Here is a 72,089-nt window from a genome sequence, read left to right on the forward strand (position 1 = left end):
TATTTTAGCTTTGCCCTCCCAGATCAACAGAGGCATCAAATCAAACCAGTGTAACAGAGGTAATCATCACACTTAGCACTCAGGTGGATTTCAAGCAATATCCACATCCTTTCACAAAATATACTGCAGAAGCCTAAATGGTGGCTTGCTCCTCTGTGGGGGAAGTTACTATGTATTCCAATGGCAACCCAGAGCCACAGTGAAACAGGAGCATCAAAACGTCCCCAAACCACACGTGCAGTACAATCCACAGTATGCTCAGTATAGTATCACAGCTTTAAATCTGGTGACTGACCTCAGTAACATGTTGTCCCACCCCCCACCAACTTATTTTTCATCCCATGCAAAGGAATATAGTTAGGACTTACTTACCTTGGGATACAGTTTCCCGAGCTTGCCAAACTTCACTGTGAGGGCCGTCTGTCCCTTTGAAAATAAAAGTTTGTCAGTGTTGTTGTTTTTTTTGTTTTATTTAAAACAAATATGGTAATAATATTCTATGCAACCCCACAATTTAATACAAACACATTATGTCAACATTTGTACATTTCTAAAAAGAATAACTGTAATTCTAACATTTGAAAATTTTATATGATATACTACATGCAAGCAGCAATCTCTGGAGCTGAAAAATGAAGCCAACATGGGAGTGCCAAAAACTGCAGTTTCTTCAATGGCTACTTGAGGCTGGCTCCAAAAGTGAGTCAGTCCCCTTAGGCTCTCTTCATGTTAAAATGCCCAGCTTTACAGCAGAAATAAACATGTTTACAGCCTGGTACAAAAAACTGTTTTAGTTTGTATAGATAATGGCCCCTTTAAAAGCAACTGTATGGGGGGGTCAATTTTTATTTAACTCACTGGTTTAAATTTTATTAATGTTATACATAATTGAGGGCGTGGCCACTTTGACTGATAGATGGGTGCCTGCACTCACCATACCTGGCTTGTTAGTTTAGCTCGTTAACTAGCTAATTAGCCAGCAAATGAATTCGCCTTGGGTTAGCCTTTAAGCAAAATGCCCAGACGCCCAGCTGTCCTAACGATGCTAATAGTTATTAAACTGGCATGTGCCAAAGTTTCAGTGGAGTTAGGCTGAGTCAGGAACTGCCAAGATGGCAACAGTGGAGCAGCCCACTCTGAGCTTCAAAACCACTCTTTAGAAACCTTTGGGTGACGTCATGGAGGCTATGTTACACAATTTTATACCATATTAGTAACCATGATTCCAAGCTACAAAAAACTCTTATGCTATATCTTCCTGTTGTGCATCTCATGCTGATCTGACAGAAGAGATGCGCTTCTATTTCAAGCAATCCAGCTGTCTACACAGGTCGCAACGTTACACCTCTTGTGTAGACACAATGTTCCTAACACTGACAGAATCTAGCAAGGTGACAGTTTTTACCACTATATAGCAAGGGCCACTATATGATTTTTCAGCCTATATTTCACGAATATACATTAAATACTAAAAAGAGTGATTAGTGGGGAAATACAATTCTTCACAACAAAACAAAGTTTTGTGTGCAATTTCTTTTGCCTGTTTTTCCTCCAATATTGTCAGTTAAAACTGTCTATAAGACTCTCTGAGACATAACTAGCTAACAATTCTATCCTTTACTGCATATACAAAAGCCCACAGGTTGAAATTATATGGATTGTGTTTGGACATAGAGTAGGGTTTTGAGTGGCTAACACAAAGGTATTCAGCAAGAAGTGGCCAGAGTTGATACAAGGAGTGGTTTAAAACATAATCAGACTGTGGTGAGGCCTACATCTCATAAGCAATGGAACTCCACCTCGACACTGATTGGTCTGCTGACATTTTATGTGGGTATGTCAATCCTAAATACTCTGAATAGGGAACCAAACATCATCTTGCAAAACACAACTTGAGAATTTTATTTTACTTGCAGATGTAAGAAATAGCATATCTAGATACTTTTATTGCCTTAATTTGATGTATTTTTCCATTAAAGAAGGACAATCACGATACGCTGTAACTATCACAAACGAAACTAATCTAACTTTAGAATTGGGTGTATGTTTTAAGAATTGGCATGCTCAAGAGTCACTAATTTCAGCCACTATACATCCAACATTTTAACAGATTATTATACTGCAATTGCCACAAGAAAAAAAGCCATTACTTGTGTTTTTCCATTTTGTTTTGGTCTCTGTGATCAAATTAATCCTAAAAACAAAGATAATCTCAAGAAAAAGAGTAGCAACAGTAAATGAAAAATCTGCCAGTCAAGCTGAAATTATGTTATTACGCTGCACGCTGTGAGTGGCTGAATAACCTTTGGTTACAAACTGTGTCTGTGAGTGAGATGATTTATTTTCGAGCAAACGTACAAAAAAATGAAATAAAAAATAAGAATAGAATAGATTGAGATTTAATTACAGCTCATAACATTAAAGTTAAATACTGAGGAAAATGACATTTATGTTTGGCGTTTAAATCACAGATGGTAGACTGTAATATTTTTATGTGCTGTTTTATTGAGAGTGTTTATGCTCTGTATAGGCTGTGTTGTGAATGTTGTAGGGAGGGCCTCTGGTCATTGCATGCCAACCTTTTCAATGTAATGCAAGACCTTCCTGAAATTCTTGAAAGCTGACAGTATTTGACGTGAGCTGTGTTAATTACAGTAATGGCACGCATTCTCATTAAGTCATTGTTTACGTATCCCCGGGCCTTATGGAGCCTGAGTGGTGCTCTGGTCTGCTCGAGCACCGCCGCCTCTCTGGTCTGTGTGGCTATGGCCTCGTTAACACAGACAGCTGTTCCTCCCAGCCACAGCCATGGCCAACATGACGAGTGGCACCGGACATGCTGCTGAACACACCCACTGCGGGAGCAACTGTCAGACACAGAAGTATCCCACAAGGCAGGAAAACGTCAATGAGTAATCAGCGAGAAAGTGGTCCTCGGGTTATGTTTTTCAGGCCCAGCCCCCAACCCTTCATGAACCAGCCATTCCCCTTCACAAGACCGTTCATGAGGCTGTCTCATGACCTCATCCTATCCCTTTAAATTGGTGCAGTCAAAGGTGCAGTCAGTGTATAATTCAACCAGTGACCTGTGGTGAGGTACGCCATGTGCATGAGATAAACAATGATACAGGAATCTTATAAGTTTTCTCCGTCAGGGCAAGCAGCCAAAGAGCAAGGGTAGTAGTGGGGCTGCAGGAGGTAAAAGAAGAAATGATGCAATTAACTAGCATTAACTTTTATTTATCCATCGTCTAAAAACGGAAGATAAAAGTAAAAAAAACCTTCTTTTTCATTTCATGCCTTCTTGCAAACTTAAGAATAAAAGCTAGTCGTCACATTTCTTTTGACATAAAGATACTACATTTAAGGGAGCTCCAGAAGTCTCTTAAGTTGGTTAAATTAAGAGTAGTTCCTAGAAGACTGCAGCATGGACACACAAGTGAACACACACCTTTGAGGCATGTTATGTAGTAACTTTATTAGATATCACTGACATCATGTCTAATATGTTAACTGCAGCAATACACTTAACACCATATAGTGTAGTTTTAGCCTACTAGACCAAAACTAAGTTGACATTGGTTTTGTTTACTGGAACTTTAACTTTTCCGCACTGGTCAAAATGGAACTGAATTCACCAGTTTGGTTTCAGCCAATTTCCTACCACACTGGTTCCCAACCTGTGGGCCACGAAGGTATTGCAAAGAACAAAATTATCAAAATTATCTTTAAAAACTTTTCAAATGTTTTGCCTCCACATTGTTATGGGGTTGGATGTAGGCCGCAAACATTTCAACTGGGCCATTAGTTGGAAAAGGTTGGGAACCACTGTCCTACAATTCCATCCCCATTTGTACATTTATATATCAAATATATTTGACATGTTAATTACTGCTGGATATGTAGGATGAAGGATTTGGCACAAATAAAATTATTTTGTAATATTAAACTCCATTGCAAGTGTTGCAGCTTTCTTATGTATTTGTTACGTCAATACAATTTCAGAAAACTCCTTCATCTTGACCGAATCATCTGGGGTTGGCATTCTTGCAATTAAAGTATTAAAATTGGTTGAATCTGTCATTATGTTTGTCCCCCACATTTTTAAAATCAGTGTGCACCAAGCCTAAGGAGCAGCCTCAAGTATATGGCAAATGATAAAACTTAAACAGATCAATCAACATGATCAAATCTCATCCACATGTGATAAATTTCCCATAACCTAAAATAATCAGGCATTATCAAATAAGAGTTTGTAGAAACTGATTAATGCCTTCTAAAATGTATTGCAATATTTAAATTTTGAACTTATCATGTCAGAGTAAAGATGGCAGCGATGGCTTCAAGAAACAGGGATTGAAATGTCTAATAAGGGAACACTGCCTTTCCTCTGAATGTGTGAACTATAAAAGCTTTAATTTTCCTATCATCTCTGGGATCTAATACCAATCTGTACTCTTTATTCAGACTGTCTGTGTTGCTGCCAGACAAAGCCTTTGAAAAGCCAATTCCTGGGAATTAAAGAAAAGAGATTAAAATGTCATTAGGTGCTACATAATTGAATGTCAGTTTTGAATAAACTTGAATTCAATTCCTGGTCATTAAACTGGATGTGGTCTGCCTTTTTCCAATCATAGTTTTGAGCCCACAGATGAGAGCGAGGTACTAACTTCAAAATCATTAAATTGAGAGGAGTTTGTTTGGCCTTGGCATGCCAGACTGCTTTGATTCTGGCTCAGAGCGAAGGGATGAGCAGCTGGAGGAGAGATCAAATTGAAACAAAGCTTTGGAAAATTGAAGGAAACATGAGCATAATAATATTTAATAATTAAATTCTCACAAACAATGGCAACCGAATGAAGTAATCTGCAAAAGTGTGCAACATCATTTGCATAATTGACACAGTCCCCCCTTCTCCCTCCTGTAAATGAATGATGAAGACAATAAAAGATGTTGCTAAAATTGGGAACAATAACAGCAAAATTTCATCAAGGCCCCCATGCTCTGATTAATCTGCGCCTGCAAATCAGTGCAGGGGAAAGAGAGGGAGAAAGAGAAAGGGGGGGGGGGGATTGGGGGGGAAGGCAGGTGATTAACAACAGCAGGGATTGCCACTGTGGACAACGTGCCCCGCTTTGCTCTGCTCGAGGGGCACCATACGAACACCCCTTCCATGCAGCTGCTGCAGGAGCTAGCTGGATCATCCCCTGAAAGCCTGAATGAGTGCAATCAATTGTACTGTCATTAACCCCTAGTGCACCATCTCCATGCCTCAGCACTTATAACCCCATCATTTCTTCTCTTAAACCTCCCAAAAAAAGCTCAGACGTTGAGATAAAGACTTTAAAAAGTTACATGAAAAAGCAGCTGAGATACTGAATATATCATTTTATGTGACATTCCTAAATGTTTCTAATCTTTCTCAGCTAATTATTTGCTATCTGAGTGCACTACCATTTTTAATTATTCAGTATGAAGGAACTGTATTAAATGAAAACATAATACAATGGCAGACCTATTTTATATTCAGGATTTCTAATTAACAGTTTCTCTTTATACACATTTTCTATCTCTCTGATCATTTAGATAACAACTTTCATCATCATCTTTTGATGTTTACAAAATACAAAACCAGGCATCATCGAGATTTATGCCGCATATTCGTCTCCTAATAACATTTGCATTTACTAGTCAATTAACTTGATTAAATTCATATTCCATGTCTGATTCAACTTTGCTTGCGAGAGACAGTTACTGCTTAGTGAATTAAATAGTAGCATGGGCAAAATGACGCAACAGCAAAAAAAAAAAAAAAAAAGGGGTGGGGGGGGTGGTGGTTGCTATGTCAGGTTCCATTATGCTGTAAACAACACAGGACATAGAAATTACTTATTACAAGCAACACAGGCCATGTAAGGCAGGTCTGTGAGAAGAAAGGGGTCTTTCCACTCTTCTTCTGTCTTTCTTTCCTAATTTTTTCCAAATGATGAGTCACATGTTTGTCTGTGATCATCGGTAATTGTCTGCTGTCCTCTGTGGCACAGGCCCTACTGAGCACATTAGTAAAAGCATATGATGTTTTCACCACATTCCTCCCCAGCAACCTCCCCAATATCTCCCCTGACTCTATATTCCCACAAGCAAGCACTGTCTTGTAAATTCCATGCAATTAGTAGCTTTAACATACCCACAGACATTCATTTGATTTTAACCTCCTCTGTCCAATTAACAAAATGTAGGTTGGAAAATAAATGGCAGACGCCTTAGCAAATTAATTATGTGTCCACCAAGCTGTTAGCCCGTGTGCACAGAGCAGGGGCTGGCAATAGGAGCTAGGCACACACTGCCATATGGCCTGTGTGAGAGCGGACATCGTTAGGGGGTGCAGTGGTACACCCCTTAAATTCTCACAGATACTTATGTCTTGGTCACAATAGATACATAGCATATGTTGGGAAATGCTGCAGAATTAGTCTGATATAAATGTTTTTATGTTTTTAGGATTAGTGCTTTATTTCGATCCATCTGTGATCCCTCGAGCCATTTTTTTACTTTCTATTGTAAATTTAATTCTACTGTGACAGGGTTTACAGCAGAGAGTTGTTTCTGAATACTCTGTTGACTTTTGTATTTTGGACTAGTTTATCATCATAAGAGGTACTATTTTCCTGTACAGTGTGTTCTGTAAATGACCCTGGTGATGTCATAGTGATATCATCAGGGTCATCTTGGCTTGGGCCTGAGATTTGAATCTGCAGGGCAATTAGGAGGCACAGAGGATCTGATGAGAGACCAGTCTGTATATAAAATGATGCTATTGAGTTGCATTATGGAAATGCATGATCCAGCTTTTTTGGAACTTGACCCATACATGAAACTAAAAGTCAGGATATCCTGGCTTTGCTGTAAGAGCATCTACACTATCATCACAACCTAAATCAATCCTGTCCAATAAAAGCCATCTCAAGTGTTTGGTACACAGTCTGAGCAGAAGGCCTCTCCATATGATGAAGTAAAATTATAAAATGACAGAATAAGGTGTAAAATGCCTGAGTGGTGGTGTAACAATACCAGCACCGCCCTCTGCACACACTTTGAGCTGTCTGGCAAAGTTTGTTTGGAAGCAAGAAGAAGGACAATCTGCTCTGCTCTGCTGTGTTCAACTCCAGAATATGATAAACATGGCCACCTAGAGGCAACATGAAATAACACAAACATCTGGTCTCATTTTAAGGGCAACAATAACCTAATTCCTCCTTCATAACAGGATCGTGACATTAGATTATTGCCACAATAATCATAATTAACATAAATTATGATGGTATTATGCTAACAAACATCTAATCCACAGGGATCTGGTAACTGCACACGAAATATGTCTGATTACAGCTGCCCCCACATAATAATCCTATGCAGATTTTTAAATGCAGTTGCTGTGTTCCCAGCATTAGTTCTCACACTACATTACAACTATGTAGCATTATATATTTATGATGCTGGATATTTGTACACATGAAAATTGCAGTTGACATGGCACATAGTGTATGAGTTAATGCTAGACACTGTTACGTAAAACAGAAATTGAGCAAGAGTTGGAAAAAAAAAACAGCTTCTCTAAGGCAGTAGACGGATACTATAATAAGAAATGTAACACAAGCAGAATAAGCACATACTGTACATGCAATAGGTAAGGAAGCAGAGGTCATGTATTCATTACTCTGCCTCTCTCCAAATGCATTTATTGAAAATACTGATTGATTTGTGCCATCTGCTGCAAAGATTTAAACTGGTTTAACCGGCTCAATGTTTTAATTCACTACCCTCAAATCACAGTGAACCACTTCAACAAGTTCTGCACAGCTAAACCACCACAGACTGAGGGATCAAATTACTAGACAAGCTAGCTGCTGACATTCTATAACCATGAGGCTGTGGACACAGTCGAGGGAAAGAGTAGGGACTCAATTGCAGAAATGTATATGTAAAGGAAATGGATCTTTTGTCCAAGCAGACAGGTGTAGTTTTTTGTGTGGTTATGTATAAACCTGGATAATCATGGCTTCTTGTTTCCATGACATCACCAGCACTGCATATATTCAAAGGTTCTCACAGTCATGGTATGTAGATGTTAATCTATGGGTTGGAGGGGCTGAACATCAATGCCCCCTCCTTACCTTTCCCCTATATTTTTTTCAGCAGCACAAAGCACCTTCATGCCTTGCATGGCACAATTTCATGCCAAGTAGCTTGGAACGTTAACTATTAACTCTGAGGCTACAATTAAAAGCATTTCATCAGATAGTGCTTCCTACCAGATTAAGTGCAGGCATACCACTGTTGACTATGACAGCTTGAAACAGCTTTAAATTGGGAGTTTATTGCTCCAAATTTGCAGAGCACACAGAGACCTGCTTCAGGTATGGAATCCCATCGTGTGCCCAAATGCAACCATTCTCCATGAGGCTGAGCTCTGAATTTGACAGGATATGTGGCCAGTTTTTAAAGAAAAGAAGCCTTGTCTTGAGGTCAACATTTGTTGCTCATCTTTAAATGTCACTTCCTGAGCATCCGCACAAAACTATTCTCATCAGTCTTTTCCATTATTATTATATAATGGATGTGAAAGTGCTTCCCCTTTATCTGTTTCATGCTACTTTCCACATGTTATTACAGATCTTTAAGACCACTTGGAGATGTAAGTGTTGTGGATGGCCTTTTATAACCCATGTATCATGAACTATTATTAGTAAGAAACATGACAATGAATATGCAGTGTTTGATTAATATACTTTATAGCCATGTGTTAACTCACCAGCCCTTTCTGAAGATACACTATGTACAGGCAACGTGTACATGTATGGTAGGAGCTGCAGGCTCACAGATTCCTGCACTTTAACATTACAGCTTGTGTACTATTTTAGGTTCAGTTGTATCTTTTACAAAGCAGCTCACAGATGTATAGCATGTGTAAATCAACAAGTAATCAAATCCATGAGAAAGTTTTTGCGTCATATTAATTTTTTACATATTCTGTGGCTAAGCATGTTCTGTTAAGTGCATTGTCAACTTTTGTTCCAGTCCGATGTACTTTGTCTCCCTCAAGTGGTCTAAAATATCAATGAACACATCATTACTCAATGCTGTGCAGTGTGCTTCAGATGGCAATGAATCTACAAATGTTAAACTAATAAACTAAAAGACCCCTTTCAAACTAGACATATTGAAAAGTCACAGCAGGAGAACATGGATGTAACTGAACACTTTAATGAGGGCTGCAGTCCCTTCAGGTGAGTCAGATCCAGGCCTGTGGTACTGTGCATGCTGGCCCACTACTGGGTCCCTTATCTACTATGGAGTCATCATTTATGTTATTAACTACACCTGTGCATTTCTGGGACTGATAGGTCAAATGTTCTGCTGTGAAAAAGGTTGACTAGTGCCTGCCTGATACTTTGCTCCCCAAATGGCCTTGACACATCTGTACTGAGGGCTACTGTTTACAGGGAACATTTGTGTCTTGGAGCGATTTAAAAAAGAGGCAAAGATGCAAAATTATTTCTTTTATTGCACTTTCTTGTCCTCTCTGCTATTCTGTGAACTACACAGCAGGGATTACAATCACATTACGTGGAAATTAGCCAACAACCTCTCTGTTATGATCTTTACTTCCCCAGTTCAGTCAGATAAATGAGCCTGCTGAATGAGATCAACTTTTCTTTTCTAGGCCTTTTTCACATCAGACATTCTGACTTGTCAAAGCAGAAGTAGCACAGGTGTTACAAGTAGCATTAACAATGGCTCTGCTCTGGTCAGGTTGCCGTAAGCCATGACGCTAGCCTTCCACTTCAGGGGCCACATCTTTCAGAGGCTGCATTTGAAGACCAAACTGTGTCACAGCGGCACAACTAGGCTGTCCCATTTCCAAGGCCCATTCAAATGCGGCAAAGAAATGCATCCTTCTTTATCTAGGCAACAAAGGATCCAATGGGTGGCTCCTTCATAGCCAAACGTATTCCAAGATTCATTGCACACCAGTAATGAAAGCAAACTACACCGACAGAGAGCCTGAGGATTACACTTTTAAATCAAAGTATTGCGTTTCAGCTCAGTTCAACAGCTAACGGTAAAACTGTTAAAACAAAGGGCCTTAAACGTCACATTTTTGTGAAAAAAGTTACATGTTGTCAAGGATGCTAGGCAACAGAAGTCGCTTGTCTCATTTTGGTTCAGCCTTTGCGGTCTACGACAGCACCTCTGTTGACTGCATCCTCCGAAGGATATGGCCCCTGAATTGGGGCACAGCTACTGTGACCAGCATGCACAATACCAACCCGAAGCAGCTAAACGGAATTGAAATGAAATTTCTCACACACATTATTCTCCCTACTGACAACTTAGACAGAATAAAGACGTGCATTGCAGAGCACGTGACATACATGAGGATGTAACATGATTACAGCAAGGTGAAGACTGACCCGCACTGAGGAGCATTATGTTTTTCTCATGCAGACAGTAACATTGTTAGACTGCCATGTCACCACCACCTGGATTTCACTTCTACATGAAAATGTAGCCACTGCTTAAGGAAACCAGTGGGTGAAACCAGAACTTCTATAAATAAAATGTAGGTAATTTTTGGTTACAATTTGCATGGAATCATTACATTGCACAACTGAAATCTGTGAAACAATGAAAAAATATGGTGACCACATATTGATTCTGCTGAAATGCCAGAAATAGTTAAAAAAAAAAAAAATCAGCCTGTCTGTATCTGAACTGAAGGAGAAAAGTTTCCTTGCTGCTCCTCAAAGCACAAACTCAAAAACTGTTCAAGAAGCATTCATGAATCAGAAACCACAACTGGCCACTACTTGGCCAAGGGCTCACACCTGTTGGCACTGTGAACAAAACATAGCTACTCCCTTTTCCAACATTTTAATTTCCAATTCTATTTGTTAAAAGAGTACAGTTTTAACCCTTTTCAAAGCCGTGTGGATATGCACAGATTATGCTCGACTGCCATCTCCCACACTCTGCTGTTTTAGTGCACCTGTTAGGGTGATACCACTTAGTCCACCTCCGCTGGGACCTTTACCGTTTTTAAATCTCATTCCATGAATCAGGTTGATGGCCCTGATTCTTTAATTGCTGCTTCAATCACACACCTTTACAAAACAAAGCCATCGTTAATGTCATTAATTTCACCTGTGCAAAGAGTCCAAACTCTTCTACAAACAGTATTAATTGTATACAGTGTATAGCATATAAATATGTGAAGTATACTGTTTTGGAAGTTGGTATAAAAAAATAAAATAAAAATAAAAACTTTTGTATGGTGAAACCACAGTGGGAGTAACGCTTTATGCACCGTTACAGGCAGGTTTACCTGTCGTCTCTGCTACACCTGGCTGTACTCTCTGCATGGGAAGAAGATTAAGGCAAAAGTGTTGAGTTGACATTAGTCATGACACAAGTAACCACAACAAGTACACAACTCTCCGTTCGTGTGTCCAGTGATCCCTCGCACTGGTTGTCTTTTTCATATCCACTCCATGGTGTCAGGTAACTGTTAGCCCTGATTCAAAGCCACCTGTTGGATAGCTAAAAGATGCTAGCTTACCTGAGTCAGCGGGCTAGTGGACATCAGAACCACCGCGAGCACTTTCAGACAGTTTTATGTTGGTTAAATTTCATGTACTCGCCTGAAGTTTTGTGAACATTGTCACACTGTCACATTGTTAATGATATAGTGGCTTGCTGTGAGGGTAGAGAACTTAGCTAATAGTTTAGCGACCAAGCCACCACGAATTGCCATTTGTTGTCCCGCCCACACTGACGTCACATGCATGAAAACCAATGTAAGATAATTGCATTTTTTTTAAATGGACTTTATTTTTATTCTTTCGTTTTTTTATATACATTCAATAAATGCTCGATAATGCTTAATTACGGTTTTTAATGTTTATCAATTCAAATCCTTCTGATTTGGAAAATCCTTTCTTAGAGCTAGTTATCAAGGCTTAAAAGATCCAAATATTCAGAAATATTGTCCAGCTAGGCACCATTTTACTATACTTAGCTAACTATAGTATAAGATAAGGCACTAGATTTACTTTGACATTGATTTTACTGGCATGCAATTGCACAACATGTAAGCTTAAGTGCCATATGTAAATCATATGTAGCTTAATGCATTTCACTATTGTGGCATTGGCAGGAACATAACACACAGATATTACATTGCACTTGTGAAAAACTGAAAGGCTGGAGTGTAAGAAATACAACAGAATGGTTTGGAGAAGGACAAGCTGAGTCAGATCATTTATTAATGGCATGGATGACAACAAGATATTTTCTTTGCACAATAAACATCTGCATCATTTGTGGTTACCTTTAAAGGTTTTCCAAAGACAAGTAGAAAGCAAATACAGTGTATTCATCAAGTGTTCAGACCACTCCACTTTTTTTCATTTTGTTGTCACAGCATTACGCTAAAACTCATTTTTCACTTATCAATCTACACTCAGTATCCCATAATGACAGAGTGAAAACAGATCTTTAGAATTTTTTGCAAATTCATTAAAAAAGGAAAACCAGTAAAAATAAGAAGAACTGTCTACAGCTAATGTTAAACCCCTATGCAAATATCACCTTAAAAGAACTACAACCTATACAGGAAGGAATGAATAAGGGGTCGTTTACTGTGGGACACCAGATAAAAATGACACACCTCACACCGGAGAGGATTTCATACAATTCATTTCAGTCATGTTGATCATCTCTCTTAAAAAAGGGCGTACTCCAAAGTGTTATAATGGAAATTTGCTTTTTGCTTATGATGCCTCCATAATCTATGTAATCTTTCAAGACCCCACAACCTAATTTTGTGTTTGACTAGTCATGGACTTTGTAACAGATGACCATGCAGTAAATGGGAAGAACACACTGTGTTTTCTTCTGTAACTCACTACTTGTGAAACCCTTAATCAATTTTCCCAAGAATGTTTAAAGAGAACTCTGTATCATGAGTGGTTACACATCACAAGTAACAGCCAATCAACGCTGAAGGCTACTGCGTACACCAGCCTTTGTCACAGAGTGGTCAGACAACGCCCTATTGTCCATATGTCGGATGTAAATTCAAACACTGTTGGCTGTTTTGCAGTGTTGTTTGACTTCAGTGTGACTGACCGCTTTACAGTATATGTTTTAAGATTTATATCAACAGTCATCAGCGTGACATTTGACAGGAGATGTGGATGGAGCTTACAGTTATACTGGCATCGTACAAAATTTCACCAGTTATCAGCAGCACATAAACTATCAAACATGGACAATGGTCAAGATTATTGACCTGTGAATTAAGACCGGGTCAGTTATAAGAAAATCAAATAAGTAAGAAGTTTTACTAGTAATGTCATCACTGCGACTGAGACTCATAGAGTCTGGGTACACCCACCCAGCGTTCACATGCATGTGATCATTTTTATATAGGCAGCGCCACTTTTTGCAGTGCAGTGTGTGAGATGCAGGGATTGTTGATAGTTAAACATTATTCCATGTAACCTCGCCACAATGCTACTGAAGTAGTAGGCCCTATTGGTTTTGGGGGTGTCTGGGGAGTGAGGTGGCCCGTGAGTTTTATTTTAATGGCCAAGTGGTCCTTGATCTGAAAAAGTTTGAGAAACACTGTTGTACGCAGACGGGCACAGACTAGAGCAGCTCTGGTTAGTGAGCGGAGCTGTGTGTCAAAGGAAAGGCAGCTTACAGCCTACATCATGAAGTCGTAATAAACATCACAGTCCTCTACACTGAAGTTACAAAAACACCACACTCCTATAAACAAGTGTATTGATCCAAGGCACTCCAAGCAAGAGAGAGCAGGAGAGTGAGGGAGAGAGAGAAGCCATCACTAACTGCTAAGTTAAAGTAACTAGCAGATCTGAATAGTGTGTTTACAGCTGCTGAATTAGTGAAAGTCACTAAACAGAGCAGAGAGCTGCTTCAGCAGAACTAATGTAAGTTTAAACGCACAGCAAGTAGTTAGTCCCTGTGATTAAGAAAACAGCAACGTTAACTGGGTTAAGATGAAGCAGCAATGAACGGTAACAAACTCCAGCAAGTGGAAATGAGACCCTACACTTATTGCAGTATGTGAACGGCTGGTGACTGATGTGACTGAAAATATATTTTAATTAAGCAGAAGTAAAATTATCTCTATAAAAACGTACCAAAAGTCCAGTGCAAGTCAGGTAAAATGTAGTCTGAGTAAACTTCTCACTGCGTTTTAATTTCAAAGGGGGAAGTGGAGGGTAAAACATGGTGATAATAATTATAAATGATAAATCAATTAAATTAAAGAGCATCTTTAGGATATCAGGCATTATCAGTTCTCAGATGAGGACAGCACAGAAAGCATGCTGTACTGCATTATACAGAGAGCTGGTTCTGTTATTGTGCCTACCTTGATTGATATAAATGGGGTGGGCAAAATATTAAAGACACCTCGACACCATGGCAATGGTCCTTATGTAGCAGCAGTTTTGTGTTGGCATATTGGTTCCAAATATCAGTTATCAGTCTCCTTGATACTAATAATCAGTATAGGAATCAGCCCTGAAAAAAAACATATCAGTTCACCTCCTAAAATTTTCAATAATTTCCAGTTTGTGCACAATGTTGCAGTCAGCAGGGTTGGTCCCCCTCCCTGAAATCATGCTGAAGTCTTCAGACACCGCACTCTATTAAATCTTACTCCAGTTTTTCAAGATGTTCCCTGCAGCATCCAGAGTACTATCTTGCTGTTGATAGAAAGACAACAGACAAAGATTAGAAAAACCTTTTTACCTCAGAAATAAGGAAACTGCAGGTTTTTGTATTTACCTTAATGAAGCAAAGGCGAATATATTTCTCAAACTGCTTCTTGGACTCATCTCCAACAAAGGCTGTGACAGGAATGGCTGCCAGTTTCTACAGAAAATGTATTTCTTTATTAAAAACAGCTATAAAAACATAGTGGCTGCAATGTGAGTGCTGTATGTTGTAAGGAGCAAAATAGAATGAACTCAATTCAGTTACCTTTTCTTTAATCATCCACTTCACAAACTTGTAGTCATAGGCTTCATCATCAACCATATGTGACAGGTCCTGGTCTGCAATCAATCACAGAGCAGAGATGAATACTCCAACCACGAATTGGTACAATACCAGGATTTATGAGGCTTCAAGTTTCAAATTTTAAGAAGATACTGTTCTTCTCCCTTTTTATTAGCTTAAAGGAAAGTTATAGAGTAGAATAGTAAGGGTGTATCTAAGAACAAAGGCATGTCCAGTAGTAATTGATTTTAGTTGAATATAAATCTCTGAGTTTTGCCTTTTTAAATATTAAGTTAAACACTGAAAGATGTCACAAGCTTGTTTCATTTTTTGTGTAGTCCAGTAGTAATTCCTCTGGCAAAACTTAAATGTAATGAATGTCAATCATTCAATTACATTCTTAAACAACTGAAAACTATTTTCACTTACAATTTTTGCCACCTATTTTGTTACTGTTCTTTCACTCTGAAATGGATGCATGTAGATGTTCACATATAAAGAAACCTTTGGATTCAACAGAAAAATCTTCCTCCATAACTGCAGAGTGTCCGCCATAAACTGATCTACGACCTTTGACATATCCAGTAACTCTCCCATCACAATGACAACTTTGAGATATTATTTCAAGAGTTCAAGCTTCCCGTGCACGTACAGTGGTAATCAACTGTTCAATTCACTTCTGTGAGAAACATAACGTCAACATGAAAAGTGGATTTTGTTAACAAAACTGTATTACAGTCAGAATGAGCTATCGAGCTGTAGAGCTGTATTTGCAAGCAGCACCAGTGTAAATGTGCAGTAACTCACTGAGAGATGTGACATCCACCAGCATGAAGTAGCCTCCCTCAGGGATGACAGGAGTCATGCCAGCCTCCTGCAGGATGGCAGCCATGCGGTCCCTCTTGCCCTCAAGTTCCTCTGCCAGTGAGGAGAAGTAGCACTCAGGCTGACCCATCAGCTCATAGTTACGAAGCAAACCTTGTGCCACAGCTTCCTGTAGATTAACAGAAGCGCTTCAGAATCGAAGTGGATTTTATTATTCTTTGCTTTTCCTCACAGATTTGAAGGAGCTTTGCAGACTTGCCTGTAAAGGTGTCGGGCAGGTGTACAGAGTATTCTGCATGACAGTCTGAAGATGCTTTATCAAGTGCTCTGGTCCTATGGACCAGCCCAGCTAGAAGACACAAAGTTAAACTCCATGTCATGCAAGTACTGACTGTTGGCTGTTAAACACTGTTTCATATCCACAGATTTAAATCTCACCTTCCATCCAGTAACACTAAACGTTTTCCCTGCACTGCCAATAGTTATTGTTCTGTCCCACATTCCAGGCAGAGTGGCTGTGGAGAAACAAGACAACATATAACACTCCAGGTATTTCAAGATTCAGTCTTTTCTGTAGAGCTGTGCTGTTTACAAAGTAAATGCTTTAAATTCTCCTGAAGCACAGAGCACATGCATTGAGTCCATAAATGGAAGAAGTATTGAGTTGTAGGTCACCTCCATTTTGGAAGAACTCCAAAACACTGTCTGTGATGACACACCATAACTAGCTCTGCAAGTAGCTGCTTTGTCACCAACGTTGCAGTACCACCTTTTTGTCAAGGACACAAGAATCCATTTGTGGGACTCTGGTGACACTGGTATCTGAAGCATTTGTTGCAGCATGTTTCAGAGGATGTCATCCCTGTAGCTGTGTGTAAACAATGGGGGAGTTTCTATTGTGTCAGAGAGGGATGAAGCCAATTGGCTCATATGTACTTCTTTGTCAAAGAAGAAAAAAGTACCGATTTTGATATGTTGGTGGCCTCTGTAGATGAGCCACTCATAAACCTCATCACTGAAGCACAGAGTGTCGTGTTTAATACAGAGGTCAGCGATCATCTGCAGCTCATCTCTGGTGAAAATCTGCAGGGAGAGAACACAGACCACTGAGAGCTCAACATTTTTCTGTGATGTCAAGTCATCGAGTGTTTACATTCCTCATACATAGTAAGTGATGACTGTGATGTACACTTGCCTTCCCAATAGGATTGTTAGGAGTGTTGATGATGATGGCCTTCGTCTTGGAGTTGAATTTACTAGAAAGCTCCTCTGGGTCAAGAAACCAGTCAGCACTTGTGATGGTCTTCTTTCCAGACTTCTAAAATATTGCAGGAGATATTTTGTACCATGATCATAAACGTTCTCAGGACAGAGCAGTAGATAAAGCAAAAATATGGAACATTTATGTCAAACACCACTGGCTCTAGGTTCAACTCACAAGGCGTAACGGTATCAATACAGGCTTGGCCCCTGCCATCCGTACCATAGGTACATAGCAGTCAAAGAAAGGTTCTATTATGATGACCTGGTGGGAGAAACATTACACAGTAAATACAACGTAGCTACTGGGAGCATGTTTATGAATTCAAACAGCCTTGTATAACCCAGTGTGAGAGAGGAAAGTCCTCACCTCGTCTCCCTCTTCCACCAGTGCTTGCATGGTGCTGAATAACGAACCATAACCCCCGACTGTGACCAGGATCTCTTTGAAAGGGTCGATCTCACGTCCATAGACCTTCCCGTAAACCTGAGAAAGGGCCTTCACCAGAGATGGATGACCCTTTCAAATAAACAGAAGGTGTAAATTAGAAAAAAAAAAAGATATACAGACTCTAGCTTAAGCAAATATTACAAGTTAAGTTACAGTCTAAATTAAAATTTTATATGGCTGCTCCTATTTCAGCACTGACAAACTGCAGATGATGATAAAGAGTTTTAGTTGGTTATTATTCACAAAACTTGTAAGAAATTATTAGATACAAGATGACAGTAACCAATCGTCATATTTTTTGCATTTCAAAATCTCAAAAAATCCAGCTGAATAATCGGCCAACAACCAAATGATTAACTGGTGTTTGGAAATTTGATTGAATTGTGCCCAGCACTGAGTGACAACACATGCCTCATTCTATTTATTCAAAATGACAGATTAAAACTTGACAGCACAGTAACGGTAGTTCAATTGTAGTTGGTTTGTGTGGGTCCAATAGAGTCCTGGCCTCCGTCTGTGCAATATCAATTTTATAACTGCATGTCAAAATTCATTCATTATTCATACCACTTGTCCTTATAGGGTTGCAGAGGGACTGGAGCCAATCCCAGCTGACAGTGGGTAAGGGCGGGGTTCACCCTGAGCAGGTCGCCAGTCTATCACAGGGCTGACATACAGAGACAAACAACCATTCACTCTCTCACTCACACCTACGGGCAATTTAGAGTCACCAATTAACCAAACATGCACACTCCCCTGTTGACCGGCAGGTTCAAACCCAGGTGAGACGACAGTGCTAACCACTTCACCACCGTGCCACCCAGGTACCAAAATGAATTTGCTTTTTGTTGTAGTCTACCATGGTACTAAAGTTAATCAGTCTTACAAATCCTCTGGTGTACTGGTTCATCCTGTCCACTGATGCAGCCTTTGCCAGTGCCTCCTTGACATATGAAGGTGGGGGGATGTCTGGATAGCCCTGGCCAAGGTTAACAATGGATGGGTCTGCTGCCACTGAGGTAAACGCCACCCTGAACGGACAAAGAAGTAAACCGTTACTGGACAGAACAGAGCTCTCAAAATGTTTCTGACACAATATTTTCAAAGCGGATCCACACACATTCTTCCTCATCTGACTGCAGTAATTGATAATAATTATAATAATAAACCAAGAAAATAACAGGAAACTGCCTCAAACACTAGGGCAGTTTCCTGTTATAATAATAAATAAGCTTTTTAATACGGTACAATATAAACTTTCATTGACAGCTATTTCATTTACACACACACAGTCAACATTATGTATGTGTGTTTTCCTTATGTGTTGTTAATACATTAATATATTATAATGAAAGAGATATGCTGTAATCTATAGGAGGAGGATTACATCAAGTCAACAGAAAATACAAACAGACAGACTGAAGAGAATGTTACTGTTTGCTCCTTACAACCGTCTGTGCAAGACGACCGAGCTGAGATTTAACCCTAACTGACAGGTTATCATACCACGCCTGGAAACCGCACCTGTTTATGCTGTCAAGGGTTTAGAAATGGTAAACTGATCCAGGGTACCTGCTCAGGACTGCTTCTCTGCTGTGTCATGCAAACAGATTAAAGTTCCATTCTTTCACTTACCAGACATTTTTGTCTAGTCCCTCAATTCGTTTGGAGTGAGTGTGCCGGGATGTCATTATATGCTGCAACACAAAACCAGAATATATTGTACGTAAATCAACATCTCACTAATTCTATCATGTTGAACTGGTTTTGCAGCGACAACTACAACAACTGCCAAGAGCCCAGTGCAAGGGAGGGGTGCGCTTGTCCAGAAGTAAAATAATCATCAACCACACAAGGTTGGTGCTGTACATTAACATTTCATGACTTTGTTACTGTGGGGGCTCTGTCACTGTTTAAAGTGAATCCATTATCCAGCTGTTCTTCAACAACACTTTGCAACAGTAACACTGCACTGGTGTTAATATAGTTGGTCTAGTTTTTTCAAATGCATCCACCCAAGCACCTGAAATGTTTTCAACAGGGTCTAATCTCTGGAAGATCTTCCCCAGTTTAACCTCCAAGCAAACATTAAGCAGAAGAGCTAAATTCAAAGATTTTGAGGGTGACTCACCTGTGAAGTACAAAACCTTCTCTTGCAGTTTATGTTAACTGAATGACATGCAAACCTGGAGCAGTTCAGGACTTGTCGTGCTAAATTCATGCTGTCCAAAAAGAGAAAGATGAAAAATACAGTGAAAATGATTTCACCTTATCATACTCTCGCATGTTAACGTTATGTCGTTTTTGTGCATACATGTTTGCTTCTGTCACACTGGCACACAATTTGCACGTGTACATACAATATAACTGCAGTTACTGTAAAGTTCAAGTAACTGCCACATCCCTCTGAATTCCTCACAGACTGCTACAAAAATCAGCACAGACCTGAGTGCGCTAACAAGATCTTACTAATATACCATCTCCCTCTTCAACATGCATGACTATTAAAAGAATAATTACTCTGTAGTTGCACTTTTATATTTCTTGTCAGTTATGGTTGAGACAAGTTCCAGAGCTTCAGGCTTGATAACCTGATTTGTTAAATGACAGAAAATGAATCAACAACAAATACACAATCAATTCATTAATATTTGCCAAATATTTGCCAAGTCCAGCATCTCAAATGTACTACTTTTCTCACTATAAAGTTTTTATCTGTGGGTTTGTACTGTTTTTTTCCCCCAAAATCTTTATTGAAAATAATTATAAACTGAAAAAACAGCAATATATATATGTAAGATAAAAATATGTATATTACAGTAAATTTCTGTCAATAATCTTAGTATTGGGTTTTTTCTGTTTCCTTTTTTGCAATTTGACTGAGGAGTGGGAAAATAGGTGAATATTACTACAAAGTAAGTAAACACCGGTGGATTTGTATTACTGCTGAGGAAAAAAATACTGTCCTGCAAAACTACAACAGCAGGTGGCGCCAGTGTACATTGAGACAGTCCAGCACAGGATCCTGGTACAGGTACAACTACAAGATGTTAGGGAGCCCATGAAAATATGACTTTATCTGGTGGCACAGAGATAAGAGTGAAAACACTGTCTGGGAACTTTTTCACCCCCTGAGATTGTTCTTGTTCCACTGGACCACATGGGTGTTTTCCAGAAAGCAGGATTAACAGACTCCTGAGCCTACACCTGAACTCTGAGCTGATGAAACCTGAGATGAGAAACGCTGAGTTTTCAGTTTGAGGACAGCTGCTCTGAGTCCAATCAACTCTTGAGTACCTTCACCCTGATTTAAGCACATGCGTGAGGAATTTAAACAGCCACCATCAATGGAGCAACAGAGCAACTACAGTCACTGAAATGCTCTTAAAAATAAGTTCAGACTATGCGGCCTATGTTCAACAACTTTTTTTTTCACTTTTAAACTAAGTTCAGTTATCAAAAGTCTTTTCATCTGCACAACTGTCATCCTCATTCAGAAATATTACATCATCTACAATATGATATGACAGCTGTGACAGGAATGTTTCATCACTGTGACCAATCATAACATGAGAAATGATTATCCTAGATCTAATCTTGTGTATCTAAGTCATCACACATATTCTGATTTAGTTATTTTACAGTGATCAATGCATAGTAATAGTGTAGAGGAACTGACAATCTGACAGTTATCTTAAAGTCCACAGCGCCTCAGTCTAGCTCAGTGAATACATTTTAATGTGAGCTGGGAATGAAGCCTCCATGTGAAATATCTGAATGTCAGGGATCTCTGTCTTTGACCTTACACTGATAACTGATTGATTATAAAAGAGGTTATGAGACACATCTTGGGTGACAAACTAATGTTCAATCGGAAAGTTTAATCTCCTCCTGACGTAAACCTCTGCAAACATCTGCTCGGATTTTGGTCTTTGACATAGACAGAATTACACAATGAAGCGCTGTGTCAGGCTCAGCTGGAGACAGACAAAAACTCAGGGTTTGTTGAGGAAAACCTGCCAGAGAGCAGGTTAGCTTCACAGGCTCAGTTACCGTGGTAACTGACTCAGAGTTAAAGTGATCTCGGTTTCTGGTACACAACCCCCATGTTTCCCTCATCTAAGGCTTGAGAAACTAAGAGTTTTCAATAAACCCGCTGTCTTGAATACCCCCCAGGAGTGATACATGCATGCTGTTCGTAAACCATGAACCAAAACACACATCGCCTGGCAGGTAGAAGTTGGCTAGCGCTGGCTAGCTCCTTCTAGCTAACATTTAGTTATGGCTGCTAAACGGACTGTCCGCCCCGTTAGCTATTTTCGTTATGAATAACAATAATGGTCCCTGCCTCGTTTAAGAAACACGTACCGTGCAATGACAGAAGTTAAGCCACGACACGGTCAGGTCAGCTACCACAACTTACTTGTCGATACGCTGTGCTGCTCAATCTGAGCTCCAGTGAGGTGCAGCGGTAAAGAGGAGGAGATGACGTCACGGGCTGGAGAAAGTGATGCTGCGTTTACAGCTGTCGGAAATTGGATACGTATGGCTGAATTTTATCGTGACAGCCAGGTAGAAAAAAGAAAAAAACGCGGAAATAGCGGGTTGTCTTACGTGTTTGTCAAATCAGTCCTTGGCCCTCGGCTGCAGTATTACATGAATTTCCTCTCAAAATATGTTGATGGTGACAATCACTTCATCATATATGTGACGCAAATTTTATTCTGCCAACTTTCACTATATTAGAATAGCTCACGACTTTTTTTTTTTTTTTTTTTTTTTTATAATTTTAACACATTATCAGAAATGACCATATTTAATTGCCAGAATGATAACTGAGAAATATGAACGCACTCTCTCCTCTCCTTATTTAAAACTCCTCAACAGGCAAAGATTTTCTTCGTAGTAGCCTGGAAGGCAGCATTGCCCCGGACTGCTACTCTCGCTCACTCTTGACAAAGTTCTGTGGTTTTAGAAATTATATCTTAGATAAGTAACCTCTCTGGACACTCCCTTAGGTTTTTTTTTACTTTGTTTGTTTGTTTCTTGCAAGGCCAGTTTCTCGTCTTATTCTGATCAGTACTAGAAGCCCACTGATCCAGTTATGTTAAACCCAGACAAATACCCCCCACCCCACCCCCACCCCACCTCCAGCCAGGCCGCCCTGAATGCATTGTTGACATGAATGTGCCAAGTCAGGCTGTCGACATGAGACGAAATGAAACACGTGTGCGGAAAATATTTGTTTCGTTCGCCTATGAAGCTGTGTTCTGCAGCTACCGTGCGGGCATTTTGGGAATGAAATGACAGCATGTTCGTGAGTGATCATGTCGAGCTGTTAAGGTTACATTTGGAAGGGACAATAAAGCCACAGTATGAATTCATTCCGTAATGCACAGGCAAATGTTTTCAGCCTAGAATTATTCATTCTGTACTGAGTGTGATCTTTCTCCAGGGGAAATATCAAAACAACCAATCAGATTAGGCCAGAGGCACGATGACACATTTTCTTTGGACTTGTGAGTTAGTACATGTTTAAGCATGAGGTCACCTTTTGCACAAACAGCACAAACAGCAAACTACTGCTGAAGATAGAGCTTTCTTTAACTTTTCTCTCTTGCCTGTGCCTATCCAGTTTACAATAATTTCAAAGTTATTTCATTGCAGTCTATGCAATGAAATCGTATCTGAGAGCCTTCAGGGCCTGGATATATATTAATTTACAGGATCCTGTCAAGTAAGCATTATTATGCAAAAGCACCATCTTTCAACTGGATTCTTGATTGGTTTAAAGTGTTTGGACTGTATTAGACCTGGCAGCCAATTCATTTCCTAACTTGTGTTAAGTGTTTGCCCTGCACTACCCCTGCATCAGGAGTAACAACTTGCTCTGAAATCCAAGTAGTTCTTCCTCTTGTCTTTTATGACAGCCACCAGCTGCTTACTTTGTAATGAACCAGCAAGTTTTATCACAACAGCCAAGCAACCTTTTCAGTGGCAGCACAGTGCTGAAACCTAAGCTCACTAATAACATCCTGTGTTGCAGCTATCACTTAAATCTGCTTAATAACACAATTTTATTTTCTGCAACTTGGGAACATTGTAAACATTGGTCAGCGGGGCAGACTAATGGCTTTGGAAAATGTGAAGTGTTGTTATGCTTATACTTTTCCACAGAATTACAAACAAGTGATAAATATGGAGCAAGAACCATTAAACAGCATCTAAAGCAGACAGACTAAGATGAAAGGACTACAAATAGCCTCAGATACTGCACACACTACACAACCATCCATATCTACCTTCAGGCTTCAGATACAAGTGAAATAAAAATAAAATGCCATCAGTGGAGGCGTTTTTTTATGATGTTGTCCAAGTGTCCAAGTTTGTCTCCAACTTTCTTCTGTGTTAAAAGGGAAACGTGTGCTAAGTGCGTAACAATAGTTGCTATAGGTTCAAATGTGAGAAATATGCAAACAAAAGATACCTCACTGATATAAATTCATCCATTCAGCAGAACCATCTGCAGCTGTAACATGACCTTAAATTAAAACAGCACCTCTGTGAAAGGTAGAATTACTGCAGAGCTGTTAGACTGCATTATTTTTGTGCTAATTATACCTAATAAACTCACAACTGTGAGTATGCTTCCAATTAAAGAATACATGTGAATATTTGAATATTTTGAAGGCGTACGCTGCAGAGTGGTTCTGAGTGTGTGCTCTCTCTCTCCATAGAAGGATCTGGATTGTGTCAGCCAGCATCTGTTGTGGAAGTTCTACTTACTTTTTAAGAGGTGCTGTGATGGAACCGTGGAAGTGGAAAGGAAAGAACAACTTCCATAGCAATCAACATTTTACATTATTAATGCAATACAATAACTCTACGTAGTCTGTCTGTCTGGCAGCAAGTAGAGGAAATCTTCAAATGGCAGTGTTTGTTTTAGCTATTAAGTCATTACGTGATACTGTCAAACAGCTGTAAAAGCAGACTGTGTTCAAAACAGCTTTTAAAGCCCTCCTGCAGAGGGAGCAGATGGGGAAGGTGGAGGAGCCAATTCCCAAAGTTTTAAGAATGTGCTTCAGCTTTACCCAAGTACTTCACATAAGTGCAATTTTGAGGTACCTGTAATTTAGTTGTGTATTTGCAAATTTGCTGCTTTATACATTTAGCTCAGAACACAGTGGTTTTCAACTACATTTATTTCACAGCTACATGGTTTTCTGGTTTTGCTTATAAAACACAATGCATTGCCAAAGATTAAACCAGTGACTCCTGACCTCTGGTGATAGCTTAAAAAAATGGGGCCCATGGTTACATTCAGATGAGTTTTACTAAAAAGTCAAAGGGTGAATTTTTCGTACATTTCACAAAAAAGCAAAAGCCTGACAATGAATATCAGAATCGGAATTTGTTTTTGCTTCAGTTTTTCTTCTGTCCCCCCCCCCCCCAACAATCATCTCACACACCCTCTTAAGTAGTTGAAATTAGCTACACACACAAGTACTGCAATAAGGTACAGTCTTTAAGTTAAGTACTCATTGTGTTAAATGTCCCATTTCAGACAAATATATATGATTGTATTTGATCATAATTATTAACATATTAGTGTGTACATCAGTGAAGGCTGCAGCTGATATACTGTTGAGTAGCTTGTGAATCCCCCCCCCCCCCCCCCCCCCCCCCCAGGTATCAATAAAGTTTAATTTGATCTTAACCTGTACTAATACATGACATTGTTGGTTAAGTATATATTTTTATTTTAATGCAAAGTAAATTATTAAATTGAAATTATTAAATAAATGTTGTGGAGTGAAAAGTACAATATTTACATATAAATGGTGGTGGATTACTGGTGTAAAGTAGCATAAAAAGAAAAGGCAGCAGTACATGTAGGCTACCTCAAAATTGTACTTGAGTACAGTACTTTAGTAACTGAACATAGTTACTTTTCATCACTGGTGACAATCTAATAATATCATGTATAATAATGTTAGACTGAGCATTTTTCTACTTTTACTTTTGATTCTCTTAGAACATTTTAACCATAATATTTCTATAAGAAGAATTTTGAATAAAGGACGTACTGGGAACGGAGTTTTTATTATTATTATTATTATTATTATTATTATTATTATTATTATTATTATTATTGTACACTTGAAATGAAGTAAAGGATCTGAATACTTCTTCAGCCACTGTTTGGCACAAATGAACCTTTACTAACTTGAACTTTTCCAAGATTCTTTGGTTCACCAGGCTGAGAAGGCAGATGAGAAATTATAAATAATTTAATAAGCATAAACAACACCCACCGTTCATGTGTCTAGTAAACAACACACATCACACACTGTACCTATAATCTGTGCCTGGGCTCCTTCAGAAGTCCACGCCCCTGAGGCTGACAGCAGCCACATGCCTGCATGGTCTGTCCGAGGATCCGGGAAGGTTGGCGGTCAGAGCAGAAGGGGGACGGCGCACATCATGATCCGAAACCTCATCGCCTGAAAGCCGACCAGTCAGATCCTCAAGTCCAGATCTCATCTAAAGGAAGGTAAACCACAACCATTATAATCTTGGCACAATAGAGAACACATTATGATAGAGAGTACAATAGCGTAAAATGCGGTCTCACCAAACAGTTCACACTCACATTACCGTTAACCTGGTCCGCTCGGCATCACCGTGAATGCGCATCGGTTCATGGACACGACCCTTAAATCCGCGTCCAAACCGATCAGCTCTCAGTCGCGGGGGTGCACCCCTACATTCAGGCTGCCCCCAGGTTTTCAGGTCGAACTTAACCGGATGACTTATTGATGCTTTGTGCCGATCACAGGATGAATCACAGCTGTGGTGGCTGTGTTCGCACTTTTTCAGGAGCTTCTTTATTTCACTGTAAAGTCTATAAAAGTGCGCCTTTCTCATCTTCGTCTGCAATGCGGGTGGTAGTTTTCCATATCCTTAACGAGTCAGGACTTTTTGTGTGCCTGGGTTTGGGTGTGTTCCAAACATGTCTGTTTTTGGATATCTGGGATTCAGACAAATTTCCTGTCAGGAAGGGACAAGGATATGGCCTGGTCAGCCCAACTCAATGGCTGACTCATCCAGTGGAGGACAGGATTTTTCCTAAGTAGCCATTACTAACCATGGGGTTCGGATACTGACCCAAAAGCTTCACTACCCCCATTTACTCTCAGCTATTTATTTTATGTTTTCATGGATCCATACTATTATTAACTAAGAAACTAATTTTCTCACTGGTCACTTTTGATATCGAGTCCTGTAATTAGATTTGATCTTGTTAAGCCAAGTTCTACAAAATCTTTGCCTTAACATTAACGGGGTCATCAAGGTTTACTCTTTCAGCTTGAGTCTTGTAACAGAAATCCTGCTTTACACACTAGAGGTGTGTGGTTTGGAAGAAGTGGGCATTTGGGAGGCAGGATGGATCTGTGTTGTGTTATGGGAAAAGCAGGATCCGGTGTTTATGGTGTTTATTTGATAAAAATCAGGATATCTTGACCTTTTGATTCTGATGTTCGATATTATTCCATATGATCTGGATCTTGTGAGTTCTTCTCCTTAAGGAAGTGCACATTTTTTGACCGGGAGAGTAGAGAGGCACAGGAAAGGCAGGGAGAGAGAGGGGGGCTGACATGTAGCAAAGGGCCCAGTTAGGACTCAGCCTTAACATGTGGTACGCACTGTACCAAGTGAGCTCCTGGGACGCCCCAGAGAAGTGCAGTAAGAAATTGCTGGGATACTCCTTTAATACATTAATACAATGACAGAGTTTGTTTCAGTTTTTCTAAAAAAATGACCTTTAGAAAACATTTCCCTACCCTACAACTCAACTGGAAGACATATTCAGGTCCTTTACTTACACTAAGTAAATGTTTATATACCATAATTTAACTTAATTTAATTAAGTTAATTTAAAGTAATTTAATTTAATTTTACTTGTACTCAAGTACAAGTAAAAGTCTTCCATCAAAATGTACTTCAAATATCAAAAGTAAAAAGTACACATTATACTAATAGCATAATAATAGCTAATAGCAAGCTTCTCTCAGAGTGCTAGAATACAGTACAGCACATCGTAGGAATTTTATCACTGATTTATTAACACAAAATCAGCATTTTAATGTTGTCGCTGGTTGAGGTGAAGCCATTTGTAACTAGTTTATATAATGTTGTGTTGTCTCATCCACAGATTTTATCTGCAAGAAGTTCCCAGCCCTGTTTTTGTGGTAATTACTCTGATCTCGGCACAGTCTATGCTGCAGTTTTCCCTGCCTTGCCCCCAACAAAAATATACTGGTTTTGAACTGAGTTATCAGTCAGCTCTCACTAGCTTTCAGTCCATGAAATCTGTGTGAGGACAGAACCGGAGTGGGACTGAGGGCTCTTGTTGAAAGAAAAATGGTTCACAGTGCAAAAATGATTAGGAACCCCTGACGTAGGCTGATGTTATGTTTTGCTTGTCAAACCTTAATCTTAAGTAACTACAAACTGTCAAATAAAATTAACAGAGAAAAACTGAATTTTAGACTCTGAAAACTTGTGGAGTAGAAGTATAAAGTAGCACAAAATAGAAATACTTAGTTAAAATTCAAATGCCTCGAAATTGTACAGTAAGTACAGTAAATGTAACTACGGTAGTTACTTTATATCGCTCGATTTTCACAGGAACAATTTCTTCTGTTAAAAGTAGCTCCAATGAAAACCGCTGACAGCGAGCTCTGAGAATGATCCAGCACAACATTATTTTTGTATACAGATGTTGCTCTTGTATTTCTTCATTTTGATAAACACTTTCCAATGAAATCAACAAAATTCCATTGAGATGGATATCTGCATATCTGCACGGCCACTTACAACTGGAGCTAAGTGAGAAAAATGTGTTTTGTAGTTTGGCTGATCTGACCCTTTAAAGTCAAACATTAGTCGACAGTTCAGTGTAAACACCCCCGTGAACGGCTGCCCTCCATCCTTCATGGTGTTATGACACTGAGATGGGAGAATCAATAAAGACGCTCTGTGTGAAAAACTTAATTGAACTATCAAAAATAAGGTCTCTCTAAAAGGCCCTAGGCTTTCAGTAAACAATGCAAAAATACCTTACAGCTAAACTCATTAATAATGGACCAAAGTTTGAGTGTAGATGTATTCAGCTATTGACAGCACCTGTCTCTTTGGCACTGTGGAGCTGCTGCTGATACAACACTGTGCTTTACAGTCTCACACCTTGTAGATTATTCAGTATACCTGCTTAGATTTTTAGACATAGTTTTTTTATGATTTAATACAAAACTCACCTGTGTTTAAACAGAATTTTCATCAACGAGGCCTTTTCATTTTGAATGACACTGCAGCCAACCTACTGCCAGGCTGGTACTGGAAACAAGATACTTGCAGCTGTAGTCTGCATTTTATAGAAGGTGACCACAGACAGTGTGAGCAGATAGCAGCATCAGGAACGCACCACTCTTCATGCCACAAAGACAGGTTTTTAATGGTCTTTCAAGAGATTAATAGCTTGACGATCTTGCTGTGTGGAAACCACCAGAGGGCTGAGATCTGGTTTTAGTCAGCGGTTGTGTTCACTAATTACTAGGTGTGAAGCCACTTCACAAATAAGTGGGCGTCTTGAACTGTGACATGAATGTCCAAACACTTGTCACAAGCTCTACAGAATGAGTCATTTATTTAGTTTTATGTAGGCACTGGCTTTTAAATAATTACATTTGCAATGTGTATAATGTTGACTCACCAGTAGAGAGGGAGGAAACACTGTGTGTTTACTGGTCTCTGTTTTCCACTGAACTAGTATCGGATGGAACTAGGTGAAAGAGAATACGGAGATCAGAGTTCACAGCTCCTCCGGAGAATGACGATGGAGGACACTTGTGTTTTTCAATCAGGATTTAACACAAGGCTCAGGGGGTGTTTTGAGCTAAATGCTACCTTTAGCATGCTAACATTTCCACTGTGACACTGCTAACATGCTGATGTTTAGCAGGTATAGGTTTAGGCTGAGACTGATGGGAAAGTCATTAGTTGTGGTGTATGGTCATCTATAGTGCCCCGGCCTTGACCACCATACTGGTCATTTGTCTCTACGCTTCGATATGACCCATAGGAGCACACCAGTGACAGCTGTACCAGACATCTGCCGTCATGGTAACAATAATACCTGTAAAAGCATATCAGCAATAATGAACATGTGTAAGGTTGTGGAATGGTCATAGTTTGGTTCTGTTTAGACACAAAAACAAACTAAGGAAAAGATCGTGGTTTGGGTTAAAATAGGTTGTGGACTGGTCATGGATAAAAGACACAACGTTACGCACTGGCAATTACAGTGGTCTCCTGTGTTTCATCAGCCCATCCATCCACCCCAACCTCCTCTGAGCATTTGACTGATTGAGTGTTTGATTGGCATGTGATTAGTTTGTGCAGGTATATGGACATAAACCAAAGTTGGACAAACTGACAATGTGACCTTATCATGGCACTTGGTGACAAATGGACGGATTTTTACGAATACAGAATACAGGAAAAAAAAGAAGTGAATACAGTTCATTGAAAGAACTGGAACTGGAATAGTGTTCACTGTTGGTAGTAATATTGATTAACACAGGGTATGTCTCGTTCTCATATTCTACTCATTTTCTTGGGTATTTAACTAGTTTGGTAAACAAAGTCATGGGGACTCAAATTTTCTGCCTCCACCCTTTGTGTGCTGTTGTCTTTATATACTAGATAGTTTTGAGTCCTGTGTATACATTTTGTGTTTTGGGACATCCCTTTGTGTGGACGTTCTCCAGGATTATTATTTTCATTAGGTAATTACGTAATATTTTGTATATGTCTTTAATGTTTTGTTGGTTTTTCCTGTAGGTTGAAGTTACTGTTTCTTATTACGCAGCAGTTTGATTGTGGCGGGTCTGTACCACTGTACCACTGGTGATGGCTTATAGCAGAAACGTGTTGCCCCATATTATCTTCTTTACCTTGTTTACACAGCTACGACTTTGCACCCGACAAAGTAACCTACTCAGGATTTCGAGTTGTGCACACTGCCATTGTTTTCTGAATACAATTCATCCCTAGCAGGACATGAATGAACGTGAAAAACGCAGACTTTTGTGAGTTGTAATAAACTGGAACAACCTTCATGCTGAGTTGAATAATGTAATATTTCAACCCTTCTATGGCCAAATCATTTACCCATTGTACTGACTAAAGGTCATGTGTGCTAATTTTACATTCTTTTGTTACAGGCATCATGATTCCTGTGATGGAATTCAGGCAGTTCTCTGAACAGCAGCCAGCGTTCAGAGTCCTGAAGCCGTGGTGGGATGTGTTCACCGACTACCTGTCTGTAATCATGCTCATGATTGGTGTCTTTGGATGCACTCTTCAGGTCAGTAGCAGTGCCTCATCTTGATGTCTCTACTTGAGAGAGCAGGCTCTACTGCGAGCTCAAATTAGGTTCAATACGATTTTGAGCTTAAAGTGATGTTCACAAAACATTTCTAAAGTTCATAGTTTGTAAATCAACCTTCGTAAACCTGTGAAATAAATCTGCAAGAGAAATTCAGGTTTGAAGCAGAGATTCATATTTATAAAAGTAAATGTGCCTGTGTGGAAAAAAATCAGACCTGTGAATAAAATCTGTGCACAAATGATATCAGTGGTGAGGTGACTTTCAAAGACACTGTGAAAAAAGAAGTGTTTTTGTGAACATGTGATTAACAGACACAAAGTAGAAAACTGCATGTGAAGCTCAGCACTCAGATTTCCCAAACTGTGTGTGACGCTGTAATTACAAGTATGAATCTATCTTTACACCTGAATCTGACTGAACAGTGACAATCCAATCACACAACAGAGCCCAGTCAGAAGGCAGGTGCTTTACTGGACAGGTGTAGTAGATTTTTTAGATGGGAAACGAGAGCTCCTCTGCAACCTGGGTTGTTTTTCAATTATATATTATATATATAATCAAACCCACCTGGGTTTGAAGCTCTAGATAATCACAGATGTTCACAAGAGAACATCTTTGTTCACAGGATCTCTGTGCAACCTCATTTGCTCACTGATTTTCATCATCACATCTTCATTATTCGTCTCTTTTTATTTTTAAAAATGACATCTTTTCTACAAATGCAAATGTTTTGTAAACATGCACAGACGTGAATTTCTCATGCAGGTTTACAAACTTTGGAAATATTTGTGAACATCACTTTACAAGCTCAGAATCTTACTGACTCTAATTTGAGCCCACACTCGTGTTCTTTAGTGGCTTGTGCTGCTTGTGTTTCCACTTCTTCCAACATCTCTCTGTAGGTAAAGGAGAAATGTACTGTAGCTAATGCATGCTAATGTAACATGAGTTAGAACTGCAACATGTTTAGGAGATAAAAGGAGCTGCTCCACAATTTTTTTTTTTTTTTGTCGTTAAACCTTAGAGTAATTGAAAGTACCAGAGCAGGCTCTGTGATGGAACATTACTGCTCTGCCTTCTGCATTGGCAACGGCTCAAAACCACTGATTCCCTGCTTTTACAACCTGGACTGTGAGCAGCAAAGGAAGCATTCAGCACATCAGGAGTTCAGCAGTGGAAACATTTACCCACCCAGCCCCTTTTAGTAAACACAAGCTAACTCCTGTGGCCTGGAGCTTGACTTCTCTCTCTGTGTAGAACGGGAATGCTTTTGGCTGTCGTGAGGTTTTCAGTGTAAATTCTGGAAATTATATCAAAACATTTTTGGAAAAAACTGTTAACAGGATATTTATCAGCGTGGGGGAAGCCATTGTTTCCCAGTCTCACTATAACAATGTTTGGACATGGACATGATGCTTAGCAAATTGAGTAGGCAATTAATTTCGTAGCCAAGTTTACTTTATAAGTCAGAGCATTATCAACATGTCATGTTGTGTAATTACTTCATGGCGGGACACAATAATAGTATTTAGATTTAGAGGGAGAAATAGAGAGAGATGCAGTTTGTAAAATTCTGCAGATCAGCTGCTCAGAGATCTCAGCAGACCTGACTTTGCATTTTAATCCGCGATGTGCTGCAGCGTAACCACCTCGCTGATGTTTTGTTTTCACTCTGCACAAATGTACTTTGTGTGCATTTACATACTGCAATAGTTTCAGATCATGTTACCCACACTATAATGGGTTGAGCTGAGCACCAGGCAGCTAAACAGAGTGAACAAAATGTCTGCCCCTCGGGCTGCTACGACTGAATTAAAGGGCAGATTTCCTGTTATTAGCGTTGCAGAGCTAAATAGTTGCTATTCATTATTTACATTACAAAACATCAAAGGCATTTGTTGTTTACTGATGCCAACTTGTGGCCAATATTCAGCACATTTGCATGTGCTCTGTAAACCAGGTTACTCAGAGGAATCAGATTAAACAGGTAATCAGAGACAGGTTTATATACACTGTAATAATGTTATAATGTGGTTACTGTAAATTTATTAATACATTCGGCAAGTTCATCTTCAAAGTAACTTTATTTGAAAGCACAAAGGAATTCTTGCACAGTTCTCAGAGTCAGTCAGAGAAACACAGAAAACACATCAGGGTCACACACAGAGTTAAAAATGAATTAAATCTACAAAAATATAAGTAAGAATCCCTTAATATACAGTATGATATATACAGTGGTGGGCTGTGGTGTATGCTCAAGTGCTCAAGTGCTGCTCAAGCACATGATCAAGCCTGTGCAGGTTTCACCTGGTGGCCTATTGCATGCACAGTGACCATCGGCCATTAAAGGTCATGCTGGTATGGCAATATTATGAACCAATATCTAAACTAGAACAATCCTGCACACATCTGTGCAGTGTTTAGTGGGGGTGAGGTGAAGTACTTTGAGTTTAGATGGGCTGTGGTCTTCTGCTGAACCTGCTGTGTTGTGGTTTGAGTCTGGTCTGTGATGCCTCAGGTTGTATTTAGTGCTCTGCCAGTGTTGTTACCAAACCACACAGTAACTCTTCAGCTCAGTTCAGTAAACAGATTTCTCTCCAAGCCCCAATTCCTAAAGCATTACTTACTTATTTCACACGTTGTGGTAATGCAATATGCTCCTTGATTTTTTTTTTTTTTTTTTTTTGATGTGTGTTAGAGGGCTGAGGGTGCAGTCTGTGCACGACCTTACTGTAAAAAGGTGTCCGAATTTAACAAATAATCAAATGTCATTCAATAATTTGTGAATTTGGCTCATTTTAAATCCGATACGCATTCATCCCACTGCTCTTCTGTTACAGCAATACTTTCCATGGCTGGAGTCTCTGCCATGCACTGCTCATAAAACCACTTACATGTCTATATGGCCAAGAATCGTCTTTCTCCAGGAAAGTCCCTGTATAAATCAGGTTTCTCTGAGTGGGCCGTCAGAGTGAAAACAGTTCTGAAGTTAAGTTTCAGTAACAGATCAATAAATGCGAAGGCTTATTAGACACCAAAACACTGCAGTGCAGTTATACTACTATATTATACTACTAATACTATGAGGAAGGTTTTTACTGTTATTATGGTGACAATTATTCTTTCCCTGTTACAATCACAAGGTTAAGCATTAGAAATACAGCAGTCATGCTACAAAGTATCTACAAGGAATGGATGTATTAAATTTTTATTTTATTGTCATTCTTGTCAGATGAGATGCAAAAGTTGCCAGAACCCTCTGTGTTGCCACCCCCCAAGACAGAGTGATCTTATTCAAACAAATGAGAGGGCTGTGTTTTTTCTCAGGCAGGGCTAATGTTGGTCTTTAATCCTTTACCTCAATTACATAAATTAGGTTTCTTGTTTACACGATGTGTGCGAAATCAACTTACTGGTGAAATAGCATAACCTGGTTACTTAAGCGCAAGTAAACCATGGATGCAGTCCACTATAAGATTAGGTGCCCATTCACTTAAATTAGAATTTCTCAGTGAGTGCATGAGCCAGAAAGGTTTTCTAGCTTCTGGTTTTGCTTCAGCACATGCAGTGGGCTGCACAACGCAGTGCATCAGTGCATCAGTGTTTCTCCTGCTGGCCCCATCTGCACGTTCCCGCTCGGCCCATACATGTCACACACTTAAAAATCTCTTTTTTATGCTCGAGGAAAGAATTTGTAATACAAAGTGTGTGCAGTTATAGATGTTCTGTCAAAAGTTTTATATGCATCAGGTGCTCAATAATGGAGGACATTTCCAGTTGTATTACTGTATGTGGCCAGTGGGAGAATTTGGTAGCAAGGCTGAGTGGTGATATTCTATCAACTCTCTTAATGGATGCGTGATATAAACGCGCTGACTCAAAGGGTCGGAATATTTGTTTTAAGTAATTTTACTATATTTTCTTGTTTTCTTTTTACATTTCGTTTCAGGTAATGCAAGACAAAATCATATGCCTTCCTCAGAGAATGTCATCGCCTTCGGAGAACACAAGTGAAGTGGAACTGAAGTCATTGCTACACCTGCAATCCAATATTTCAGCAGTACCCAGAGAAATGAGAGGCCTGAAAACTGATCTGGATCTTCAGCAGTACAGTTTCATCAATCAAATGTGTTATGAGAAGGCTCTACATTGGTATGCCAAGTATTTTCCCTATTTGGTTCTCATACACACTTTAGTTTTCATGGTGTGTAGTAACTTCTGGTTCAAATTCCCTGGTTCAAGCTCTAAAATAGAGCATTTTATCTCCATGCTTGGCAAGTGCTTTGACTCTCCGTGGACCACACGAGCTTTGTCAGAGGTGTCCGGAGAGAACCCTGAAGAAAAAGATAGCAAAAAGACTGCTACTTCTAGATCCAATATCACTGTGTCTCCCGGAGAAGGTGGTTTGGAGAAGACACAGTCCCTCCGGTCTATCCCAGAAAAGATTGTAGTTGAAAAGCCATCTGCAAGTGTTCTTGATAAAAAAGAAGGTGAACAGGCTAAAGCTCTTTTTGAAAAAGTAAAGAAGTTCCGTTTGCACGTTGAAGAAGGAGACATCCTCTACCTTATGTATGTTCGTCAGACAGTGTTCAAGGTGTTTAAATTCCTCTTAATCATTGCCTATAATAGTTCTCTAGTAAATAAAGTACGGAACAGAGTGCGTTGTGAAGTTGAGATCCAGGACATGACAGGCTATAAAGAGTTTGAATGCAATCACACTATGGCTCATCTTTTTTCTAAGCTTTCTTACTGTTACCTGTGTTTAGTAGCTGTCTACGGACTGACAAGCCTCTACACCTCCTACTGGCTGTTTTATCGCTCACTGAAGGAATACTCCTTTGAGTATGTGCGACAGGAAACGGGCATCAATGACATCCCCGATGTCAAAAATGACTTTGCTTTCATGCTGCACATGATTGATCAGTATGACCCGCTGTATTCTAAAAGATTTGCAGTTTTTTTGTCTGAGGTCAGTGAGAACAAATTGAAACAGCTCAACCTCAACCACAATTGGACTGCTGAGAAACTGCGTCAGAGACTCCTGACTAATACCAACAACAGACTTGAACTTCAGCTGTTCATGCTCCCTGGGTTACCTGACACTGTCTTTGAGTTGACGGAGCTGCAGTCACTCAAGCTTGAAATCATCAACAATGTCACCATCCCTGCCTCTATTTCTCAGCTGGAAGACCTTCAGGAGCTGTCTCTTTACCAATGCTCTTTAAAGTTGCACACAACGGCTACCTCCTTCCTCAAAGAAAACCTGAAAGTGCTTCGTGTGAAGTTTGATGATAACAGGGAACTTCCAAACTGGATGTATGGCCTGCGCAACTTAGAGGAGCTCTATCTCACCGGATCACTCAGCCCTGATGCCTCTAAGAATATAGTTCTTGAGTCGCTGCGGGAGATGAAGTGTTTGAAAACTCTCTCCCTTAAAAGTAATTTGACCAAGATACCCCAGTCCATAGTGGATGTTTCCAGCCATCTGCAGCGGCTGTACTTACACAATGATGGCACTAAACTAGTAATGCTCAACAACCTGAAAAAGATCACCAATCTGACCGAGCTGGAGCTTGTGCGTTGCGATCTGGAACGCATCCCACATGCAATCTTCAGCCTGACAAATCTGCAAGAGCTTGATCTGAAAGAGAATAACATTCGCTCAATAGAGGAGATCATCAGCTTCCAGCATCTTCGAAAACTCACTTGCCTTAAACTTTGGTACAATAGTGTCATGTACATCCCAGAGCATATCAAAAAGCTTGGCAGCCTAGAGCGCCTCTACTTCAGCCACAACAAGATCGAGATATTGCCTTCGCACCTGTTCTTGTGCAACAAGCTGCGGTACCTGGATCTGTCCAACAATGACATCCGATTCATCCCTCCAGAGATTGGAGTCCTTCAGAGTCTACAGTATTTCTCGGTCACATGTAACAAAATCGAAAATCTACCAGATGAGCTCTTCTTTTGCAAAAAGCTCAAAACACTAAAGCTTGGCAAGAACTCGCTGTCCATACTCTCGCCAAAAATTTCCTACCTAGCTCTATTGACACATTTGGAGCTCAAAGGCAATCACTTTGAGCTCCTGCCACAAGAGCTTGGTTACTGTCGTGCTTTGAAGCGCAGTGGCCTTATAGTGGAAGAGACACTGTTTGAAACTCTGCCTTCAGATGTCAGGGACCAAATGAAGGCTGAGTGAGATGCCTTATTGTAGCCACAGTGCCTGCTGTTTGTTCTGTCTACCAATTCAGAGCCTTTGTTTTGTATTAACTCATTACCATACTGAAGTTTTACACTACTGTAAAATAAGTTGTTTTTCCCGTTTCCTTAAGGGAGGGAAAACATACTTGTTTGTATAATGTCACGGAGAATGTGGCTGTGCAGGGGTGCTTGTTCTGTTGATATTTAGTTTTCACATTTTATCGAGCCATGAATCCTTCTAGAAGGAATGTTTCAGCATTTCGGAAAATACATCATTTCGCTTTAGACTAAAAGACTTATACAGTATCTGTACAGTAAACATTAAGCTGCAACCAGCAGGTGATTAGCACAAAGACCAGAAGCAGGAGGAAAAGCTAGCCTGGCTATATCCAAAGGTGAAAAAACACACCTACCAATATTTGTTTGTTTAATCCAAATGAAAACCAAAATGTAAAAGTGGTAGTGGTTGTGGTTTAATTGGGAGTTGCATGCTGGACTATTCTTGGCCTGCTGCATTGACTTTATGAATTGACTTTGGTGAAGATTTTTTTTTAAATTATTATTATTTTTTTTTTACAATCACTGGACAGAACCCGGCTGGCTAACCTAACTGTCTGCTAGCTGCAGCTTCATAGTTAGCATACAAATACAAGAATGGTAACAATCTTTTCATCTAACTCTTGGCAAGGAAACAAATAAGCAAATTTCCAAATGTCCTTACGGCACATTTCTTTTCAGTGCCGCATAAAACCATCGAATTACTGAATGTAAACCAAAACTGAAGACCTCACTTAAGTTTGGGCGAATAGCCTTATGATGTATTGTATGTTGCCCTTATTAGGACCTTTATTTTCATCAAGAGACTGTTAGCTACTATGGACAACAGCAGGGGAAATGCAAAAAACAAAGACAAAACAAATACAAAAACAAAAGATATATCTTATATAAGTAGTGTGATACGTTTAAACAATTCTGTATTATAGAAAGATGACATTTTAAAGTGCATTAAACTTAAAGCATTATGTCATATCGGTGTTTTTCTTCAGTTCTTGAAATGTGCGCAAGAAGAGCGCTGTCTATAAAAATGTATTTTTATAAACATTATTTTTATGTTGTTGATCAATAAAATTTGTGGATGCAAGTTCCTAGGTTGAAATTTCTGAATGCCTAGTATCAACAAAGATATCATACACTTACTATGACCAATCATGCATTATCGTTAAGGTAACATTGCTTAATTGATGGAAAAATAATTTAAATTCAATCTTTTCTATAACTTTATATGAGAAAGGTTCAACTGCACTTTGCCTGACGTGTTGTGGGATATCACCTGCTGACTGATGTGGATTAATGAGGCAAAGAAGATTAGTCTATTATTACGCTAGCAAAGATAGCAAGAACAAAATAGGTTGTTTGAAGTATCTGTGAAACAATAAAACTGGGAGAAGTAACAAAGCTGTTGAGGGGGAAAAACAGTTAAGCATTTTACTTAAATTTTAGAGATTGCACCAGGAATGGCAGGAGGCCCCGATGAACATGACCCCCACCTACCCAACATCATCAAATTTTATTTTATCATCTAATATTATAAGGAAAGAAATATGTTATATAACTTTAAATTACACCCCTTTGCACTTTTACAACGGTCCCTAACTTCAGTAGGTCAGTTCCTGCAAGGCTTTTAACTGCTCTTCATGCTGTACATCATCAGCTTCTGCTATGAATAAATACAACACCTGTGCAACAACAGGCGACATCATCCTGCACACCACAACATGACTGTTGCCAATGGACATGGCCGTGATGAAACACAATGAGGATGCGAGTTTGTGAATAATATCAAACCCAGTATATCTCCAGCAGCTGGTGCTGCCGTGCCGGCCGTGTCGCCAGTCAGAGGCAGAGGACCCGACCATCTGAGGCAGAGTGGGGGTAGTCGGCTAAGCTGCTTACAGCCCGGCCAGCAGGCCTGCGGGTGAACCGATGCGAAGAATGGACGTATTTATCACCGCAGCGAAACATGGCATGTAAGGAGAGGCGTTGTTCAGCTCTGCTGTCATCGAGATAAACTGGATCGGAACACCTGAAGGTGCGTATCTGTGCGTTTGAAGGTGGTGGTGGTGGTGGTGGTGGGGGGGGTCCTCATCTAGGCTATTCAAGGTCCACAAATATAAACGTAATGGCTCAGGCTCAGTAATGTTAGCAGGCTACACAGCGGAGTGAGAAATGAATGGGTATGGGTAGAGGGTGACAGTAAAACCGCTAGTGAATACTTCAATGTAACCTGAACTGGTCGTGATTTCTTTTGCGGAACCCAGATTTTAGTGTTGCGTTTAAATGCTTCAGGACATCAGGCGCACCTCTTGTTTTGTGTCCATGGATGCGTCTCGCTGCTGAAGCCGGTCTCAGCCTGCTCTGCAGCCGCACTGACAATAGTGACCTTCATGTTGTCAACACACACGCACTTAAACGCGCACATACAATTGAATTTAGTCGCAGTGGTTGCAAAGATATTATTTTTTCTTATTATTTAATGTTTTTTTTTATAATAACCTGCAATGGATTCACGATGATATGATGTATAGGTCGAATTTTACATATAGCATACGAACACATGTCAAGGGTTCACATAACCATTACTAGCTATTATGATACTGAGTATGTGGTAGTAGAGCACATGATTGTCAGCTGTGTGGAAGTAGACTCATTTGCAGTAAAATAGGTTACATGTGGAAAAGGATGCTGCACAGAACAGTCATTTTAAAAAAAAAGCCTTAAGGATGATTCAGGCTTCATTTAGGTCTGCAGCATGCAGAATTTGTGTTACACATGGCATGCACTGTCTGCACAGACAATTCTTGTGCTCATGAGTGTCCCAGTTCAAGGCCAGCCCTCTCTCTAAATCCATAACAATCTGACAAGGCTGCCCTCTCTGAGCCTCTACCAAATGAGCCTGGTAAATGTGGCCTTGTTAGAGGACACAAACAATGTATTCTTTCGAGTCCACAATATCCAATATCCTGTTTTATATTATACCCTTTATAATATAAAACAATGCAATACAGTAAATCCACAGTAAATGCTGATTTGTATCTGTATCGTATTGTATATATTGTAAGTTATGCTGCTGCTGCAACACAACAATTTCTCAGTTTCGGATCATTAAAGCACTTTGATTTGATTTGATTTGATTTGATTTGATTTACTGACATTTTTTTGATTTTATTAAGACTACCATTTCAGTAGCTCCAGTAATGTACTTTTTGAGGCTGCACTTTGTGTTGTATTTGGACTGTTCCTAATATTTTGTTCTTTGTTGTTTAAAATTGGAGTAGAAATTAAGTATTAGAAACACATTACAGTTTACTGTGACCCAATACAACACCATCACAAAGTACAGTAACCAACACTTTATCGCCTTACAATGTACAAAGCCTTTCTCTTTCAGAATTGTCTTCTTGTTTAGTCAGTGTATCTCACATAAACTGGACAGATGAACAAGCCACTGCAGGATGTAAATAATGGATTATGATCAGACATGTTCTCCTTTGGTATTGTCAGGGGCCTGGACATGTTCTTCATAACTGCTGATAATCATTTACAAACACTGTTTTTTTTTAAAGGAAATTAATGTTACATGGAAATATTTATCATTAAACTGTTTGTTTTTTGCAGTTGTCTGTCATGTACCATAGTTAAAAGTCACAACTCATACTGTAAAGTCAGGTATTATGGAATTTGCCAGAGTTTTATGATGTTTACCATATTGTCACCCATCCAAAGGCAAATTCTAAGTGGGAAATTTTAGACTTAATAATTTGGAAAGGACTGCCATAACACATTATTCTTTTGGCTCACTGTGAGGGCAGCAGTAGCTGTACAGCAGTCTAATCTCTGTTTGGGAGCTAAGCTTAAAGCTCTGTCCTGTATTAAAGAAAAATTATTTTCATGAATTCGGTCTCTACAAAAATAACTTGAACATGCTGTTGGACACAGGATAGGATAACTTTGTTAGTCTCATTTAACTTGAATAAGAAGATGAAAGGCACATACATTTGGAAATTAAACTTCGTACTTTACTACAGAAAGGCAATTTAGAGGTACCTGTGCCAAAGCCTACTTACCTAACCTAATATACACAAACCTTCCTTTCCAATGTCCAATATAGACACTAGGAAAGATTATGTGGAAGCCATTCAATAGTTTGGTGAAATTACAAAAATGATCTAGCATTATGTTAATTCATATTCTTTGTTGCAGGAATGTTCACCCTCACAGAAATAGCCTCCCTGAACGACATCCAGCCGACTTATCGAATACTGAAACCATGGTGGGATGTCTTCATGGATTATCTTGGTATTGTTATGCTGATGTTGGCCATATTTTCTGGAACCATGCAATTAACTAAAGACCAAGTGGTTTGTCTTCCCATTCTGGAACAAACTCCAGAGGGGGCAGGGGGCTTCTTGGGCCCACAGTCACCGGAGACAGCTGATGGTTTCTGGAACAAAGAAAGTGCCATTGGGGAGCAAGCTGCTCCTTTAATGGCTAAAAGGCCCCCTGATACTATTGCACCTACAACTCACTTCACACAGCCAGTTACTTTTGGGCAGCCCCAGCCTACAGGTGTCAGAACCAAGCTGGATTTTCAGCAGTATGTTTTTGTCAACCAGATGTGCTACCATGTTGCCCTTCCTTGGTATTCCAAATATTTCCCATACCTCGCTCTTATCCACACTATTGTATTAATGTTTAGTAGCAACTTCTGGTTCAAGTACCCAAAGACAAGTTCCAAAATAGAACATTTTGTTTCCATACTTGGAAAATGTTTCGAATCACCTTGGACTACCAAAGCACTGTCCGAGACTGCTTGTGAGGACTCAGAGGAGAACAAGCAGAGACTGGCTGGTGCCTCCTCCCTTCTGAAACATCTGTCCACAAGCAGCGAGGAAGGCAGTCCAAACCAGTCTGCTCCAGTGCTGACTAAATCTGGGGTCACGTTTTCTGCTGAAAAGCTTGTGAGTGAAATTCCCTCTATGACCATACTGGACAAGAAAGATGGTGAGCAAGCAAAGGCCTTGTTTGAAAAAGTACGGAAATTCCGTGCCCACGTGGAAGATAGTGACTTGATCTACAGGCTGTATGCTATTCAGACAGTCATCAAAACAGTCAAATTCATTTTGATCCTTTGCTACACAATGACATTTGTTGCCTCTATAGATTTTGACCATGTGTGTGAGCCTGAAATAAAGCATTTGACTGGATACGCTAAGTTCCATTGCACACATAACATGGCTTTCATGTTAAAGAAGCTCCTTGTTAGTTATATTGCTATCATATGTGTTTATGGCATTATCTGTATATACACATTGTTTTGGCTTTTTCGGCGACCACTGAAGGAATATTCCTTTGAAAAAGTCAGAGAGGAGAGCAGCTTCAGTGACATTCCTGATGTCAAGAATGACTTTGCGTTCCTCCTCCACATGGTTGATCAGTATGACCAGCTGTATTCGAAGCGTTTTGGGGTTTTTCTCTCAGAGGTGAGTGAAAACAAACTTCGAGAGATCAGTCTGAACCATGAGTGGACCTTTGAGAAATTGCGGCAGCATGTAACACGCAATTCTCAAGAAAAACTGGAACTTCATCTTTTTATGCTATCCGGAGTTCCAGATGCTGTGTTCGATCTCACTGATTTGGAAATCCTTAAACTAGAATTAATCCCAGAGGCCAGGATAACAGCTAAGATCTCACAAATGATAAACCTCCAGGAGCTGCACTTCTATCATTGTCCGGCCAAAGTTGAACAGACTGCTTTCATTTTTCTCCGTGATCACCTCCGGTGCCTTCATGTCAAATTCACAGATGTTGCTGAGATTCCTAGCTGGGTATATTTGTTGAAAAATTTAAGGGAACTGTACTTAGTTGGTAACCTGAACTCTGAAAACAATAAAATGATTGGACTTGAGTCTCTCCGAGACCTCAGGCACTTAAAGATTCTGCATCTCAAAAGCAACCTCACAAAGATCCCAACAAACATAACAGATCTGTCCCCACATCTGATTGAGTTGGTCATTCATAATGATGGTACAAAACTCTTAGTTCTGAATAGTTTGAAGAAAATGATGAATCTTGCACAGTTGGAGCTTCATAATTGTGAGCTAGAGCGAATCCCCCATGCTATCTTCAGTTTGAACAACCTTCAGGAGCTTGATCTAAAATCCAACAACATTCGCACCATCGAGGAGGTCATCAGCTTTCAGCACCTCAAGAGACTGACGTGCCTCAAGCTTTGGCACAATAAGATCATCACCATTCCACTGTCAATTAGCCATGTCAAAAACCTTGAGTCACTCTATCTCTCGCACAACAAGCTTGAGTCTCTACCTTCTTCATTATTCACGCTCCTCAAGTTGAGGTACCTCGATGTTAGCCATAACTCCATAGTGGTAATACCACTGGAGGTTGGCTTTCTGCAGAACCTCCAACATTTTGCCATTACAGGCAACAAAGTGGAGGTTGTCCCCAAGCAACTGTTCAAGTGCACCAAACTGAGGACCTTATGTCTTGGCCACAACTGTATCTCCTCCATTCCTGAGAAAATTGGCCAGCTCTCCCAGCTGGCACATCTGGAACTGAAGGGAAATTGTCTGGATCGTCTGCCGGCACAGCTTGGTCAGTGCTGCCTCCTCCGCAGAAGCTGCTTGATTGTGGAGGATCACCTCTTCGACTCACTCCCTATGGAGGTCAAAGAGAGCATCAATCAGGAATCTAGTGTTTCTTTTACAAATGGGTGCAAATGTCTAAGTGATGGGCGGTAGTCACATACATGGCATTAAATGTTGAGCATTTCATCTTAGTCTTTTCAATCATGCTGTTAGAATCAGTAATCCAGGGTACAGCACTGGTCCTTTATGATGTTTTATCAAAATTTTGGATGTTGAAATGATCATGGCTTGTGTCATAACTACATGTCTATTTTCATGTTTTCAGTTAATGTACATACGTAATAGCAGTTAAACCATTCATCTTATATTCTTTTTTACCTTTTGTATGCAATATCTATAGTGGACCTGCAGAAATTTGTATAATTTCCTCCTTTTAAAACAGGTGCTATTAGCATCCAGGTGTCTATAGTTAAGAATGCTATTTGCACCCAGGTGTCTGTAGCCAACAATGCTATTTGCACCCAAGTTCCTATAAACATCAATGTTATCTACACCCAGGGTGAATAGCCAATGTGGCTATTTACACCTGGGTTTTAGGGTCCCCTGGACCACTTCAGTAATTCACATGGGAGAAGCTCTGGCAGAAAGGCTTTCTAACATGGGTCTATTTTAAAAGGGTCTATTTTAACCCAAACCATTATCTTTTCCTAAACCTAACCCAGTGGTTTGTCAGCTAAGTCTCAAAATAAGTAAATACTAACTTTTGATACACACAAGTCAAACTCTGGTCTCCTGGTATAAGTCATCTCATCTCTCTATAAGACAAGTTAATTTTTATACTGCCTGAAGCCTTTCTGCTATAGAATTTAATAAGCACCTGATGGTGTCAGACATTTAGAACACCACCCAGCTTATGGTGATTATTAAAGGGCACATTGCAACAATTGCAACAATTTGTACCACACTGTATGCCATTTTTAATAGCGCAAAAAAAAGGTGCTTAGGAGGCCATTGGGCATTCCAAATGGGTGTAAATAACTGAACAGCTGCCATGTGACTATTTTCACCTGTGTGCTAATAGACACTGTATTTTTGATTTTCTTGATACACTTGATTGACCTCAACTTAGAGGGTTGGTTCACTGAAATTCTAAAAAAAAAGTTGCAATGCAGCTAACTTAGAATTTATTTGTCCAAGATTTATGCCTCGGTGCACACAACAATAAAATATTATATTTGAAAAAACTTAGAAGCAACGTCTTTCCAGAAACAGTGCCCTCATTACCTTGGATAAGAACTCATTGTTTGTAGTTTTTATTACAGCTTCTTTATATTGCAGAAATATTGTCTTATAAAGGTGAGGTCTATGGTTATGTTGTTCACAGAAAGAAATACTGCTGTTAAATTTTTCAGTGTTGTGAGCACTTCCAACGAAATTACATTCCCCTCCATTGCATTGCCTTGGAGTAAAGAAAGAAACCTCAGAGACAGATATCTCAGATCTTGGACAAATACATACAAAACTACCTGCATGGCTACGTGCCAATAGAGATGGATGAAACAATATATTTTTCTTTAACTTCGGTGAACATACCCTTTAAACAGTATTAATGCATTCATAGTATATGTACAACCACCACAGTATACAGTAGACCGCAAACAAAGAATGTTCAGTGGTTCCCAACTGGTATAACTTCAGGGTCCAAGACAGACATCAAGTCAGACATAGACTAACTTAATACTGATTCAGTATATTTCCATTCATCAGTCCTGCATGCCAAAGTGTTCAGCTTCCTATGAGGGAAAATTGTAAACCACCATGCTACCCTTTTTAATTTTATTTCACAAAAGTAGCAACTAAAATAATTTAAATACAACTGCTTTTAGTCCAAAAAATAAGAACCTTTGCAGCGAGAGGGCTTAAAACCATTGTTTTAAAAAGCATAAAATAATTTCGATAGCAATTACAACTATTTCAGGCTTACTAGGAATACTTAAACTATTTTTTACAGCATTACGTGTAGACAGACTTGATAAAAAAGAACAGGGTGATATAAGAGCTGCAGTGTTGAAAATGATAGAGGAGAAAAGTATTTGTTTTCAAGCTAGGTTTCAATGCAGACCAGTGCTTCACTGCATGCAATGGTTTTTTTTTTTCCTTTTATTGTTCGGTGTTAATAAAACTAAGCTGAATGTATTTTGAGCCATATTTGTGTTCAGGCTCTACATGAACATTCTCCTCAGTCTCTGCTATGATCAGTATAAACACAGATACAGTCCAACAGACTTGGTCCAAAAATGAAAAGCAGGACCACCAGTTGGGAACCACTGGTAAACAGTGGGTGCACCCTATTATTACAACCGTATGCATTCCAGTTTCAGTACACTTGTTATACATTTTGATGTTACACACTAAAATGATCATCTTCTCTACTTCTTCAAAAGTCATCAATCATTTCATTATTAGAGGAGTAGACTGTAAAGTGTTTCTTTCTTTCCTTTCTTACAGCCAACTTTTTACTTTTGCTCTCATGTCTCAATGTTTGGGTCTTGTAAACAATATATTTATGTATTTTGTGTGTTCCTTGTATGCATTATTTAACTCGTTGTCTTATATCTGTTCTTCTCTCAGCATAGCATTTTATAAACCTGGTTTTAAAATGTTCTATAAATAAAGGAGTTAATATTATTATACTACTGTTAGTACTATTATTCAAAGTTAGAAATTAAGCTAAAATTGCACTGCAATGCTGTTTTTGCACCAAAAACATTTTGAAATATTCTGTATAATTACACAGTTGAACCTTGATGCCTGTAATATGTGGCCATTTCAAACCCTGTGAAAGGATTTTTTTGAACAGATTTATTGTTAAGCAACAGATTACAGACACATTTCTCCTCACTTAGCACATGAGTAACTGTGTTGTCTGTACACTGTGATCAGGCACAATGTGCCCAACATGCTGAGCTCTGTGGATCACATCACAACTGGGAAAATCCTTATTACATCCTTTAACTGGGGTTTGTTGTAAACTTTGTCACCAATATTATGTATGCACCACATTCACTGAAGTTTTTTTTTCCAGTTGGTGGAGAACAGTGTGGAAGGTAGTAATAGCCAGATGTATTTTTCTCCTTTTCTATGCTTTGTTATTATCAAAATTTTGAATTACAAATAATTTACTAATACAGAAAAACAATCATGTATTTACAACAGATTACATTTTTAAAGTTAGCTTTAAAATGAGATTTTAAATGCTCTTAGTTAGCATATGCAGTTTTTCCAATACATCTTTCCTTTTGTCATTGATCTAATTGCAAGAACAGCTTAACGTGCTGTTTAGTATCTGAAAGACACAATCAGCAGTATAGCACACAGTGCTCCTTTCCTTCACTTGTTTGGTCAGTTCATTTGACATGCTACTTATGAATGACTCATCCTGTTATGAGAACATAAGTGTAGAATGATGAGGCCATTGGAACTGTGTCACATTTCACAAACTATATTAAAACTTCTCTTTCTGGCTGATTACATGTGACTGTGTGTGTGTGTGTGCATATACATATTGAGGGTGCATATAAGTTCTGAGGGAAACACACATTTTTAATAAATAAAAGACTCTTTTGAATAACACCGAGGTCACAACTATGGTACGACCATGTAACATTTTTCCATTCTTTCTATCCGAAGTCACCAACAAAATGAGTGTGGGTACACCAATAATTCAAAAAATATCTCAAAATTTCTTACTCTTTTTTCCAATAATGTCTACTACAGATGGGTTTAAAATTGGTGGAGAGAATTCAGACACAGATAGGAATATTTTCCAAAGATCCTCTCAGTGAACTCAACAATTACAGCATTGCTTGAGTTTTAAGCATTGATCAGTATTGTTTGCATCATCATATGAATTCTATCTGTTCCGGTGACAAACTGGATTTTCACTCTCAGCATAATATTGTATTCTCTTTCTATAGTAGCACAATGATTACAATACTGAAAAGGACTTTCATAAATGACTGTATTTATGTAATGAAATTGTATTTGGTTCCTAACATGATGCATCATCAGAAAATGTGGTGGATGTTGCAGGAGAGTGTCTAACTGTCAAACTGCACACATCTCTTGGATAATGTTGCCCCCTGTTGGAATTAAATAGTGACTACATATTATAATGCAGAGAATCATTTTTGCTGCTGCTGTGAACCATGTCATATTTTGAATATAAGCTAAATTATACGTTTCAAAAGCTTATCAGACAGTTAGTTCTAGATGATAGTAAGTAACTGATTAACCCTTTAATTTTTTTGTACTTCTTGTAACTTGCTTTGACTTGAAATGAATGTGAGTTTAAGGTGAAGCAGATATTCATATATATTTTCACACATCAGGGAAAGAGCTCAGGCAGGTTTATTAGTCTACTACAGACAAACACATTCACAGTCACACTAATACATTTCAAGCCTCCCGTTCACATGAGCTGCATGTTTTTGGGCAGTGTTGTCTCATCTAACATTTACTCTAATATAATTATCTTCTTAATCTAATATTAGTTCACTTGAAAATATCAAAGATTAGGAAAAATTATAATACATGGTATAGTAGAGATGGATGGATACATATATGATAAATGGTGATCAAAAAGGTATAGGAATTTCGACTGCAATCTAAAATTGTCAACACAAAACTGTCTTTTTAATGATTTGCTTCTGTAAGTAACATTTACTAATAGTGATCCAATGCAAGAGGTAAATCAAAAATCATAAACAGTTTTAAATGTAGTTGTGAATAATTTGTACATGTTACATATTTAATAGAAAGCTTTATGACTGTAAGCATTATTATTTACATGTATGTAATCATAAAGCTACATTATAGTGTTTTCAAGCATTCATTACATGTTCATACACAAGTGATGGATGCTCACTAAGTGTAATTTCGAAAACTCCATTAGTAATGAATATTAACAAATAATATAAGTTTGAAAATTATTTTAAATTAGCTTACAATGATATTATAGTGTGGTACAAACTATTTATTAAATATTTAAATACTTTTTGCAAACATTACATACTACACTATTATTCCATAGGCAAACTCCAGCTTCTATTTAATGGTACTTGTAACATGTAATTCACCACTAATGGGCACTGATGTAACCCTGTATGCTTCTTGCCTATGTTATTCTCACACATACACACATGAACATACATAGTCTACCAACTGACTTGTTTTATGACTTGTTTTATACATCATCAAACTGGACTTGACTTTGACTATTGTGCCATTTGGCTCCACAGCGCTGGAGAGACTGGGAAGGGTAAACACATGATGTGATAACTCTGGAGGAGCAGTAGCGAGAGGATGCATGACTTTAAGCCAGACTGACACGGGGCTTGTTAGAAGTCTGCCATCAGGTGGATGAAGAAAACACACTGCCTACAGTCCAGCCTTCATTACTTCCTTGGGATCAAGCAATGGCCTTAGCACTCGTCACAAACACTTAGTGCACTTTTCCCCTCACAGGACTGCACTGCCAGCCATGTTTGTATGAAGTGGTCATCACAAAAGCAACGGCCATCAACCCATACTGCAACCTGGGGACAGAACTAACATGATGTCAATTTAAAAGGTTGACTGGCTCCTCAATCTGTGCATCTCAGTTTTACAGAGCACATACTTTGACACATCAGCCGAGGAGACAAGTTATTGCTTTAACGACCTGCTGTGCATTCTGTGCTTCCTCTGCTACCTGGTTTGTCCTTGGCAGACAACATATTTTTAGCAATTGCAGGTGTTTATCGAGGATAATAAGCATTCTTACAATAAGTACCGATTTAACTGCAAGGGAAATTCATTTGAATTTGGACTGTTGTGGCCAATTTAGTTTCTCTGTGGTGGTTCTGGTAACGAGAAAAATGTATTTATTTGGTGTGAGCGTGTCTGTGTGGTGAATTTGGGATCTGTATGTGGCACGCTGCTCTGCTGATGCCCTGAGGAAAGCAGCAGATCCTCAGCGACAGCACTTTGCGAGCACTTGCACAGCTGAAGAGCTGTAATTATGTTTTAATTATTTCTGTAGGGCATCGTTCTCTCCTGACGTGAACCCCCCCCCCCCCCCCCCCGAATTAAGACATTCAGTATTTTGAAAACATTTGGTGATGAAACTCTCTTCAGTGAAGTCCACTAATTACTGCACAACCTCGTGTCAGCACCCATAGAAGACAGCTTTGATGTCTGCTGGCCAGGATGATAATCAAGGGCACAGATCGCATGTGATTGGCTGTAATTGGGACAAGTTGCTTAAAAAAAAAAAAAGGGCACCACATGACTTTGACGGCTGCTTTGCACAGCCACTGCTCCGAGACACTAACCACCACCACCCCACCCCCCCTCCCCCATCCGTTGCCCACGGGTGAGGAAGCCTTGTCACTTATTAAGGAGGCTGTTGCCATGAAGTGACAGATGTCCTGATGTGATCTGTCTGCATCTTTGGCCTCCATCTGTCTTGTTAGTACACATAGTTAAGGATGGTGTGAGGACAGAGCTGTTCTTCTTTCATATATGCTAAATGTATTGGAAACTGTTTCTGGGAGCTGAAGCTAGCTCCCCTGGCAATCTTTCGACAACAGTCTCTCAGCTCTTCTTTTCCACCTCTTGTTTTTCAAGGTTTCCCTGCCTCCTCCACCACTTCTGCAGGCCCTGATGTTCAGGGTTCAGTGCCACTGAACCATCTCTAAATCTCCATTTTTGCTCTGCTTTGCTCCCTGCTTGGCAGAGAAAGATTAGGGGCTCGGGTCCTGGGGTGCGCATCCCACCCTCTCTCTCGTCCTCACACCCTCCCTCTCTTCACCCATCCTTGGAGATTCAAATCCTTTTAGCTTCTTCCTCAGGTAAAATTGCCAAGGACCTTGTGAGCCCTAGGTTCCCCTGGAGGTAAAATCTATAATGGAGTTTTGATTTGAGCAAGAACAGCCTTGAAAATGGACTTCTTTAACTAGGTAGCTGCCTCGCAGAAGGTCAACAGTACTCCAGGTGGACACAACATGCCACAACTGTGTTAGAAAAAGGTAGAACAAAGGAACAGTTTTTACTCAAAAGAAAGTGACCTGTAGACAATGTTGTAAATAAAAAATCAAAGTGATGCGCTGCTTTTGTCAATTTTTCAAACAGAATTATTCAGCATCACTTACAATCTCAGCATCAGGCCAGAATGTCTCTGTTGGCAGAATAATCACCTGTCTACTGTCATGTCTATCACAGATTTCTGCCTATGTGTCATAAAAATGACTAAATTGAACTGCAAATGAATGAAATTGTCAAGAAACAGACGATTAGTTCACATTTGGTCACTACAGATTTTTCTGGTTCTTGTTATCTTGACTAACAGATAGAGGGCACCAAAGCCTCAGTTTTGGAAGAGCTGCAGTTGAAACATCAACACAGAGAGTTTGGAGCGATTTGTGTATTTAATGTTAAATGTGTAGTGTAATTTTATACAAGCCCTCGGGCCAGGGCCAAGGTCAGGGGCAGGGTCAGGGGTTAGGGATAGAACCAGGGTTAAGAAATATGATAAATAATGTTGTGCTTTATGACATGATAAACCACCTCTATTACACCCTACAACAAAATATATGTGGTCAGTATTATTATTATTAGTATTATTGATAATAATAATAACAATAACAACAACAACAACAACAACAACAACAACAACACCAACAACAACAATAATAATAATAATAATAATAATAATAACAATAATAATAATAATAACAATAATAGGAGTTAGAGTTAGGGGTTATTCTTAGGATGAGGGTTAGGAAATTATATTTCAGTGAAGTAAGTGCATGATATGCAAAATAGCTCCATGACATGACAAACTACAGGTTTTTGTTGGTTATGCTAATTAATGATATTTATTAATAATAATCACAATTATTGTCATAATCTGTTGTAGCAGCAGTAATTGTGGTGGTGTTGTTATGTTCAGTTTCTTAATATTTACATTTTGAATCATTTGTTGATGTATTTGAAAAGGTGCCATTTAATAAGAAATAAACTGACGTACAGGAAGCTTCATCATAACATCAGATGTTATAAACTGCTGGAAGAGTGGCAGAGTTTGAGAATCAGAAATTTCACATAAATACGCTTCATTACCACTTTATTGATGTACCCTCTGCTGACTTTTAATTATTCATCAGCCACTCAAAAAACTGTTTGCTCTGCCTCAATTTATGCTCTGTATCAAAACAGAAATCACATCCCTGCTGCAGCTATAATCTTAGTTAATCAGCATCATTTAATGCACTTAGCAGCAGTGTTTCAAATTCAAATGAACCACTTGTGCAAAAGCAATCGGCGTCTGCCCTAGTTCTCATCGATGGTGGGTTTGTCAAAATGATGCAATTGGTCATTACCTCACATCAGATGCCTCAGAGACATAATTCTGCCTGACAGTTGGATTCTAGCTTTGACAGCCTCAAACTTGTTGAGTTTTCTCTAAATACTTGCCATTGCAATGAGTTAAACATCCCCCGGAGGCACCGCAGAGTTTTCCTTTTGAACAAACACCCGAGGGACGCCAAGCTGGGACTGCACAAGGAACTGGAGGTCTTATGGAGAGGGCTGTTTGGGTTTATCTAATGGTACAATGGGTAATTTCTTCTGCCACTGCAGAGGGAGGGAAAAAAAGAGGGATAAAAAGAGAGAAGGGAGTATGTTTAAGAGAGAATCTTTATCTAGGCTTAATTTCCCATGCTCAAGCAGAGTGGAGGATTTTTTTGCTGTACAGATCTCTTTTGTCAGATCCTACCTACCCATGGAAGACCCAGGGGCACTCTAAGAACATACGCATCACCTAGATTTGCCTTCCAGCCCACTTCTCTCCAGCGATTGCACCCTCTCCCCGCTGGCTTCTTTGTGTAGAAGAGACGAGCAAGCATTTTGGAAATCAAATCTCAGTTTGTCAGAGGAAAACTGGAGCAGGCTTCAATTTGAATAGATTTATTACTACATAATTGTTCTGAGCACATACATGCACAAGACCCTTGTGTTCTGTGCTTTGCCTGGTTGTGATGCAAAATGGAGCTGAATGGGAGCCACTGTGAGAGATACTGTGTGTGAAAATGTAATATGTAATCCTGTGCTAGGCTCAAACTTAAATATTATATTAACCACAAACTATATATATATATATATATATATATATATATATATATATATATATATATACACATATATATATATATACATATACATACACACACACACACACACATATACATATATACATACATACAAACACACACACACACACACACACACACACACACACACACACACACACACACACACACACACACATATACATATACAGCATATATACATATAGATTAATATATATAATGTTTGTCAGTGTGTGTATATGCCATTGGCTTCTGCAGCCGAAAATAATATAGTCTATTCGTTTTCACGCGGTAATCATTCAAGTCCCCCAACACCTTGAGAGGCCCGAGCCCTCGAACAGAGTGTGGCTGGTCTCTGAAGGCCAAGCCACTTTGCAAGGGAGAATTCAGGCAGGTACAGTAGTCATCATTGTCAAAAAGGAGTGCACAACACTGCTGGGACAAAGGAAGGTGCTGGTGAAAACACGAGGTGAGTGGAACAGGCTGAGGTGGAGATAGGAGGGGAGGGGGAGCAGGAGTAGTGGGTGTGTGGGGGGTGTGGTGGGGCGGGGCAGGGGGTTGAAGAGAGTCCCAAAGCACCCTGCGAGTGATAACCAGAGTGTCCATCAGTGAGGTCTCACGGGTGCCCACTGAAACAGCAGCGCTGGCAGAACTAAAAAACACCCACCCTGGGAAAGTGCTTTTTCTCCCGCCAGACGGCAAGTGATGGATTGGGCCGGCCAATGCACACAATGCATTTGTGAAGACGAGTGGAGGGATGGGGGGGGGGGTTGTCTGTCAGAAAAACAATTCCACTTTACTCCTAGAATGCACTAAAATATTTAAGAGTTCAATATTTATTTCATTATTGCACACATTGGATGTGAGAATGGACATAGACACAAAAGGTTTAAAGTCACATACTGTACACTACACTGAAGTGATTGAAGTACAGACAAAGAAATACACGGATGAATATTTCACTCAGGTTGCTTTATCTTTTTAGGAAAAATTGTAAATGAACTATGATTAAACACTTGAGATGACATCTGCAAAGTTTCAAAGTTGGGATTAGATTTCCAGTTTGGCCACACTGAGGTTTTCTTTCTGAATGATGGAAACGCCTCCACTGAGATGTACACACCAACCACACCTGCCAACCTCAAGAGTCAACAGTATTGATTAAACTGCCGCATCCTCTCAAATCCATCCCCATTTCCTTTGAAGGCAAAAACCATCCTTGATATCTGCCAACAGCTTACTTACTTAGGGATTTCTTCCTTTCCATCTAGGTTGTATTAATTAATGCATGCTTTTCTTAAATTAGGCCTCTGAGGAGCTATAACTCAAATTCCTGTATTTATGGAAGTAATAGGTTGGAAAAAAAAATGCTAAACTGAAATAATTATGCAGTCCAACACTTTGCTTTGAGAATAAACTGCAAGAAACCTGATGAAATATGAATGTGCATTGGGTGCAAAGATAGTTAAATATTTACAATCCTGTGTTAGTCCACAACCTCAGTAAAGATGCTAGTCAACTGCAATAATTGCCTTACTGCAAAACTTTGCACTTTATTCATGGAATCACATGGTGTTATACAAGTTCAGAGCATTTAAAAAAAATGTATACCCATTAAAATTATATAGTTTTGAAACTGCAGGTACACCCCATACAATCCTGTATACATTCCATTTTTCTACTTAATATAATCAGGCAGGTAGATGCATCTTAAGCAGCAGCCCATACTGCAGTTAGGAAAGGGCACACTGCAGTAAGATGGCAAGGGAACTCCCTGAGGGACTGATCTTATATCAGGAGACTGTATATTTCGACGCTAAAGAGGCTATTCAAACCCACCAATCCTTGAATTATTAAAGACACTGTATGTTTTTCAAAGCCTTGATTTTGCTTTTTTTTTAAGGGGTGGGATGTGTGGTGTGGTCGTCGTAGTGTGGCCATGTGTTGGGAAGGGTAGGAGGGGTGGGTGTGGTGCTGCTGGTGGTGGGGGGGGGGGCTGTTGGCTGTTAGAGGCTGGATTGTTTCTGTTTTCACCCATCCCTCCCACCACTGGCCTCCTCTGCTAAAATGGCCTTTTACTTTCTAAGCATGCTTTTACTGCCTTTGAAGGGTTATTTTTGTTGATGAAAAGGATACGCCGCCTCGGTTAAAGCGAACCCCGGCTATTCACAAGGTTGTTTAATACTTTCCCCTCAGTTTGGCTTATAAATTTATCATAAGTAAAGTATACCAGTGGTCTCATGCTGTAGTGCAGGCCTCAAGCTAAGTGGCTAAGGTTGAGTGAGTGAACAAGGGACAGAGAGGGAGATAGACAGAAAAACAGAGAAAGAGAGAGAGGGAGGAAGAAAGACAGAAAACTGTTTAACAGTGGTTGATCCCGTTCCGGAGTGGAGGAGTGTGTACTCAAGGTTTTAAGACATTAAAAGTCTATCGATGACTCTCTTGATTCCTAGATACAGTACAGAGGCCTCACTTGTTAACAACGTGTATGTTAATGACTTGTATTAGAACTGATCAATCTACTTTGGATGCAAGCATTTCCCATCGCTTTGAAGTGAACGCATTGATTGGTGGGAATATAACAGAATTAAACAATCAGTCCTCCTCAGTGTTGACTGGAGCTGTCTGTTTTAGTAAGCTTCCTTTACCTTCTATTAATAGATCACAAAGCAACATTGCAAGCAGAGCACAGATTACCATATTGACATTGTATTAATAGTAATATATACCGTGTGGCAGAAAGTATTTGGAAAGCTGAACATTACACCTAGATGTGAATCCAAAACCATGGTTATAAATGTGCTGCTACAGACTCTGCTCTTCTGGTCTCAGGCTTTCTGCTACATGTTGTAGAGATTTGCTCTACAGGAGCGTTAATGAAGTCCGACGCTGATGTTGGGTGATAAGGCGTGGCTTGCATTCCTATTCCTCCCAAATGTATTGGATTAGGTTAAGGTCATGGCTCTGTGCAGGCCAGTCAAGTTCTATCCCAGCCTGAATGTTGCTAATGGCCAAATCTGGAAAATCCTGGATTACTATGGTAAACTGTGTAAACTATGGTTAAGGTATGGTCAAGGCTAGACAACTAAAACACTTGGTTAGCATTACGGAAATGTTGTGCTTATATTTAAAACAAAAAAACAAACAAAATTTTACTCAAATGCACTACATGATTTAACACAAAACCCTCCATGACCTTACTCTCTGCACTTACGCTGTTAGCTGTTGAATTGTCCAATATGAATGTTAATCCCAGGCTAATAGACTGGTTCTTCCATAACAAACTTGAAAAACCATTTCTCTCAGGACATTGTGTGCGGCGGCACTGTCATGTCAAAACAGGAGATGCCTTTCCCCAAACTGTAGCCAATAATTTGGAAACACACCGTTGTTTTATTCTTGGCTGTAGCATTAAAGCTATGAGTACATGAGTATGTGAAATGTGAAAGGAGTCATTCATAGTGATGAACCCACAGAAAATTATCACCCATTCTGCAACTCAACCAAGCTTTTTAGCATCTTTTAGCTAATTGGTTTGGCTTTACGGCCCTCAGCTTTGTTGTTTTGGTTCAGTCATAACTCTGATAAAACCACTGTACTCTACCTTTCCAGCACCAAGTACCAAACAGAAACAGTTTGCAAATAGCCAGTAAACATAGTGAAGCATTTAGCAAGACCCATATATTCCCCCATGCGACTCCAAATGAATGCTAATGTTGCTCTATATCTGCTGAATGTGTACATTCACTGTTTGCTAACACATTGGATTTTCAGCTTTAGGTATGTGCTTGTTTCTGCTGCCACCATGTGGTTAAAAACAAACAAACAAAAAAAAAAAAACATGTAATGCAGGTTTAAGATGCCATTTATTGGATCTTGGGCACTGCCCAACCCATGAAAGAACCAAAAATATAGAGTCGTCCACATAATTTCCCCCATAGTGGAGTTTTTTACGATAACATGTGCATATGCTACACCATCCAAGTATTTCCATTTCTTTCATATACAGATGTTCATGATCTAAATTGTTATTTTGAACCTGGCTTAAGTGGTGTTAAATCATCATATCCTGTACATACACACATATATCTTCCACCTCCACCACCACCTCTGCTCTCTGTTCTATGTGTTTTAGTATGGGGTGAAAAGGAAGGGATGCTGTTTATGGATGCTATTCCAGGTGGAATATTGCTAGTGTACTGCCGACCAAACAGATGTCTCCTCTGAATTAGTTACCTCAGGATCCTCCCTGAATACCAAATCAGGGGAAACATACAAGTTGTGCACAATTCTGATTTATTCATCCAGTCTATGCTTCATGCTTAGACAATAGCATACAAATCAATGGCATCTATCACCATTTTATGGTATATAGTATGCAGTAGTATGGATATAGCTTCTGTGTTTTGTTGATTTGTCTTCTATAAGAATATGACAGATAAATAAATGATACAGACTTGAATTACAAGTGGTGAAGCTATACCTGACACCACCATGCTCTTGGGATTTAAATGACCACAAGTAAGTCTCTGAGCTCAAAATGAAACACAGGTTGCAGTTGTATTGCAGTGAGATGACAAGGTGGTCTAGACTTCTCTGTTCAATCATGGTTGCATCATTTCCTCTGTCTAAGTGGGAGGGCATGAAAACAAGTGGAACTCACGATATCACCCCATCTCCTCCTCCTCCTCCTTTAGCAAACCACGTGGCCCAGCCTTTCTTTATTGATAGTGGAATGCTTGACAAAGCAGGGTAATTAAAGCGATTGTGCCGGTTGGGTTTCATTGATAAAGATTGGAGCCGATGCACCTCTCTGTGGTGTGTCAGCAACAGAGAGCTCCCGTCCCCTGGATTCCTCATTCGCCTTTCATCTCCCCCACTCAGCCATGAAAAATTTATCCAAGACCTCCAGAAATATTTATTGTAAAATCTTAGGGAGAAGTGGTAGCACTGAAAAATTCATGGCCTTATTCGCCTCCAACAGCTGTGGACCCCTTAATTAATTTGATTGCTCACATTACACAATAAATTCATTTATACAATATTTATCTGTCCTTTTCCTCAACTTGGTCTAATCAAACAGAAATACAAAAGCTAATGTATTTTTTTATTCTTTTTTTTCCACCCACCCCACAGTATATATTTTTATCTGTTCTAAAGGGCCTTTAATTTGGTTATCCTGCCAATATTTTTCTTTCACATAATACTACTGTGTGGAGGATGGTGAAATACTGTAGCTATTTTATTAGGATCACTGTATGATTTCATAGGAAAATCATGTTTTTATTAGACATTATTTGGTAATCTCTTCATTTCTAAAATAATCTGTCGAGTTTTATTCTTTCAAAAATAAAGATGTTCTATTGTCCTGTTATTAATTAATTTTGCACTTTTAATGAGCTAGGTGATAAAAACTTATAATCTCCCGCCATGCTATCGGCTCTGTGAGGCTGTCCTTTGCTAAACGCTAACATCACCACTCAAAATGACAAATGCTAACATGCTGATGTTAAGCAGGTAAACTATTTACCATCTTTTTTAGTTTTGCATGTTAGCAGAAGGTTAGAAGGTTATTGGTCAATCTAAATTTCGACCTCAGGGTGGTGCTAGATAAAAAAATCAGGATATCACCAAAGCTATCAAGCTTCATCCTTTTTCAATCATGAGCACCTGTACAAAATTTCATGGCAATGCTTACAATAGTTGTTAAGATATTTTAGTCTGGATTAAAGTCATGAAACACTGGACTGATGGATAGATAGATAGATGGATAGATGTGCTTTATTGATTGCATTGGGAAATTCTGTTTTGACAGAGTGGTGATGAATTGTGATAATGAGAATCAGTGCTATATACTTCTTTCTCCAGTGATGTCCATTATTTTGCATTGTTTGATGTGTGTTTTTCTTCTTTCACATGTAAAGTTTGACACACATCAGTGGGGCTTTTGTTCATAATGGTGACTAGTGACAGTCATATTGCTTTGTTAGTGTTCAAATGTGTCATCACAACTAATTTAATGCTGATATATACTGCATTTTAGAATTCCTGTCTCTTATCTTTAGCGCCTAGTAGTAACATTACAGCTTCCCCAAAAAACTTGAAATAAAAATGACTCTCCATGTAGCTCCAGGTACCTCCAGAGTGATTCTAAATCACTTTCCAGAGTCGGTAATTCTTTTGCCTCCTTAGGCTGTAGCGTTTTGTTTCTGAAAATGGGATTTAGGCATATGCAAAAATAAAATGATACACTTCAAGATTAGGCTTGTCATTTTTTTTCTATGTATTCATATGAGCCACAACCAATCTCTAGGAAGCCTTGACAGCTAGTAACAGCTAGTAACAGCTCCATGTGACAGGTGTCTTCCTCTGGTATGTAATCACAGTGTGAGGACCCATGCTGTGCAAAACAGACAAAACTGTTTTTATAATGATGGAATATCTACAGTGTGCAGACTTAAAGTGAAGACTCTTGAGGATGCTTCAGATGCACTTTTGAATTGCATTTTTAAGTCAGTGGCAGCATTATGAGAAGCAAAACCTGGTAATAACACAGTGTCTCCTAAAGGTTGAATTTACAGTTAGAGAAATGGAGCAGATGAGAGATAATAGGGCCTATCAGGCAATTCATTACCTGTGGACCCAGGTATTCAGTCTTGCTGCCCACTGAGATTTGGTACCGGTCCAGTCCTGCACCAGATGTAAGCCTGAGGGGAGTGCTGGGTCAGGGTTAATGGCTATAGCATAGTATCATGTTCTGCTCTGTTGAAGTCCACCCTCTCACCCTGCCAAGAGAGCTCAGAGGTCAGCGGGGACATTAGTCTCAGCCCTATTCTTCATTAGCCTTGCTAATTACAGGGCGTCTCTACAGGGATGGCAGCTCATGCCTGGGACGAGCCTCGCACTCTTCTGCCTCCTGTCTTTACACCACCACGGGCCCTTCCATATGCCAAGTTTCAGTTGGCTTATTCTTGACTCAGTGCTGGTTCAGCCAGTTTAGACATGTGTCAAGTCAACACATGTCCACACCCAAGATCACTTACTGGACTACCCTCCCTGACATGAAGCCCTAGAATTTTGCGCGCTGACAGGCCCTATTTTCTCCTATGAGAAAGCTCTCTTACAGGTCCTTTTCACTGTTATCGATGGAGGGGTGGCCTGTGACATTGCCGTTGGCCTCTATCGCCTTTTGTTGTTATGTGTAAGACAGCTTCTACTTCTAGCGCTGAAGAAGCTCCTCAGAGCACTGCTGCTTGCTGGGCGAGGTGTCAGAATGATGATTGCTTTCTGACCTTGGCCGACTCTCCATTACATCCATAATGAAACCTGCACTTCCTCTACAGCTGCCTCTAAATGGTAAAAGGTGCCTCGCTGTATATCCTCACCTTTCATTTCAGGTTGTTGCTGGCATTTGATCCTTAACATGTTTTCTCTTTTGGTGACCAAGCACCTTTGGGACCTGTCATCATGGCACAGTAGTTGGGTGCCTTCATTCATTCATCTATGGCCTTGTCTGCAGCTCTTTGATTAGGCTCTGTGAACAAGTAGAGGGACCTTTAAGACATCCTCATCTCTCAGGACTTAGATAAACCCTGTGACCCTAATGTGGAAAACTAACCTCACTATGATTCAGAGCACTTCAAAGAATAGAAAAATGTCACTTGGTGCTGGTGGTGTCCTTGTAGCTGAATGATTTTAAGAAAATATCTAGGTCAGATTTCGTGACCTATATTGCAATTTCTTTTTCTATAGATCAAATTCTGTTTTTTTTTTTTTTAAATTTATTTGTAGTATACCCAGTTTGAAATAGAATAGAATAAACAAAAAATAAATTTGTACCAACCAGAACCACAAAAAATTTCAACAAGACAAAAAATAATGTAGTTACATGTTGTTAACCCAAGATATGATTTAGGTTACACTTTACATTTCACTAATCTTTGTTGAACATACTAATGTTCAACACTGTAGGTTATATACACATTTTTTACAATTACTCAGCCATGCCATTAATCTTTGTTGACTATTCGAACGCTCAATTAATGTTCAACACTGTATTTACAAATATTCAACCACCAATTAGTCAACCATTCAATTGTTTGTGTCAGTAAAACAGTTGAAAAGTTATAAATACTATATAAACTTTCTGTAGCTGAACTATCTGAATAAAGGGTTACCAATTTTAACTGGTCACTGTGGGACAGTGAACTTACAAGTAAACAATGGTAATTATCTATAAAAAAAATTACCAATTTAGCTTTAAGTAAGCTATGTAAGATATTATATGAGTCTTATTGACATGACTCAATATTTATTGGATTATTGGGATATTTATCAAGGACAATGGACATGGTAGAAAAAAATAAACCAGAGCTAGCCAAAATGCTATTTTTCAATCTGTTAGATTGGTTAGATATTACAAAGTCATAATCTTTTTTGGAAAAAAGCTAGATGGTTGTTTATTTATGGTGATAATATCTACTATGTCTCAAAAGATTTAATATCTTATGATTGTAGCTGCATAAGCTAACGTTAGCTTCACAGACTTCAAGGATGAGCAGCTCCCCACCCCTGAATCCTGAATGTGTCTCGATTCAGAGCCTTGATGGTGATACATTCAAAAGAACGGGGTGATGACAGCCTATCTGAAACTAGGATGACATAATTAGCTACATGGTTCATCTAGAGAAAGACAACAGAAGACTAGTGTCGGTTAAAGGGGCTATTTGTAGATTTTCTCTGACAAGAGACATGAGCTTTGGCTGTTGTTGTCTTCATAATACAGGAGGTTATAATATGTTACATAAATGCTATTTCTTCAGGGCAGACTGGAGGCTACAGTGAGGTGCTGTGGGAAAGTGATGATACAGACTGGGGCTAGCCGGTTAGTGCGTTAACTTCAGTAGAAGAAAAGATGTCGGCCTAATAGAGACAAGAGTTAATAGTGGCATTGCTTTCCACTGCTGGAGATTCCAAGGTTCTTGGTGAGTAAAGTAATGATGTTTGATGTTGAACTCGCAACATTTCTTCTAGACTGGTGAGTAAATAACTGTTAATGCTAACATTGCCTATGTAGCAGTAGCAAAACTTACAAATAGCTCCTTTAATAGCCAGTGAATTTGATCAACTACACTTTGTCACTTAAGGTTTTCACAGCTTCTTAGGGCATTTTCAATGTAATACTGTGATTAAAAATTTGAAAATTGCAATTTTGTTATTAAAAAGATCAATTGTTCTGCCTTATTTTTCACCAAAGCAATAATATTTGCTTTTTCCTTCTAATTAGTTCTTGAACAAAACCCCCGAATGGCAGGTCAGTTTCCATTGCTGTATGTGTGTTGTCATCTTGTGCTTTTGGAGACTGAAGGAAAAGAGAAGAGTGGTTATTAACAAGTGAGAAAGTGGAAAGGGGAGCTTTTGAGCAGCACAGAGGTACCATCCCATAACTTCTCTGCACATAGGCCTGTCTGAAAAGTCCCATTGATCAGCTCAGAGTCTCTTGTTCAGCACTAACCGCTATCCCTCATCCCAAACTGTCACTAAGCCATCAAGATCAAATCCCGCTTCTACATGGCAGGCCTGAGAGTGCGTTTCCCTCTGATACCATACAACCCCAATAGACAGGGGAGCAATAGAAAGAGCCCAGCAGAAAACTAGAACTCCTGCCACATCTTTGGCAACCATTACTGCCTTTTTTGTGACACGGTTTTTGATATGTCACCTTCTGATCTCATGCGGGTTTCTGCTGGTCTCGCCTCAAGGGGTCGGGGGGTAGGCTGCGCTTGCAGAAAAGTCGGCGAGAAAACGAGCACTTTGCATTCAATTGCTCCCCGTTTGGTACTTCTTTCCCTGCCGCATCTGAGGAAGAGAGCAGACAAACAGATATCCAGAGGAGCTTTCTCTCCTTTTTCATCCCCATTGTCAAGTTAATTTACGGCTGAATCTTCCTGGATGCAGGACGCCATGTTAGTTATTGATTATTTTCCTCCCGCTCTCAGAGCCATCATCCTGAGCCTTGATGGAACAATGAGGGAGGGTTGGGTCCCAGAGGAGTGGTATGTACAACTCTGTACACGCCACTTTACACTTGTAGTCACTGTCGGGAACATACAGCGGAATTCAATTTACACTGCTTTTAGACAAATGTAAACATACCACATGCAACACACAAGTGCAAATCTCAGTAGTCTGGGGTCATCAGACGCAAGCAGGCAGGGTTGTGATTTGACTTCCACTAAAGGATGTGTAAATTAGAAAGGAAAAAATATGTTTCATGAAAAGTAAATTCTCAAAACAATAGCTGTGAAAACACTTTTTACTGGCCTGAGCATTTTTACTGCCAGAAAAAAAAAAGGCAATTTGACAACAGCAATATGACTAACACGCATTATTAGACTATCAACACACTGATGTGAGATTTGGAAGCAATGCAGATCTTCCTCTGAGTTGTCATTAATTTAAAGTTAAGTAAATGGATTTGCTCCCTGGAGAATGGCAGACTGTGAGAGTGTCTAAGGAAGAAGTAAAGGCGGATTTCAGGAGGGAAGTGAGGAGGAGTGACCCGGTGGAACACAGTCAGAATGTCAAAAAGCCTCCCTGACTCAACTAATCCCCTCGCCTATGAAGTACTCCCCCTGTGATTAACTGTCTAATGAACATGCACATAGACAGCAATGAAATAGGCCAGAATAATGCTTCTTAGGCAGTTCGATAAGACTTTTGTCCTCTAATGTGTACAGTTTAAAAATTCTTTGACAACCCTCCCGGAGCCAAACAATTAACCCAAAGATTCTGGCAACAAAAACACTTGGTCTCCAGTAATGAACTACATTAATTGATATAATGTTATCCTGTATGTTTAGTATTTATTTGAAAACATTGGAGAAAAGATTTTTAGGCATACATCATCCATCAAATGTTTTGTCTTTTGTCCCTTTAACTGTTCAGTTAACTTTGTAGTTGCTGATTTTCATTTTAAATACACAATACTGTCAGCCTTACACTGTGTACATTACATAGCACTTCTCAGTCTGCGGTTTGCATTGGTGTTTGCGAACAGTTGGCTCAATCGGTTTTATACTGTGTCATCAAAGGAAAATCAAACAGAGGGATTGTTGCTTTTGATGTGAACAGATTAAACCATCAAAGATTTTAATTGTTTCTAAAACACTTTCAGATCTTTAGTATTCCCTTTGCTGAGACTGTCTTCCATCTGTCTCACAAATGCTGTACCATGAAGGGGGATGCAGCCTACACACACTCACACACTCACAGACACTGGCGCACACACACAAAAACACACAGGACAAGTGTAAGGCTCAGATAATGATGCACTACTCATTCATTAGAGAGTCAAAGTTGTGGTACTCCCATTCATTTCTGAACTCAGATAATTGAGTCACTATTAATGTTTATGGATGAAAGGATGAACTTTACATTACTAAACATTAGTGCAGCAGGAAAGAAATCCACTAACTCCTAATTACTTCCCACTTCATAGAGATTTGCAAGAAAAAATTAATTTGTGAAAGAATTACTTGAAACCCAGCATTAAATTAATCATTCTAGGTGTTCAAATTTCACAGTTTTTTTTTTAATTCACTAGTTATTAGTTTAATGATCATTTGTTTCATATTAGGAGTAACAGCCAATATAGTCATGTCATAATTCTTGACTCTATTTTCTTCTATGTACCTCATAGACGCATTCAATCTATGGCCCCAGCCCCAAAACAGTGACATAGATACATACAGTACATACAACTGCAGTAAACAGTGATTGTTCCCTCTCATCCTGTCAGGGTCATTGGTGCAAAAAATGGATCACAATGTGTTCAACAAAGACATATAACACCCTCTTAAACATTTTTTTTTCATTTCTGTTTATATACAGGTTAAACAAATAAAATAACCTGTATGAATAAAACAGTATTTGTAGACATACTGTGTATTTTTTTTTACTTAATTTTGACAGAGCCAAGACAACTGCGTCTCCTTGTGTCCAGTTGATACAGTAAGCTAGCCAAACACATTCCAGCTTCATGGAAAGTTATGGTCCATTAAAACTTGTATTTTCACATCTCCAGCCATTGGTTCTGTTGGTTAGGATCATATTATCCACACCAAAGAAAAGACTGACATCAGATAATTTGGCAACATTGCCAAAACTCAGTCCAACAGAGCGAGAAACACGAGCAGTCACACAACCATACTAATCCAGCTGTTGTAACTAATCCAGTTGTTTTGCCCATATTAGCCACATTATTTGAATGTAAAATCAAAAGTGAGCACACAGGTGATGATGTTATTAGTTCTTCACTGATCAGGGAACAGTAGCACAACAACAAAAAGTATAGCTGGTCAAAGTTAAACCAGGAAGTCTAGAAAATTCCAATGGGTTTTGTCTCAGTTTCATACAATCTTCTAACTGTATAGAGTATGAATTGCATTCAATGTAAAATAAATAATCATGTTTTACCCTTTAATACTAAAAGGAAAGTTCCAAACTTTACTTTTTTGTTTTCCAATATCTTTATGGAGGTGTATAAATCATCACTGCCAATTTATTTCAGCTTTAGCCGCTGTGAGCAGTTCCTCCATTTCCTTTGTGCATTGCATGGTGGGACGACAGTGTGTATTAACACCACATTCATTTTTTATTTTCATTTTTGTAAAAATACTGAGTATTTTTAGTATTTTTCCAGAGTCAACACACACTCGACACCTGCTTAGAACTAGCATGAGGTTTGGTATTGGGACATAGCAGACGTTTACTGTTGACCTTTATTACTCTTCCAAATAAATCTGACAAACCTGCAGGTTTGTTTACAACCTGTATGACACACTGAACATATTTTTTGGAGTATACCAATAAGTTTTGGGCACGTTCCAAGATTTATGAAATTCCTTAAGGTCTTTAACAGTACAATGTTAAAGATCTTGATATTGACCCCCTTATCTCACTCTTGAAAAAAAAGCTCATTAGCATTTTTCACATATTGTTGAACTATTCTATAATTATGGATAATAACCTCTCTATGACTGTGATATCTGCCACCCCTTCTCACCTCTATAGATAAGAGCCAAATTGGGGCAATTAGGAACGTAAAAGTTGCTGGAGCGGTAGAAGTGCCAAAACTTTGTGCAGGCAGTGATCTCGGCTTCACAGTGGGTCTTGGCCTCGGCTTCAACCTCTGCCTTTTATCTTCCCTTTGTTGGCGTGGCTGCGTTGAAACAGAGGTTCAACGCATCTCCTCCCTTCTCTGGTGTGGCTCCACAAAGATGATTGCCTTCTAGTAACAAGCCTCTGCCCCAGATCACCGCTACCATCACCACTATACCTCACCCCACCTCTCCCCCCTTTCTCCTTCTCTTTCTCCTTTCTCCCTTGTTCCCTAGCTCTATGCTTAGCAAACATCAAAGGGACCTATCATACCCCAATGGTTTAAATCTTTTAACAGGGAATAACAGCCGGAGTACATCCAGACCCCTCGTGTCCCACAGTCATGTCACCATGTGTTCCCGCAATGATAGCCAGGGGAGAGGCTCTGGCCGCGTGGAGATCTTTTCTGGTGGTGCGTGTTCTCTCTGCAGGACTGTGAGGGGGGCCCGGCACTGTGATCAGGGGCCAGGCCAAATTCTGTTTGAAATGTGAATGGGCTAATTTTCATCAGCCTCCTTCATGCTAGGAGAGGTCCCAGGTGCCACAGCATGCCAAGGGTCATCATTAGAAGACGGCTGCCTTCAAAAAAACAAAAAAAAAAACCCAAAACAATATATATATATATATATATATATATATATATATATATATATTTTTTTTTTTTTTTTTTTTTAAAGCAGGCACACCACAGCATCTTGTGGCAATGTTTCTCTTTTATTCTTTTATTATTTCTCTGTTAAATTCATAAACATTAATGAACAAAATTTATACAACCCACATGCTCCTTCTCCAAGGCTCCCACATCTTCACTTTTTCTTTATCTGATTTCTTTCTTTCTTTTTATTTCCCCCTCTCTCTTCCTTGGCTGGTGTATAAACAAACAAAATAGTGACTGAAAATGTGGAGACGACCTCGCTCGAGATATGGGGGGAGGTTCATATCTGATTTGAAATTCAGACGGATTCCATGATCAAAGGAGGCTCAATATCTCTCAGCTGTTCAAAGGGACTTGTATAAAACAAATGTGATGTGACCAAGTGTAGAGGAGCACTCATTAAGAGCTAAAGCAGATAATGACAGGTAAGATGAGGAGTTGGCGCCGCGCTCTAATTCTCTCCCCCCACTGAACAGGCATTTGTTTGCTTTTGCGTGTGTTTTTTGTGTGTCTTTCTCACGCCTGCGTTTCTGTTGCGTTTGATATTGATTAGGGAGGGAATAGGAGAAGAGGTACACGGGGGTTTCAGACACCGCTATCCTGCTCCCTTTTGTCAGAGACAGCCCTTGAGTTCTTGCTGTTGTTCTCTGCCATGTGCCAGCGTGGGGAGTTTGGGTTGCTTTGCACACAAAGTCACAAGGAGCTAAACGCCTCCCTTTAGGGTCTGCAGGGTATAAACCACCCCATTGTTTTCTCTTTTGTGTTGTTAGGAGAAGTGAGTGAATTGTACACCCACCTCGTCAAGGCTTTCTATAATAAAGAGCAACTTTATGCATTTGCTACTAGAAGAAAAACATATCAATCTAATGAACCGAGTGTATCTGCTCTGAGTGAATGGGAGTCTCAAGTGTTCGAAAATGATACACGCTGTAGGTAGCTGTGAGCTTTAAATCTACGTCAACAGAGAAACAACAACATGCAAAATGAAAAAATTATATGATTAAGCATTAGATATGTGTTTGATATTTGGCCTTTTTCTCTTTCTTTTGCCTCTGCCTTTCTGTTTTCAGGTCCTGACCTTCAGTGAGCACACGGCTCCAAATGAGCCAGGTCAGTTTTGTAGTCTTTTTGTGCTTGGAGGAGCCATGAAATATTCAGGCTTAGTGCTTCCCTGAGACCAGGCTGGTGGCTGTGGCTTTGTTAGCACGCCTCGCCCTGCACTTCTTGTCTAGTGTCCACGCCACACCTTGAACCGTGGTCTTCAGGGGGTGAGCTCGGAGGTCCACTCCCTCCGAACATAATGTCCCATTTTCTGCTCGTCTTCACCGGAGGTTTTTCAATGAGAATTCTCCTCGCCGTCATGCAATTCCTCCCACCTCATTGCTTGATAGCAGCATATCTGCTGGATGGCTATTTCCAGCAGGTAAGGGTGTGGGATATAGCTCTATGTGGACTTTGTCAATTCATGACCAATGGCGAGGTCCTGCATTATACACTAAGCTGAGCAGGAGAGCAGGTTTGTTTTATTCACAACCTTGTGGATTCAAACAGATTGCTCCGACTGGGGAATTGAAGCAGATGCTATCATACAGGTCCAAAACATGGAGAGAGAACAGGTAGGAATAAACTATGTATAAAAGCACTGGTAAGCTTCAGCCTCAGGCAAAGCTACATGGGCTACAATGTTACCCTCCCCAAAGCCACAATCAATTCTTGGCTTCACGGTATCCAAATGTTTATTTTTGCTTGGCTGAAATATAATGACAAGTTCTGAGATACAATTGTACCCTTGGCTCGCATTGGTATTACAAAGCGCCTCGCTCAGACTCACCTTGGTTTGGAATGAGTTCAGAGCTTATCAAATCTAAACAAGTTCTAAATACTGACAATTTCTGTCGTCACTCTTTGTTATAAATTGAGAAATCTGAAGGATTCACATGGTTCCTTTTGCCTGTTTTAGAAATGAACACATTCATTGTATTTCTAGATCCCAATCAACTTCAGCAATTCAAATCACTCCAGTGTCTAAATCCTGCATGTCAGAACTAACAGCTGTAACATATTACTGCTCTATCCCCCCTCTATAAAATAATGCCCCATCACATCCAAAAATATTATCATCTCATTCAAATTCATAACACTGATGGCTTTCAAGCATCATCTATATAATCCTAGAATAATTTCCCCATGTGTCTATCCATATCTGCAGTCATAAATAACTGTTCCATGACCAAATCCTTTGTAAAAGGACAGAGCGTATGTGTTGCTGCTGCCACAGTGCGTCCGTCCTGTGTGAAATATAAAGCCCGCTATCTGCTCTGTCTAGCCTGACATGCACTTAATCCAGCCTGACGAAGGGATGCACTCTGTCGGTTAGCGAGGGCTTCACCGAGGCGGTGAGCAACGCCACAACCCCAAATCCCACCTCCACCCCAATCTTTCCCTCGGCCTCACACTCACACTACATCCATAAGTATTCCATTAACCCCAGTCCTACCTGTCTGAAGAGCGGAACACGGCTAAATCAATGAGTGTATGTCTGTGTCTGTTTGTGTTTTTGTCTGTCAGCGCATCATACATGTACGAATGTGACTGTATCTCTACCTGGCTGCCTGCCCACCTTTCCACTTTTTGCATTATTACTGCTGGTTCCCTGTCAGCATTGAAATCTTTACTGCAGGGCCCCATAGGCCCTTTGCAGGATGCGGTCCCCTGCAAAACAGCATGGGGTCCTTGGCTGGGGGTGGGGGATTCACCTGCTTGGAGCTGGTATTACCTTAGGGGTTTGAGTATGAAGGAATACATCACACATGTACTGTGTACACACAAATGTGTATCGGTGTGTACAGGATAGTAAGCAGAGCATATGGGAAATTGAATTGAGTACCCTAACCCCAACCTTAACCCTGGCCCTGCCTAACCTCAGTGAACACAGTCCATCTTTTGCTGACTTTAACTGCAGTGAAAGCACATTTGGGAAAACAGATTTCCTCCAGTCAGACAACCTCTCCCCCACTCAACTGGTTGAAATCCATAAATGCTCTCATATTGCACCATTGTTCAGAAACACACACACAAAAGCATGCACAAGCAAAAAAACTATTTTGGATAATCATGCATTTCCCTAAACCTATGTACTGCAATTTTTCTACAATGCATCTTTATGTACAGCAGACTATCCCACTGGAGCAGCCTGCCAGGCAGAGCAGATGCATTGATTTCAAGCTGCAAAACTTCACACTCACACTAGGGGGCAGTATGTGACTTAAAAACATGGACTGCTGAAGCCAGTGCCTTGGCAGGCCTATGTGTGCGCTCTAAAAATTAAATGAAAATTTAAAGTCAAATTGATTTTATCCTCTATAAAAGCAATCCTCGAAGCACACATCAGCAGTATTCCTACGAACTATGAAGATTACGTGTGAATTTAACATCCTCTAAAAAATCATATGTTCTGCAGCAAGGCTTCATACATGGAGCTCTTTTAAAATAGGCAATAGCACGTAGTACCTCAGCAGGATTAGTGGCTGCAGTAGCTTGTTTTTACACAATAGTTATAGAGATAGTCACTGTCATGGTGTGAGATCCATATCTTAGAAAGTTAGTGGGAATGTGGGAGTGGGAGCTCGAAACAGAATTTAAGAAGACCTGTATGCACTTTTGTAATTGTGCATTTAGATGTAGATAAATGTACATTTCTATAACTGTTTTTGAATGAATTTAAAATTAGTCTAGTGGCTCTGGATGTCTAGGTGTTTTGCATTACACCCCCGTCATGGCCCTACATTTAATTTCAGTTTTACAGACACTGTCGCTGAGGCCCACTCCTTCTTGTTATGTGAAAAAAGAGCTTTTATCTTGAGAGATACATATTTCAACATGCGTAGATTGAGATTCATTTACTCAGTTCAGTCATGCACAATTTGATATGCTTGGAAAAAAAAAAAAAAAAGATGAATGGCACAAAACATCCGTTTACGTTTCCATTTAAAATGCAGGTGGGCATGACCACGGCGCTGACACATGCACTGGTCTATGAAGAGAGTCAATTAGAAGCGGCTGCAGATTATTTGTTAATTAAATAGGGGCTACCTTAACCACAAAGGTACAGCAGCTCACACCTCACAGTGCAACACTAACAGCTGCCAGGCCTTGTTCTGCCGAGAGAGAGGGGGCTGTTCATTAAGCAGCGCTATCTCTCCTGGGCTTGTCCACCTGCCTTGATCACGTTTGCATTAATAATGCATCGCCGAGTGCAGTAATACAACCATTACATTCGCTGCTCTTCTCAGCCTCTCGCTGGCAGCTCTGCCACCACAACATGGGGGGAAAAATTGTAATCTTTTTCTCCTTTATCCGGGGCTCCTCTTATATTGCCACCCCAAAGAACACATTTCTGCTGTATACACACACCAAAATGGCTTTACCCTTTCTCTTTTGGGTTCACTACACTTTGAAAACAATACAGTGAGACACGGCATCCGCCAGATGAAAGTTGACCATTTGGAGTCACAGTCTGCAATTCCTTTTCTGGCATCTGGCACGATACATATATTATAGCAACTAAAGAAGAAGAGTGTTTGTTTCTCAGAGAGAGGGAGAATGTCGACCGACAGGAATTTCAGCCGCAGACGTGCCTTTCAAGGTGACCATGAATTTTAATGGTAGCAGGAATTTGTTTGGGAAGATTGTCTTCAATTATTGGGCTCGGCTGATAGGAATAGATCGGGGAGATTTGCATAGATTTCAAACACCTGTAATTAAATCTAAATGTGACACAGCCTCTCTCAAACAGCAGGCTTTACGTGCATGAGGACCAAAAAGCCGCAGAAAAAGACACCATTTCCAGGGATCACATCCGTTTTAAAATTCACAGAGTAATTGCCTTTGTATAGGAGAACAGTATATCCAAACAGTCAATAGGAGAAATGGAACCAGTTGCAGAGCAGGCCTGGCTGCTTGCTGGTTGGGTAAATATTACTTATTATTTTCTAATGTAACACTCCTAAGCCTGAGCTCAGATTTCCATTTGGAAGCAAACATTAAGGAGATTCAGGAGTCATCCAAATGGCCAAGTAATTAATGTTACCGCGCACGCCCAAGATATTAGAATGTTAACAGTGTTGGA

General features: G+C 39.6%; 3 protein-coding genes across 7 annotated transcripts; 2 read left to right on the forward strand and 1 right to left on the reverse strand.

Annotated features, from left to right (window-relative positions):
* Positions 1-12,308: 12,308 nt before the first annotated feature.
* LOC139626747 (kynurenine--oxoglutarate transaminase 3-like) lies at positions 12,309-22,721 on the reverse strand. Of its 4 annotated transcripts, XR_011692401.1 has the most exons (15): positions 22,001-22,384; positions 19,764-19,854; positions 19,268-19,329; positions 18,519-18,663; positions 17,552-17,701; positions 17,360-17,446; positions 17,117-17,239; positions 16,884-17,004; positions 16,360-16,436; positions 16,177-16,270; positions 15,904-16,086; positions 15,079-15,152; positions 14,884-14,970; positions 13,471-14,801; positions 12,309-13,435 (listed from the first exon to the last, which is right to left on the reverse strand). XR_011692401.1 is itself a non-coding variant. In XM_071487228.1 (14 exons), exons 2-14 carry the CDS (start codon positions 19,851-19,853, stop codon positions 14,745-14,747), a joined length of 1,350 nt encoding a protein of 449 aa, XP_071343329.1. In that variant the 5' UTR covers position 19,854; positions 22,001-22,721; the 3' UTR covers positions 12,309-14,744. The 4 variants fall into 4 exon arrangements, 3 of the variants coding, with proteins under 3 accessions (XP_071343329.1, XP_071343328.1, XP_071343327.1); XM_071487228.1 differs by having other exon boundaries at positions 12,309-14,801; positions 15,904-16,090; positions 16,181-16,270; positions 22,001-22,721; XM_071487227.1 differs by having other exon boundaries at positions 12,309-14,801; positions 22,056-22,384.
* Positions 22,722-26,054: 3,333 nt separating this feature from the next.
* Positions 26,055-38,430, forward strand: lrrc8c (leucine rich repeat containing 8 VRAC subunit C). The gene is made up of 3 exons (XM_071487231.1): positions 26,055-26,186; positions 30,922-31,064; positions 35,038-38,430. The coding sequence occupies exons 2-3, from the start codon at positions 30,927-30,929 to the stop codon at positions 37,285-37,287; spliced, it is 2,388 nt and encodes a 795-aa protein (XP_071343332.1). The 5' UTR covers positions 26,055-26,186; positions 30,922-30,926; the 3' UTR covers positions 37,288-38,430.
* A 143-nt stretch (positions 38,431-38,573) lies between these two features.
* Positions 38,574-47,485, forward strand: lrrc8db (leucine rich repeat containing 8 VRAC subunit Db). Of its 2 annotated transcripts, XR_011692404.1 has the most exons (3): positions 38,574-39,378; positions 41,550-44,413; positions 44,447-47,485. XR_011692404.1 is itself a non-coding variant. In XM_071487230.1 (2 exons), exon 2 carries the CDS (start codon positions 41,552-41,554, stop codon positions 44,105-44,107), a length of 2,556 nt encoding a protein of 851 aa, XP_071343331.1. In that variant the 5' UTR covers positions 38,574-39,378; positions 41,550-41,551; the 3' UTR covers positions 44,108-47,485. The 2 variants fall into 2 exon arrangements, 1 of the variants encoding a protein (XP_071343331.1); XM_071487230.1 differs by having other exon boundaries at positions 41,550-47,485.
* The last annotated feature ends 24,604 nt before the right edge of the window (positions 47,486-72,089 follow it).

This window comes from Trachinotus anak, unplaced genomic scaffold, assembly GCF_046630095.1.
Source record: "Trachinotus anak isolate AG129_WGS33_773 ecotype Australia unplaced genomic scaffold, CSIRO_AGI_Tana_v1 ptg000010l, whole genome shotgun sequence".
NCBI lineage: Eukaryota > Metazoa > Chordata > Actinopteri > Carangiformes > Carangidae > Trachinotus > Trachinotus anak.

Excerpts from the sequence above, each read along its gene's own strand:
- lrrc8c (XM_071487231.1), top strand. The coding sequence starts at position 30,927 with ATGATTCCTGTGATGGAATTCAGGCAGTTCTCTGAACAGCAGCCAGCG. Across the intron at positions 31,065-35,037 it reads TCTTTGGATGCACTCTTCAG|GTAATGCAAGACAAAATCAT; the intron begins GTCAGTAGCAGT and ends ATTTCGTTTCAG.
- lrrc8db (XM_071487230.1), top strand. The coding sequence starts at position 41,552 with ATGTTCACCCTCACAGAAATAGCCTCCCTGAACGACATCCAGCCGACT.
- LOC139626747 (XM_071487228.1), bottom strand. The coding sequence starts at position 19,853 with ATGAATTTAGCACGACAAGTCCTGAACTGCTCCAGGTTTGCATGTCAT. Across the intron at positions 17,702-18,518 it reads ACCAGTACACCAGAGGATTT|GGTCATCCATCTCTGGTGAA; the intron begins GTAAGACTGATT and ends TTTATTTGAAAG. Across the intron at positions 16,091-16,180 it reads CCTGCCCGACACCTTTACAG|GAAGCTGTGGCACAAGGTTT; the intron begins GCAAGTCTGCAA and ends GTTAATCTACAG.